Genomic DNA, 72089 nt, shown 5'->3' with positions numbered 1-72089 from the left:
TCAAGCTCCACCTTGCCTTCCACTCTCCACTGCCTACATCGAAGTTTCTGAATGTTAATTAAGGTCATAGATCAAAAGGAGACATTGATGTGCAACACGTGTACCAGCCTTGGGGCCATCTAAAATTAATTCATGTACATTGTCCAAATGATAAATACCTATTAAAATTTCTACCTGTACAGTTACATAATGTGTATACTTTTATGTGGAGAAAGGAATTCTTACTAGGGTGATACTTCAAAGTGTTTGTGTTAACAGTTTTAAATTGCTTAAAATGCTATTCAAATTTACATTCAGAGGGAAAGAGGGAAAAAAAAGACATTCTATAGCTAGAAGCCATTTTTCATGATTCAATGTTGGATTGGGCTGATGGACTGCTATGTAGCCTGGGAATAATGCACTGTTGTTTGGAAATGTAATTGTTTATTTTTATAAAACACCACTGTACTGGGACTTCTAACATGTCTGGACAAGGCCAATTTCACTGATATATTTAACACTGTCCTCAGGAGGATAAGTGAAATAGGCACTTCTACCAGTGAGATACAGCTGTGGGGCAGGATAAAACCCAGTTCAATAGCAATCAGCAAAAAAATCTAAGATCCCGATTAAAGGTTAGGTTTCTGAGTACTCAAGGCAGATCGCAAAACTTAAGAAAATTTGCTTCCCCCAGATCCTACCTGCTCTTTGTATGGCTGCTCTTTGTATGCCTATGTCTGGCCACTGCCCAATTCCACAACAGAAAATGCATTTCTTCTTAAGCATACTTTAAATGTGCATTGAATTAACAATTGTATAATATAAAAATGAACACCTTAAAATATTATTTGGACAGAGAATTAGCACAAAGGTAGAGTGTTTGCCGAGCATGCACACGATCCTGAGTTTAACACTCAGCAATGCAATTTCTGCATATGCATACACCTTTTGAAAAGACCATCACAGTTGTGGTAATATACATGTACCTCATTCAAGTATCTGTGTTCCTTGTGTGACATCTGCCCTCTTAGGACATTTTGCCATGCACATAATAGTAACATGGGCTTAATGATTGACAGAGCATAATATGGGCCATTACCTAGAAGTTTTGTGTTCACCTAGAGCTCATTAAATTCCAACTAAATGGTATTTTTAGAATGGGAGGGGGAGAGGGCAACAAGGCAAGCAATCTGTGATGAGATTCTTCTTTGATTGCTGTGCTATTTTCTCTTGTTACAGAATTCTGTGAGTATCAGTGATTTTAAGGCAAACCAATTAAATAAAACTAAGAACTTCCAGAAGAGTGAAAGAAAGCACTTGCCATATGCTGATATCTCAAGGATTTCTGCTCAAATGCTCACTGGGGAATAAAAGTGAGTATGGATAAAAGTGGCTTCATACAATTTAGGGGAAGACAAATCATTGGATGTAACTTGAGTTTTGCTACAGCGGATACCACCATATGCGTGACAAGCATGGCTGGTTTTATTGCATGCAGCCAATTATTTCTCTGTTCCCTGGCCCTCTATTTCACCTGGCCTCTCATTCTATCCCTTTATTCATTGACTACCACCTCTGTTAATCTTATTGGGGGATTACTTTCAGAGGCACAAGGAGATTCAAGAACACATGTTTTTCTTGGAAAAAAAAGCAGCCTGAGATGGAGTTTCCATGGAACTATTGACAGGTGATTTTGTGGAGGTAAATCTATATCCTTCCTTAATTAGGAACCAAACTCTATCCGCTGTGGAAAGAAGTCACTTTTTTGGAAGTGTTAACTTAAACGGCAGATTAAGAGAGATTGACTATGTAATCAGTGATGGATTCCTAAGAACTGCTGAAGGTTTTCACTCACATTTTGTTTAAGGACACATAGCATTAAGCAGCACAGAAAAAAACATGGAAAAGGACTTCAGTATAAGGTAAAGGCAGAATATAAGCACTTTTTCTGCTCCCCTCAAAATAAGTTAAAAAGAGTGAAGCAAGGAGGCTAACTGGTGATCTTCACCTCTCTCTCCTCTCCTCTGAATCCAATCTACCAGTCTCACCTCAGCACTATAACAGAACACCAAATGTGGCCAACCCTCGCTCCCTACCTCCATCTCCTTCCCAATGCATCCCTTTGTCCTGACCTCAATGGAAGCAGGCATCCCCTAGGAACCAAATTGCAAAGCCCACATGTCATGCATTAAAACCAATGAAGCAGGTAGGACAGGTTTAGATATTTACCACCCTGTCCTCTCCTACAAATCCAATGTTGGAGTTTCATCTCCAGCTCTGACGCAGACTACGTATAGTCGAAGTATGGCCTATGCTCACTCTCTACCTCATTCTAAGTAAACTAATCAGATCCTGGTGGACTTAGCCTTCTGTAGAGGAATTTTAATCCAGAAATATGGATTCTCTGGCAAAGGATCACATCTAAAGTCCTTCTTGGTCTGTGTGATCTGCCCAGAATGACACATTTTAATCCCTTTGGCTAAATGTACAGAAATGCCTTTAGAATCCACCTTCAACCCCAAACAATGAAGGTAAAGTTAGTTTGTAGAAGGAAGCTGCCTTATTTGAAACTGATGTCTAATTGAGGGGCAGACAAAGTAACAAATCAGAGAAAGATTTCACAGACTGAGTCAGAAATAGGATACATCCAACTCTTAAGAGGCACACAGCAGAGGCCACTGAAGAGCAACACACACACACACACACACAGAGAGAGAGAGAGAGAGAGAGAGAGAGAGAGAGAGAGAGAGAGAGAGAGAGAGAGAGAGAGTAGGTCAGTTCAATGCAGTGAAATTGCATCATTGAGTTGACTGGAGTTGTGTTTCCTCAATTGAGGCAGTAGAGTGGAGTTCAGTGAGTTGGTTCAGTGGAATTGGGTTTGTGCAGTTCAATGCAGGTTAGCAGAGGCAGTTGAAGCCAGAGAATAAGGAGGGGTAAGAAGATTAGAACAAATTGCCAGAGTTAGTTTGACACCAACAGAACAATTTAGTGAGAAGCTAGTTTGAATCAATCAGCTTGGCGAGGAGTTTGAGCCAGAACAGCTGATTTGAACCAGCCATGCAGAGTTCAGAAAGAATGAGAAAGTGTGAGTTTATTCATCAGTAAACCTGCAAGATGACAATTACATCTGGTAAATAAAGTTACTTTTATAGCCCTTCTTCTAGCTTACAGCTCATTTCCATTCCTAAATTTCTGTTCCCAATACTTAGAAAAACATTCTATTTAATGCTCCAAGTTAACACACCTGGTAATGTCCCAGAAGAACATTCTACCAGGCAACCTACAGCTAATACACTCTTCTTAAGAAACACAGGGCAAAGAAACTAAGTAACAGAGCATCTACCCAACAAAGACAAGAGCAGCTATCAGAACTTAAAATTACAATACTCTTAAACCTAGATACCTAGATGCAAATGTAAAAATAAAATCAATAACTGCCAAGACAATGCATCTCCACTAGATCCTAACAATCTTACCAAGTAGTCTCGGAGACAGAAATCATGTGATCACCTCAACAGACACAGAATAGGCTTTTTGAAAAAAATCCAGCAATAATTTCATGATAAAAATCTTGAAGCAATTGGACAGAGGAAACATATCCTAATATTTTGAAGGTTATGTATTAAGTGATATTCAGTATCATGCTAAATGGAGAAAAATTAAAACATTTTCATTAAGACCAGAAAAAAGGCATTTCTGTTCACTTGCTTTATGCTTTCTCAATATGGTGCTTAACATTTTAGGTAGAGCATTAACACACTAGAAAAATATAAATATACAAATAGGAAAGGAAAAGTTGAAAATATCCTCATTTTAGATATGATTCTATATATGAGACTCCCAAGCAGTGGTTCTCAAGTGTTGGGTGTCAGCTTCTTTGGGAGTTGTGTATCAGATATCCTCCACATCAGATTTTTACATTATGATTCCTAACAGTAGCAAAATTATAGTTATGAAGTAGTAACTAAATAATTTTATGATTCTACAACATGATGAACTATATCGAAGGGTTGCAGCATTAAGAAGGCTAAGAACCACTGCAAAAATAATCCTAAGGAAAACACTTAGAGCTGATAAACACTGTCAGCAAAGTGGTAGAATACAAAATTAATATACAGGCTGGAACAATTGCTTATCAGTTAGGAACACTGGTTGCTCTTCAAGAGGACCTATTTTCTATTCCCAGCATCCACATTCTGGCACACAACCATCTGTAATGCCAATCTCATGGGTCTCATGTGCTTTTTGACCTCTATGGGCACTGCATACAACATAATGCTTGACATGCACACAGACAAAACATCCCTTCACATAAAATTAAGAGACTAATTTAAAAAACAAAACATGGCGGCGGTGGCAGCAGTGCAGCAGTGGCTGGTCCAGCTGAAGGGCCATCAGCAGTGGAACCAAGGCGACACAGGGTCCAGTTAGGCCCTGCGCCCATGACCACTGACCTTCGCTGACCAGCCGGGCTGCAAGCAGCTGCGGTTGTGCGGTGCCTTTCGCTGCACGGAAGCCACTTCAGAACTCTGCCTCCCGCCAGTCAGAAGAGGCTCGCCTCCATCTTGGTTTCGGACTCCAGAGATCGGACAGACTGAGGTACACAAACATAATCCGAGGCCAACACCGCGGGGGTCTGAGCCCGACGGGCGTTGGCCTGCACCCAGGCCTTGGGCTGTTTGGGGGGCCATAGGGGAGCCAACCCAGCCAGGAGGTTTTTTTGTCCAGGCCTGCGCGCGCGTGCCGCCATTTTGCCTAAAGGACACCAGAGAGCTCTGGCTGGCAGAGCCGGCTAACAGGCATAGCCTGAGGCTAACAAAGGGGGGTCTAGGCCCCAACAGGCCCTGGAATGACCCCAAGAACTGGGCGGCTTGGTGGGCCATCTGTGTGTCAACCCTCCCAGGAGGTTGTTAGCACAGCAGACTCTCCCAGCCCTTTCGGGGAGCGCGAGCGCACACGCCTGCCATCCTGGCCACCTGACAGACCCAGTTGACAGTCATAGCCCGAGGGGAACTTTGATCAGACCTTGGCCTATCAGGCTTTTGCCTGGATCCAGGGCCTGGGCGGCCAGGCTAACCTTGTGTGCGCCAGCCCAGTTGGGGGATCAGCTGCCCAGCGATCTGAACATCTATGTATCCCAGAAATGTATCCCCCAAAGGGATACAATTCTGAACATCTATGCGCCAAATGCAAGGGCACCCTCATTCGTAAAAGAAACTTTACTAAAGCTCAAAGCACACATTGCACCTAACACAATAATTGTGGGGGACTTCAACACTCCACTCTCCTCAATGGACCGATCAGGAAAACAGAAACGAAACAGGGACACAGTAAAACTAATTGAAGCTTTGGACCAATTGGATTTGACTGATATCTATAGAACATTTCACCCTAAAGCAAAAGAATATACCTTTTTCTCAGCACCTCATGGTACCTTCTCCAAAATCGACCATATAATTGGTCACAAGACAGACCTCAACAAATACAAGAAGATCGAACTACTCCCATGCCTCCTATCAGATCACAATGGTGTAAGAGTGGTTTTCAATAGCAACAAAAACAACAGAAAGCCCACATACACATGGAGGCTGAACAATACTCTACTCAATGACACCTTGGCCAAAGAAGAAATAAAGAAAGAAATCAGAGACTTTTTAGAATTTAATGAAAATGAAGGCACAACATACCAAAATCTTTGGGACACAATGAACGCAGTGCTAAGAGGAAAACTCATAGCCCTGAGTGCCTCCAAAAAGAAAATGGAGAGAGCATATACCAGCAGCTTAATGACACACCTGAAAGCCCAGGAACAAAAAGAAGTTATTTCACCCAGGAGGAGTAGAAGACAGGAAATCATCAAACTCCGGGCAGAAATCAATCAAGTGAAAACAAAGAGAACCATACAAAGAATCAATGAGTCCAGGAGCTGGTTCTTTGAGAAAATCAACAAGATAGATAAACCCTTAGCCAAACTGACCAAAGGGCACAGAGAAGGTATCCAAATTAACAAAATTATAAATGAAAAGGGAGAAACTGAGGAAATCCAAAAAATCATCAGATCCTACTACAAAAGCATATACTCAACACAACTGGAGAATCTGGAGGAAATGGACAATTTCCTAGACAGATACCAAATACCAAAATTAAATCAGGACCAAATAGATCATCTAAACAGTCCCATACCCCTAAAGAAATAGAAGGGGTCATAGAAAGTCTTCCTACCAAAAAAAGCACAGGACCAGATGGTTTCAGTGCAGAATTCTATCAGACCTTCAAAGAAGACCTAACACCAATACTCTTCAAATTATTCCACAAAATAGAAACAGAAGGAACCCTACCCAATTCCTACTACGAAGCCACAATTACACTGATACCAAAACCATACAAAGATTCAACGAAGAAAGAAAACTTCAGACCAATCTCCCTTATGAACATTGATGCAAAAATACTCAATAAAATTCTTGCCAACCGAATCCAAGAACACATCAAAACGATCATCCACCATGATCAAGTAGGCTTTATCCCAGGGATGCAGGGTTGGTTCAATATACGGAAATCCATCAATGCAATCCACTACATAAACAAACTCAAAGAACAAAACCACATGGTCATTTCATAGGATGCTGAAAAAGCATTTGACAAAATTCAGCATACTTTCATGCTAAATGTGTTGGAAAGAACAGGAATTCAAGGCCCATACCTAAACATTGTTAAAGCAATATACAGCAACCGGTAGCCAGCATCAAACTAAATGGAGAGAAACTTGAAGCAATCCCACTAAAATCAGGGACTAGACAGGGCTGCCCCCTTTCTCCTTATCATTTCAATATTGTACTTGAGGTACTAGCTCGGGCAATTAGACAACATAAGGAGGTCAAAGGGATACAAATTGGAAAGGAAGAAGTCAAACTATCATTATTTGCAGATAACATGATAGTCTACCTAAGTGACCCAAAAAACTCCACTAGAGAACTCCTACAGCTGATAAACAACTTCAGCAAAGTGGCAGGTTATAAAATCAACTCAAGCAAATCAGTGGCCTTCCTATACTCAAAGGATAAGCAGGCTGAGAAAGAAATTAGGGAAATGACCCCCTTCACAATAGCCACAAACAGTATAAAGTACCTTGCGGTGACTCTTACCAAACATGTGAAAGATCTGTATGACAAGAACTTCAAGACTCTGAAGAAGGAAATGGAAGAAGACCTCAAAAAATGGGAAAACCTCCCATGCTCATGGATCGGCAGGATCAATATAGTTAAAATGGCCATTTTGCCAAAAGCAATATACAGATTCAATGCAATACCCATCAAAATCCCAACTGAATTCTTCACAGAGTTAGAAAGAGCAATTATCAAATTCATCTGGAATAACAAAAAAAAAAAAAAAAAAAACCCAGGATAGCTAAAACTATTCTCAGCAACAAAAGAAATTCTGGGGGAATCAGTATCCCTGACCTCAAGCAATACTACAGAGCAATAGTGTTAAAAACTGCATGGTATTGGTACAGTGACCTGCAGGCAGATCAATGGAACAGGATTGAAGATCCAGAAATGAACCCACACACCTATGTCCACTTGATCCTTGACAAAGGGGCTGAAAACATCCAATGGAAAAAAGATAGCCTTTTCAACAAATGGTGCTGGTTCAACTGGAGGTCAGCATGCAGAAGAATGCGAATTGATCCATCCTTGTCTCCTTGTACTAAGCTCAAATCCAAATGGATCAAGGACCTCCACATAAAGCCAGACACTCTGAAGCTAATAGAAAAGAAACTGGGGAAGACCCTTGAGGACATCAGTACAGGGAGAAAGTTTCTGAAGAGAACACCAATAGCGTATGCTCTAAGAGCAAGAATTGACAAATGGGACCTCATAAAATTACAAAGTTTCTGTACGGCAAAGGACACCATCAAAAGGACAAATCGGCAGCCAACAAATTGGGAAAAGATCTTCACCAATCCTACATCAGATAGAGGGCTAATATCCAATATATATAAAGAACTCAAGAAGTTAGACTCCAGAAAACCAGACAACCCTATAAAAAATGGGGTACAGAGTTAAACAAAGAATTCTCACCTGAAGAACTTTGGATGGCAGAGAAGCATCTTAAAAAATGCCCAACTTCATTAGTCATTAGGGAAATGCAAATCAAAACAACCCTGAGATTTCACCTTATACCAGTCAGAATGGCTAAGATTAAAAATTCAGGAGACAGCAGGTGTTGGCAAGGATGTGGAGAAAGAGGAACACTCCTCCACTGCTGGTGGGGTTGCAAATTGGTACAACCACTCTGGAAATCAGTCTGGTGGTTCCTCTGAAAACTGGGCACCTCACTTCCAGAAGATCCTGCTATACCACTCCTGGGCATATACCCAGAGGATTCCCCACTATGTAATAAGGATACATGCTCTACTATGTTCATAGCAGCCCTATTTATAATTGCCAGATGCTGGAAAGAACCCAGGTATCCCTCAACAGAAGAGTGGATGCAAAAAATGTGGTATATCTACACAATGGAGTACTATTTAGCCATTAGAAACAATGAATTCATGAAATTCTTAGGCAAATGGATGGAGCTAGAGAACATCATACTAAGTGAGGTAACCCAGACTCAAAAGGTAAATCATGGTATGCACTCACTAATAAGAGGATATTAACCTAGAAAACTGGAATACCCAAAACATAATCCACACATCAAATGAGGTACAAGAAGAACTGAGTAGTGGCCCCTTGTTCTGAAAAGACTCAGTGAAGCAGTATAGAGCAAAATCAGAACAGGGAAGTCGGAAGGGTTGGGTGGGAAAACAGGGGGAGGGAAGGAGACTGATGGGACTTTTGGGGAGTGGGGGTCCAGAAAAGGGGAAATAATTTGAAATGTAAATAAATATATCAATAAATTAAAAATAAATAATCAAATAAATAAAAAAAAACAAAGCAAAACAAAATCAACATGCAACATTCTGTGTCCTTTCCATGTTCCAATGACACAAGTTGAGGACAATAGACATCAATTGATAATGCTCATGGACTGGAAGAATTAATGTTGTGAAAATGTCCATATCATCAAATGCAACCTACAGAATTAGTCCAGTTCCAATGATAATTAAAAAAAAAAAAAAACCTCAATACCGTTCTTTAGAAAAATAGAAAATTATGCTAAAATTCTTATGGAAACAGGAAGAACCCAGGATAGCAATAGAAATTCTATGCAGAAATGATAAAGCTGGAGGTATTACTGTACCTGACTTAAAGTTTTACTACTAACCAACAGTAACAAATGCAGTGTATACTATTAGTAGGAAAACAGAAACCTAATTTAGTAGGACAGAAACAAAGACTCAGAGAGAAACTCATGGAGCTTCATCCAGCCGATCCTAAGCAGAGAAAACAAAAAAATTCACATTGGAGAAAAAAACAGCCTCTATTAAGAAATGGGGCTAGGAATATTGGATATCCATCTGTAAGAGAATGAATTCAGATGCCTATATCTCAATCTATATTAAACAAAATAATTCCAAATGTAAAACAGATCTCAATGTAGGACTTCAGTTGTTCAGGATATAAAACCAATATTTCACAAAAATATCCTGATGAAACAAAAATGAAAACAACCAATGGAGTGAGTAAATCAGCCTCCAGAATGTAGGAAAACCATTGCCAGCTATATATCTAACAGATGATTAATACCTCAAATAGAAAAAAGAGTTTTTAAAAACAAAACATGAAGAGGTAAGAAAATCAACTCAAGAAATATGTTCATTAAGTGAAGGGACAGTTTTCAAAAGAAGAAATACAGTGCTATTGTCTTGGTTAGAGCTACTATTGCTATGATGAAACACCAGGACCAAAAACACTTTGAGGAGAAATGGGATCACTTCACTCACACTTTCATATAACAGTTCATCATCAAAAGAAATATGGTCAGGAATTCAAGCAGGGCAGGAAACTGGAGAACTGCTGTTTACTGGTTTGATCCTAATGGAGTGCTCAGTCTTCTTTCTTATGGAGTACAGTAACCTGTTATACCACTCCTGGGCATATACCCAGAGTATTCCCTGGCATGCAATAAGGACACATGTTCCACTATGTTCATAGCAGCCTTATTTATAATAGCTAGAAGCTGGAAAGAACCCAGATGTCCCTCAATGGAGGAATAGATACAGAAAATGTGGTATATATACACAATGAAATACTACTCAGCCATTAAAAACAATGACTTCATGAAATTCTTAGGCAAATGGTTGGATCCTGAAAATAACATACTAAATGAGGTAACCCAATTACAAAAGAATACACATGGAATGCTATCACTGATAAGTGGATATTAGCCCAGAAGCTCTGAATACCCAAGACACAATTAGCATATCAAATGTTTCCCAAGAAGAAGGAAGGAGAGGGCCCTGGTCCTTGAAAGGATTGATCCAGCATTGTAGGGAAGTACCAGGACAGAGAAGTGGGAGGGGGTGTGATCGGGCAATGGATTGAGAGAAGAGGGCTTATGGGACTTATGGAGAGGGGGGAACCAGGAAAGGGGAAATCATTTGGAATGTAAACAAAGAATGTAGAAAATAAAATAAAATAAAATACAGGACCACCAAACCAGGGATAAAAGTACCCACTATGGGCTACTCCTGCCCCCATTAATCACTAATTAGAAAATGCTCTACAGGCTTGCTTACAGCCCAATCTTATGGAGGCAATTTTTCAATTGAGGTTATAACCTCTCAGATGACTCTAGCCTGTGTCAAGTCAACTTAAGATTAGAGAGTACAATTTACTCCTTGTCAACTTGACACATAACACTTTTAAAGACATAACCTTTCCTTTTTTTCTTTCAGTCCCCAAGATCCCAGATTAATAAATATTGCAAACATGGAACATATTAAAATGTCAAAGTCCCACAGTCTTTACCAGTTCAAACTGTTTCATACTTTGGTCTCTGTAACAAAAATCCCAAATTTCTTTTAAAATCCAAAATATCTTTTAAGAATTCAAATTCTTTCAACTGTGTGCTCATATAATTTCAAAAATAAATTAATTATTGTCTTACCACAAGGACGAGGAGCCAAGACACAGTCATGATCTGAACAAATCAAAACCACACCCCAACACTGTCTAATTCAATGTCTAATGTCTGGGATTTACTCACAATTTTTTTGTCTCCTCAAGTGGCTTGGGTCACTTCTCCAGCTCTACTCTCTGCAGCACACACAGCTTGTCTTCTACGCTTTGGTTGGCTATACTGCTGGTCTTGGTAGTCATTCTATGGTACTGGCATCTCCAGAATTTTGGGGTCTTCTATGGCAACTGGGCTGTGCTTACACCAATATCCTCTCATAGGATCTTTTCATGTTGCAAAGGCTCAGCTTTTCTCTACAACCCCATCAATCTATGGGTGTGCTCGATGCACTTTCACCAATGACCTCTGCTGGCTTCTCAGTGTACAACTTTGGATGCTCTGCACAACCCCTTCATGCCTTCAAAACCAGTACCACATGAGTGCCCCTTACAGTATCATATTTGATTGACAACTAGAGGTAAAACCTTGGCCACCTCTGAATACAGATTGGATATGCTGACTTTGAGTAAATACTTCCCAGAAGTTTTCATGAGGCTGGCTTCTTACTTTTCAATCACAGCTAAATTTGTAGCTCCAGCTACCCTGCCTCAATTTTCCCAGCAAAGCAAAGCTTTCACTTTAGTGGTTCTGGTTTCTTCCTGATAAAACCTGATTCTTCAGCTCCAGCTAACCAGACCCCATAGGTTCTTCACACAAATGTCCAGATGAAGTCTTTGCTTTTCTTTGAAACTTCAAACACCAGGCCTTATCATCTGCATTGTTTTCAATACTCCTAACTTCCAAGCTCCTGCAGAACAGCTCTTTAAGCTCTCAATACTCAATGGCTTTTCTACCCAACATTCCAAAGTTCTTCTGAACACTCCTCCCCAAAACATGGTCAGGTCTGTCACAATGTCTTATGATCCTGGTACCAATTTGTTTTAATTAGGGTAGGTATTACTGCAATCAAACATCATGACAAAATGCAACTTAAAAAAAAAAGAATGGGTTTATTTCACTCACAGTTCCATGTAACAGATCATTATCAAAGGGAGTAAAGACCCAAACTTAGGCAGGGCAGGAACCTGAAGGAACAGGAGTGACATTTACTGACTTGCTCCCAGTGACTTGCTTAGCCTGCTTTCTTATAGAAGAACCCAGGACCTCCTGATCAGGGATGGCCCTACCCACAATGTGCTGGCCACTCCCCTGTCAATCACTAATTAAGAAAATGCTCTATAGGCTTGCTTACAACCCAATCTTGTGGAGGCATTTTCTCAACTGGGGAGCCTTCATCTCAAATGACTATAGCCAGGGTTGAATTGAGATAAAATTAATGAGCACAGTTATTAAATACACAAAAATGTCTAATTTCACTATATTTCAGAGAAATTGAAAGTAATACATTGAGATGCCCTTCCTTTCCTATTAGAATAGCAATTAAGAATACAGATAACAACTGAAGGAAAGCCATCCAGAGACTGCCCCACTGAGAGATCCATCCCATTTGCTGACACCAAACCCAGACAACATTGCTAATACCGAGAAATGTTTACTGACTGGAGCCCAGTATAGCTGTCCCCTGAGAGGCTCTGCAAGAGCCTGACCAATACACATGCAGATATACACAGCCAAACATTGGATTGAGCATGGGGACCTCAATGGAAAAGTTAGGGCAAGTTGCTGAAGGGGTTTGCAACCCTATAGGAAGAACAATAATATCAATGAACAAGACCCCCCCAAAGCTCCCAGGGACTAAACCAGCAACCAAAGAGTACACAGGGGTACTCATGGCTCCAGCTGGATATGTAGCAGAAGACTGCCTTATCTGCCATCACTGGGAGGGGAGGCCCTTGATCCTGTGAAGGCTTGATGACACAGGATAGGGGAACTCTAGGCTGCTGGGGGCAGGAGTGAGTGGGCAGGTTGGGGAGCACCCTCATAGAGGCAGGGGGAGGGAGGAGGATATTGGGCATGTGGTGTGGGATACTGGGAAGCAGGATAACATTTGAAATGTAAATAAATAAAATAACCAACAAAAATAAAAAGAAAAGAATACAGATAACAACAAATAATGTCATAGAATATATACAAAATGGTACCCTTATATACCAATAGTGGAAATGTAGACTAGTCCACATACTATGGAGGTCATGATGGAGATTATTTTTCCAAAATATATATTTTTTAATTTTCTATATTCTTTGTTTACATTCCAAATGACTGATCTTCATATGACTCCTATTTTATCTTAAGATTCTAAGTGAACATATAATGGAGACAAAACACAGGAGCTAATTTATGGAACCAACATAGATGTCCATAAGAAATGAATGAATAATAATGTGGCAATATATGCAAAAATGCAGTTTTTAGACCTGAAGTAGGTAGTATATTCTCTTTCTCTCACATATCTGGGAACTACTTATACTTTAGAAAAGTTTTGAGGGGAAAAGCACTTCTTCTACAAAGTAAAACAAAAACATACCTCTCAAATTGATATCCATAGCTTTTGGGATAAAGAGGGGAAAACATAATATATCCCCATTAGAGGAAGTAGGAGCCATTAGGTTTGGCTCATATTGACTTCTGTCTTAGGATAGTCTCCAAACAGGATTTCTCCTACAGTAGTCTTAGTGAGCAATATAAAAGGTAACAAAGTGGGAATTTGACAAACCAACCTTGAAATTACTTATTCTTCCTTATATATAGGATAAATAATACTATATCTAGGAGAATAAATATATAATATATACATATTATTATAAATATATAACATTTACATATAACTATAAGTGCATTGTATATTTAAATATATGTTTATGCTCTCTGGAGAGGACCAGCTAGTAACACTCGGGGCATAAGATCAGTGGAGCACCTGAGACAGAAGTCTTCCCTCTGCCATTTGCACCAGGTAGGCAGGAAACTCCACAGTCTTCTGTGCATAGCCCACAAGGAGGGAGAGATCTCCCAGCAGTGGTTTTACTTTTGAGTTCAGATGAGTAAGGACACAGGCTTACAGGCCCATAGGAGGAACAAACTCCAGTCAGAGACAACAATATCAACTAGTACCAGAGATAACCAGTTGGCAAAAGGCAAGCACAAGAACCCTACCAACAGAATCCAAGGCCACATGGCAAAATCAGAACCCAGTTCTCCACTACAGGAAGTCCTGGATACTCCAACACACCAGAAAAGCAAGAGTTGGATTTAAAATCGTATCTCATGATGCTGATAGAGGGCATCAAGAACGACTTAAATAACTCCATTAAAGAAATAGAGGAGAACATCGGTCAACAGGTAAAAACCCTTAAAGAGGAAACACAAAAACCCCTTAATGAAATACAAGAGATCATGGGTCAAAAGGCAGAAGCCCTTAAAGAATAAACACAGACATCACTTAAAGAATTGCAGGAAAACACAATTAAGTGAAGGAACTGAACAAAACCATCCAGGATCTAAAAGTGGAAGTAGAAACAATAAAGAAATCACAAAATGAGATATCTCTGAAGATAGAAAACCTTGGAAAGAATTCAGGAGACATAGATGCAAGCATCAACAACAGAATACAAGAGATAGAAAGAACCTCAGGTGCTGAAGATACCATAGAAAACATTGACACAATAGTCAAAAAAAATGCAAAATGCATAAAGCTGGTAACCCAAAACATCCAGGAACTTCAGAACACAACAAGAAGATCAAACCTAATGATTATAGGTATAGACTAGAGCAAGGATTTACATCTTAAAGGCCCAGTAAATATCTTCAACAAAATTGTAGAAGAAAACTTCCCAAACCTAGAGAAAGTGATGCCCATAAACATACAAGAAGCCTTCAGAACGCCAAACAGACTGGACCAGAACAGAAAGTCCTCCCGGCACATAATAATCAAAATACCAAATTCACTAAAGAATGAATGTTAAAAGCAGTAAGGGAAAAAAGGCAAGTGACTTATAAAAGGTAGGCTTATCAGAATTACACCAGACTTCTCACCAGAAATGATGAAAGCTAGAAGATCCTGGGCGGACCTCATAAAGACCTTAAGAGAACACGAATGCCAGCCCAGGCTACTATAGCCAGCAAAACTGTCAATCATCATAGATGGAGAAACCAAGATATTCCATGATAAAACCAAATTTACACAATATCTGTCCACAAATCCAGCCCTACCAAGGATAATTGATAGAAAATGCCAACACAAGGAGGGAAACAACACACTAGAAAAAGCAAGAAAGTAATCTTCTTCCAACAAACCCAAAAGAAGATACCCACACAAACATAAAAATAACATCAAAAATGAGAGGAAGCAACAATCACTATTCCTTAATATCTCTTAACAACAATGGACTCAACTCCCCAATAAAAAGGCATAGACTAATGAAATATTTCTCATATAACTCTTCAATTTTATCAGAAAATGTTTGTAATTCCCCCTTTAATTAACTTAATAATGTTTTTATGTCTACCATTATATCTGCATTATTTTTCATGATAATCTTCAATTTTAATGTCTTTCTATATAATTCCTCTATTTTATCAGAAATGTCTTCAATGTAAATCTTTGATTTTATCACAAATGTTTCTAATTCCACCTTCAATTAATTTAGAAAGAGTTTTTATATCTACCATTTTATATGTAAAATTTTCAGTGAAATAGTCAATTTTAACATGTTTGGCTATATATTTCTTGAATTTTACCAGAAATAGTTTCCATGTAAATCTTCAATTTTATCTGAAAATATTTATATTTCCACCTCCAATCAACTTAGAATTATCTTTATGCCTATCATTTTATCTGTATAATTTCCATGATAATCTTCAACTCTAACATGTTTTTCTACATTTTCTACAATTTTATAAGAAATATTTTCCACATAAACCTTCAATTCTGTCATAAAATGTTTCTATTCCATATTTCAAATAATTTAGCAATGTTTTACATGTCTACCAATTTACTCTTTAATTTTCCATAAAAATCGTCAATTTTAACGTGTTTATCTGAAATATTTTCCACGTAAATCTTAAATTTTATTATAAAGTGAAAAATAAATACAAGTTTATATGTAATATAAATATATTAGAAATATAACTATACATTGTTATTTGTATAGTGTCACAAAGGATAAGACCATGAATGGTTTGATCTGTTCTTTGTACATACAAGTATAGAACTTATTTTTGAAACCTTTTCAGCCATTTACAAGTACTTCTATAGTATTTATTGTATGTAATGAACAATTTTAAGTGGTGCTTATTACTTTATTTAGTCTTTACCAAAACCGCTGTACATTATGGAAAACTGAGGCAAGGAGAGTTTAAAGAAATTACCATGTAGGATAAGGTGAGTAATATAGGAGGAACCTTTAAATCCAGGTGAATCCAGCTCCAACATTTCCTGCCTTTAGATCCTATTCTCTAATATTTCACCATGTACTTGGAAAGAAAACAGGCACTGATTATTTTTAAAGATTTTGATAGTTTTGAGAGATGACTTAGTAGTTAAAAGTTATTGTTGCTCTTCCAGTAAACCCTGATTTGGTTTGCAGCACCCACATGGAGGCTCACACACATCTTTAATTCCTGTTTCAGAGGAACCAATGCCATCTTCTGACCTCTGTGGGAACTGTACACAAACAGTGCACAGTCATGCATGTAAGCAAAATGTGCAGACATATAAATTTAAAAAAGTGTTTCCCCATCAAAATCCCAACTCAATTCTTGATAGTTAGAAAGAGCAATTCACAAATTCATCTTGAATAACAAAAAACCCAGGATAGCTTAAACTATCCTCAACAGTAAAAGAACTTCTGGGGCAATCAGTATCCCCAACCTCAAGAAGTACTACAGAGCAATTGTGTTTAAAACTGCATGGTATTGGTACAGTGACAGGGAGGTAGATCAATGGAATAGAACTGAAGACCAGGGAATGAACCCACACACCTATGGTCACTTGATCTTGGACAAAGGATCAGAAATCATCCAGTGGAAAAAAGATAGCCTTTTCAACAAATGGTGCTGGTTCAACTGGAGGTCAGCATGCAGAAGAATGCAAATCTATCCATTCTTATCTCCTTGTACTTAGCTCAAGTCCAAGTGGATCGAGGACCTCCACATAAAACAAGACACACTGAAACTAATAGAGAAGAAACTGGGGAAGATCCTTGAGGACATGGGCACAGGGGAAATTTTCCTGAACAGAACACCAATAGCTTATGCTCTAAGATCAAGAATTGACAAATGGGACATCATAAAATTACTGAGTTTCTATAAGGCAAAGGACATTGTCAAAAGGACAAAACAGCAACCAACAAATTGGGAAACGATCTTTACCTATCCTACATCTAATAGATGGCTTATATCCAAGATATACAAAAAATTCAAGAAGGTAGACAACAGAGAGACAAATAACCTCATTAAAAAATGGGGTACAGAGCTAAACAAAGAATTTTCACCTGAGGAATACTGAATGTCAGAGAAGAACTTAAAGAAATGTTCAACATCCTTAGTCATCAGGGAAATGCAAATCAAAACAACCCTGAGATTTCACCTCACACAAGTCAGAATGGCTAAGATCAAAAACTCAGGAGAACACAGGTGCTGGAGAGGATGTAGAGAAAGAGGAACACTCCTCCACTGCTGGTGGGGTTGCAAGCTGGTACAAGCACTCTGGAAATCAATCTGGTGGTTCCTCAGCAAACTGGGCATAATACTACCAGAGGACCCTGCTATACCACTCCTGGGTATATAGCCAGAGTATTCCCCAGCAAGTGATAAGGATACATGCTCCACTATATTCATAGCAGCCCTATTTATAATAGCCAGAAGCTGGAAAGAACCCAGATGTCGCTCAGTTGAGGAATGGATACAGAAAATATGGTATACATACACAATGGAGTACTATTCAGCCATTAAAAACAATGAATTCACGAAATATTTAGACAAATGGATGGAGCTGGAGAATATCATCCCAAGTGAGGTAACCCAATCACAAAATAACACTCATGGTATGCACTCACTGATAAGTGGATATTAGCCTAGAAGCTTGGACTACCCAAGACACAATTCACATATCAAATGATGCCCAAGAAGAAGGAAGGAGAGGCCCCTGGTCCTGGAAAGGCTCAATGAAGTAGTGTAGGGTAATACCAGGACAGGGAAGCAGGGGGAGGGAAGAGGGCTTATGGGATTTTTGGGGAGGGGGATCCAAGAAAGGTAAAATCATTTGAAATATAAATAAAGAATATTTTGAATAAAAAAATACAAATAAAAATATATTGGGCTACAACCTGCCATTGAAGTTCCAAGCTGAGATTTGTCTTTCAGGTAAGGCAGGGATTTGAGGTATAAACTTGCAATCCTTTTTGATAAGTGATTAGGCTACACAGGATTAGCCTATCTCAGCCCATTGTCAAACAGGGCCTCACGGATTCACAAGGATACATAGTTTCCTGGTTTGAAAGACAGAAGCTTCTTTAGCAGAGTTAAATGTGTGGAGAAGATGCTTAAGGCTGATATTCCTTTCTCAATACCATCACTACAATGTGGGGACTTTCTGTTACCAAGCAACTAAAAACTATTTGCTGTCGCTTCCTGTTGGAAAAGAAAAAAAATGGGTGATCTAAATATAGTACAGTTTCAATTGAGCAAAATCATTGTATCAGGAGCTATTGAGTTGCAAAGAGGAGAGAGAACTGTACAATCTGCCCTCCTAAAGAATCATATTAGCTCATATGGTTAGCAGTGTACAAGCAGGTCCTGACTCAGTGATTCATTACAACAGCACCAGGATTTTTTTCCTTGTTTGGTTGGCTGTTTTTTTTTTTTTTTTTTTTTTTTTTTTTTTTTTTTTTTTCCTTACCTGCTTGTTTTAGGTCTGTTTCTTCAGTATGTTTTAAGCAATAGATTTTCTTCCTTTCATCACTGATAGTAGCAGACAGGTACAACTTTCTACATCCTGTTATAGGATGGGCTGGGGAAGGAGGGCACCTTTATAACATTCTCCAGAATATTTATAAAATACAGATATGCATAAGTTTTGGACATAAGCCTGACTCCTGGGAAAGGCACAGAGGCTCAGCCAAAGATGTCTGATGATTACTTAAATCTGGTTTCCAGGCCTAGGGGTGGAAAGCTACCCAAGAAAGTAGACTACCAAGAAAGGAAGAATGGAGATTTCCACATAAAAGTCAACCTCAACATTGCCAAAAATTAGAATGATTGCCTGGAAGGCAAACAACACATGCCTGATATATTTTATCTGTTCACTCAATTTTGATAACAAAAATATGTATGCCAATGTGGATGGTGAAGTTTAACAAGCCCCCATCCTAAAGGAAGAGCTACAGGCCACTAATCACTTCAGAGAGGTAAAATCAGTCTTCTCCAGGAATGAGTCTCCTGATAAATTATCTGACTTAAAGTGATCAGCCCTAAACACATAAGCATATGAACCAACTTTAAGTACACATATAGACACACACAGAGACACCTACACAGACACACACACATATACACACACACACAGACACACACACACAATTTAATAAATAGATATGAGAGCTGGTGGAAGGAGAGAAGAAAGAAGAGAATGTAATACAGTACTCAAATATGAAATTCTCAAAGGACTTTAGTTTACCAAGAATAAGTCTATTACACAGATAAGTAATCAAAATAGAGAGAAATTGTTTTCTGGTAGACAAGTTTTGCAGGATAAAAAAAAAAGAATGCATGAATAAAGAAATTCCAGAGAAATTAATGTGTAGACTACCAAAATATTTGAAATAAGCTACTATACAGAGAATTATACCATTTCAGCATATGTGTTGGACTAATAGAGAAGCATATAGCAAAAAAGTGTAGTAAATGAACCATTTATAATGAGAAATCTAAACAGTGGGAGGCATCAATAATTTGCCTCCTTTGTCTTGTCTCAGGATGAGAGGACGCACCTAGCCCTTCCTGCAGAGCCTTGATGTGCCAGGCTTGGGGGATACCCAGGGAGTCCTCCATCCTCCCAAAAAAGAAGAGGGAGGTAGAGGAGGAATTGTGGGAATGAGTGAAGGGAAGGAGGGCAGCCATCATATCTAATGTTAATAAAAAATGTGTAAACTAAGAGGTCAGACTCTGGCAATCTTGACACGATGCCTTCAAAAATGAAAAAAGCAATAAATTATTGTAGATGCATATGGTGACTATGAATAATACAATGTACCCCATTTTTTATATTGTCTCAGAAAATTGCTATTTAAAGTGTTCTTGCCATACAGAAAAGACAAGTATCTGAGGTAAAATACTTATATGAACTAACTTGGCTTAGACATTTTGCAATGTGTACTTATTTTTAAACCATCGTGCTATACTTGATATGCAGCTTTTACCATGGGCAATGGAGGTGGTCTTCTTCAGTAATATAACTATGGATAAGTTGTCCATCCTCCTATAAATAAATAACACCTCATTTATGCTCCTATAAGTAATTTTATAATACTCACTGATTCATAACAACCAAAGATATGAAAAACAGAAAGAAGACTACTTGGGAAAAAAGAAGGCAGGAAGTAGTGGGAACAGGTAATGAAGATGAATATGACTGAAATAAATTATGCCACTGACATAATGAAATCTATTATCATATATGACAAACAGGATAAGTTAGTGTTTAAAACAAGAAAGAATAAACTACTGCAGGTTAGGGTGTGATTGAGTACACACTTGATAGGCTCAGGTACTTGCACACTTGGTCCTCAGTTGATGACACTAGTTTTAAGGAGGTTATGGAGAATTTCAGCCTCCATTGAGCATTCAAATCCCAATTCCACTGCCAATTCATTCTCAGCATTGTCTTTGCAGTCCAAAGGTTGTATTTCAGCTTCTTGCTCTGACTACCTACTGCCACGCTGTCCCCAACATTGTAGACTCTACCTCTCTGAAGCAGTAAGCCAAAGTAAACTCTTTCTTTTATAAGTTGCCTTAGTGATATTGTGTGTGTGTGTGTGTGTGTGTGTGTGTGTGTGTTTATTACAGCAACAGAAAAGTAATTAAGACAGAGTAGGCTCTTGCTGTGAAGAATCTGAACATGTGGATTTTGGAGAATCATAGAAGACCTTTGGATTTGGAAGCTGAAGAAGGGACTGTTGATTACAAAAGTGGTTGATAGCTATAAATATGTATGGGGAAACATAGCAAGAATTTGGAAGACAGCAATCTTCAGACCTCTCTGGACTTGGGAGGCCTAGTTGAAACAGTTTAAGAGGGGAACAACATAAGCAACTGTGCTAGAGGTCAATCCTAGGACATTTTGGCAAAGTATCTAGCCACCTAACATTTTGGTCCTAAGAACTTGCCTAAGGAAAAATTGAAAAGCAGTGGACAGTATACTCTCTTTGGCAAGAGGAAATTTCAAGATAACAGAACACTGAATCTCTGATGTTGTTATTATTAATGATGCTTTTGTGAGTGTACAATGAAAAAGAGCAAGTGGAGCAGAAAGAAATTCTAAATGTACAGTTTGGAGAAAGAAAATACTAGGAAGCTTAATGCTGCAGCCAAGGCATGTACTAAAAGAGGGGTCATAATTATTAAGGAGACTATCACAGTCAGGCGTGGCCTCCTGTTCTTTACTAGAATAGGAAAGATGCCTCATGGGAAAGACCCCAGGCACCTTGTGTAAAGCAAAATGCCCAAGGAGAGTTTTGGTTCTGGAAAAAAATTGCATGAAATATCTTCTGCTAATTTCCATCAGAGGGACCAGAGCCCATCCTCAGCCTGCAGCCAAAGTTGTTTGTTGTCCAAGTAGTACTTGCTTTGAAGGCAGGACAAATGCAAGAGGAAGGGGTTCATAGATTCTTCCTCTGTGATTTCAGATAGCTTCTGAGCCCAATCAATGAGTGGTAGGGGAGTTTCTGTATAAAATCCCAGAGGCCAAGAGGTTCTCAGAGGCCACAGTATGAAGCTGTGAAAGTGAAGCCTGGGTTGTGGTGGAGAACTGAAGAAATTGCAGGTGCCAGTACTGTGAAGCATCCACCAAAGAGAACTACAGAGTAGAGATCCATTCTGAGAGAGAAGGTGAGGGAGAGGGAGAGGGAGAGGAAAGGGAGAGGGGAGGGGGGAGGGGAAGGGGTGGAGGTGAGGTGGAGGAGGGTGAGGGGTGGGGGAGAGGGGCGTGGGGTGGGGGAGAGGGAGAGGGAAAGAGAGAGAGAAAGAGAAAGGGAAACAGAGATAGAGACAGACAGAGGCATATTTTAGGCAGTAGAACTGGGGTCTGAGCCACCAAACCCTTAAACTAAAGTCTCAGGGATTAAACATAGAGCTACAGGATTTGGCCCTTGACCCACTGACATTTTTGTCTTACTTTGGCCCATTATTTCCTTACTATGTCCCTGTTACCCCCTTTTAGGAAGGAAATGCACATTCTGTGCCATTGTATCATAGAACTCTGTGATTGCTTTTTGAGTTTATGAAGAGTTACAGTTAAGAGATTGCCTTGAATTTTAGAAGAGACATTGGACGTTTAAGTAGAGTATTGAGACTATGAAAGGTCTTTTGGGGACTATTGGGGACTTTTAAAGTTAGACAAAATTCATTATGAATTATTATATGGCCACGAGTTTATAGGAGCCATTGAGTGGAATACGTTAGTTTGAAAAAGAAATGTTTCCCACAGGCTCAGGCACGTGAACACTTGGTGGTACTGGTTGGGGAAAATTGTGGGGATTTTCAGCTTTGCTAAATTAACTATGCCACTGTAGGCAGGTTTTGACAGTTCAAAACCTTCTCCGAGATCTAGTTCATTCTCTCTTGGATGTTCCTGGTTGAAGACATGGTCTTTAAGCATTCTGTCCTGGCTGCCTGCTGCCAGGCTGTCCTCATTGCAATGTACTCTATTCCTCTTGAGCTCCAAGTTTCCTTCCTTAGGGTATTTGGTCACAGTAATAAAAAGTTACCTAAACTACAGCTGCTGCTGAATGCCAGATCTGCCAACAGCAGAAACCAACACTGAGCCCCAGATATGGCACCATTCCTCGAGGTGACTAGCCAGCAACCTGGTGGCAGGTTGACTACATTGGGCCACTTCTTCCCTGGAAAGTACAATGTTTTGTTCTTACTGTAGTAGATGCTTATTCTGGTTTTACTTTTCCTGCACATAATGCTTCTGCCAAAACCACCATCTGTTGACTCACAGAATGTCTTATCTATCATCATGGTATTCCACACAGTATTGCTTCTGACCAAGGGGACTCATTTCACAGCCAGAGAAGTGCAACAGTGGGCCCAGGATCACGGAATTCACTGGTCTTGCCATGTTCCCCATCATCCTGAAGCAGCTGGTCTGATAGAAAGATGGAATGGCCTTTTGAAGACACAGTTACAGCGCCACTTAGGTGGCAAAAGCACGGAGGGCTGGGGCAGAGTTCTTCAGAAGGCAGTATATGCTTTGACTTGGCATCTGATATATAGTACAGTTTCTCCCATAGCCAGGATCCATAGGTCCATGAATCAAGGGGTAGAAAAGGGTGGGAAAAGTTCTACTCACTATCACTTCTTGTGACCCTCTAGGGAAATGTTTGCTTCCTGGCTCTATAACTCTAGGTTCTGCTGGCCTAGAAGTTTTGGTTCCAGAGGCAGTAGGGCTCCTACCAGAAGTCACAACAAGCATTCTTTGAACTGGAAACTCAGACTTCCCCCTGACCATTTTGGGCTTCTAATGCCCTTAAACCAACAGGCTAAGAAAGGAATAACAGTGTTAGGAGGGGGGCGATAGATCCAGTTTACCATGGGGAAATTGGATTGCCTCTCCACAATGAAGGTAAACAGAACTATGTTTGAAGTGCAGGAGATCCCTTAGGGCATCTCTTAGTACTACAATGTCCTGTGATTAAAGTCAATGGGAAACAACAACAGCCTAATCCAAGTAGGATTACAAAGGACACAGACCCATCAGGAATGAAGGTATGGGTCAATCTTTCAGGAAAAGAGCCAAGACCTGCTGAGGTGTTTGCTGAGGGTGAAGGAAATACAGAATGAGTAGTAGAGGAAGGTAGTTATAAATACCAACTAAGGCCATGTAACCAGTTGCAAAAACAAGGATTATAAAGTAATATAAATGCTTCTGTCTTATTTTGTTAAGAATACATTTGTCTTTATTCTAATTTCTTTAACATCAATTGGTATTTAAGTTGAGACACTAAAAGAATGTTCCCAAGGGACATTGCCCCATTGTAAATTTACAAATGCATTTGCAATTGTATGAGGAATAGTTATATTATGTCAGGCATATTCATGACCTTGTTATTATTTCATGTGCACATGAGATATTTGTGTCAAGTTGACAAGGGGTGGATTTTAGTGGCTATTCCTGATTGCCAACCTGACTATATCTGGAATGAATTACAATGCAGAATTGGAAGGCTCACCTGTGATCCTAATCTGGAGGCTGGGAGATACAAGTTTCTGACCTGGATCTTGGCTTGGAGATCTTGAGGCAGAGTGGCTATGAATCCCAGAAGATTAAGACAGGGAGATCTCTGAGTTCAAGGTCATCTAGGTCAAAGCAAGTCCCAGAATGAGGTGTGGTGGCACACACTGTAAATCTGGGCCACAGTTTCTGCTGGAGACCTACATAAGGACATTGGAAGAAGGAAGACTCACTCTCTTCTTCGACTGCTTGCCTTGGAGGACTGAACAAATGCTAGATCCTTGAACTTCTATTCACAGCTGCTGCTGACCATTGTTGAGAGTTAGACTACAGACTGTAAGTCATCAACAAATCCCCTTACTATATAGAGACTACCCATAAGTTCTGTGACTGTAGAAAACCCTGACTAATAGAGAAGGGGTCTATAAAAAGGTTAATAAATATTCTTGGTTTATTGAGCTGCGTCTATAACAGCATGAAAGCAGTCATAGATAATATAAAAGAATGAGCATGGTTGGATTACAGGAAATTTTAATTTACAATCCCAACTGTAGGCTGGATTTGCTTCATAGGAGAGTTTCTTAGTTATTGTTGAAGATGGAAAATGATATGAAATATATGAGTATGGAAATGAAAACTTATTTGAGACCTGCTGATGTTACTACCTTGATGCCTATGGAGTATTTTCTTGACCACTATAGACTTTTTATATCTGCATAATCAGGCCGATAGTTACAGCTATCTAATAGGGTTATTGTGAAAATTAAAAGAAATTGTGGTAGAACTACAATGCATATACAGAAAATGGTTAGTAAAATGTGGTTGGTGTTATAATTTTTAAGCAAAAGCAGAGCACCGGTGCGCTGATGGATAATATTGATTGTAAAGAGGAGAGGATCTAGAATCACTTAGAAAACAAAACTCAAGGTGCATCTCAGAGGTTAGCCTCTGGACATGCCTATGGAAGATTGCCAAGATTAGGTTAATTGGGATTAGGTTAATTGGTATGAGATGTATTCAGCAACATCTAAAGGAACTTTGACCTATGAGCCAAAATAAGTCTTCTCCTCCATGTGTTTTTCACGCTTTTGTCATGTGTTTTTCTTGCGACCATGTATAAAGTAACTAACATGGAAAAATATGTATCATCAAACGGTGCTATTGTTGAAATAAACCCATCTATGTGGTATTGGTCATTAAAAACTGCAAATCAGTAGCCTTCCTATATTCAAAGGATAAGCAGGCTGAGAAAGAAATTAGGGAAATGACACCCTTCACAATAGCCACAAACAGTATAAAGTACCTTGGTGTGACTCTGACCAAACAAGTAAAAGATCTGTATGACAAGAACTTCAAGACTCTGAAGAAGGAAATGAAAGAAGACCTCAGAAAATGGAAAAATCTGCCATGCTCATGGATTGGCAGGATTAATATAGTTAAAATGGCCATTTTGCCAAAAGCAATATACAGATTCAACGCAATACCGATCAAAATCCCAACTCAGTTCTTCATAGAGTTAGAAAGAGCAATTCTCAAATTCATCTGGAATAACAAAAAACCCAGAATAGCTAAAACTATTCTCAACAACAAAAGTGATTCTGGGAGAATCAGTATCCCTGACCTCAAGCAATACTACAGAGCAATAGTGTTAAAAACTGCATGGTATTGGTACAGTGACAGGCAGGCAGATCAATGGAATAGGACTGAAGATACAGAAATGAACCCATACACCTATGGCCACTTGATACACAACAAAGGAGCTGAAAACATCCAGTGGAAAAAAGATAGTCTTTTCAACAAATGGTGCTGGTTCAACTGGAGGTCAGCATGCAGAAGAATGTGAATTGATCCATCCTTATCTCCCTGTAATAAGCTCAACTCCAACTGGATTAAGGACCTCCACATTGTTGGTGAGGATGTGGAGAAAGAGGAACACTCCTCCACTGCTGGTGGGGCTATAAGATGGTACAACCACTTTGGAAATCAGTCTTTCGGTTCCTCAGAAAACTGGACATGACACTTCAGGAGGACCCTGCTATACCTCTCCTGGGCATATACCCAAAGGATTCCCTGGCATGCAATAAAGACACATGCTCCACTATGTTCATAGCAGCCTTATTTATAATAGCCAGAAGCTGGAAAGAACCCAGATGCCCCTCAAAGGAGGAATGGATACAGAAAATGTGGTATATTTAAACAATGGAATACTACTCAGCAATTAGAAACAATAAATTCACAAAATTTTTAGGCAAATGGTTTGATCTGGAAAATATCATCCGAAGTGAGGTAACCCAATCACAAAAGAATACACATGGAATGCAATCTCTGATAAGTGGATATTAATTAGCCCAGAAGCCCTGAATACCCAAGGCACAAATCACATAACAAATGACTCCCATGAAGAAGTATGGAGAGGGTCCTGATCCTGGAAAGGATTGATCTAGCATTGGAGGGGAATATAAGGACAGAGAAAAAGGAGGGAGATGATGGAGAGAAGAAGGTTTATGGGGCATATGGAGAGGGGGGATCTGGGAAAGGGGAAATCATTTGGAATGTAAACAAAGAATATAGAAAATAAAAATATTTAAAAAAAAAAGAAGAAGAGGAGGAGGCTATCACACAGTCAGGACTGAGTTACTGAACTGCTCCTTCCTTCTTCCCTTGATGTCCAATACATCATCTTGGTCTAGACTCTATGAGGCCCCTAATTACTGAGCATAAAGTCCTCAAAGCAGAGATGACAGAATAGAATTCTTTTTGTCAGAAAAAATCGAATAATGTACTTAATTCTGCGTTTGGAATTTTCCAAATTTAATAAAATAAAACTTAAGCATACTTAATCCATAAAAAAAGGACCTCCACATAAAACCAGAGACTTTGAAGCTAATAGAAAAGAAACTGGGGAAGACCCTTGAGGACATCAGTACAGGGGGAAATTTCCTGAGCAGAACACCAATAGCATATGCTCTAAGATCAAGAATTGATAAATGGGACCTCATAAAATTACAAAGTTTCTGTAAGGCAAACGACACCATCAAAAGGACAAATCAGCAACCAACAAATTGGGGAAAGATCTTCACCAACCCTACATCAGATAGAGGGCTAATATCCAATATATACAAAGAACTCAAGAAGTTAGACCCCGGAAGGCCAAATAACCCTATTAAAAAATGGGTACAGAACTAAACAAAGAATTTTCACCCGAAGAATTTCGGATGGCTGAGAAGCATCTTAAAAAATGCTCAACTTCATTAGTCATTAGGGAAATGCAAATCAAAACAACACTGAGATTTCACCTTACACCAATCAGAATGGCTAAGATTAAAAATTCAGGAGACAGCAGGTGTTGGCAAGGATGTGGAGAAAGAGGAACACTCCTCCACTGCTAGTGGGGTTGCAAATTGGTACAACCACTCTGGAAAGCAGTCTGGCGGTTCCTCCGAAAACTGGGCACCTCACTTCCAGAAGATCCTGCTTTACCACTCCTGGGCATATACCCAGAGGATTCCCTACCATGTAATAAGGATACATGCTCTACTATGTTCATAGCAGCCCTATTTGTAATAGCCAGAAGCTGGAAAGAACCCAGGTATACCTCAACAGAAGAATGGATGCAAAAAATGTGGTATATCTACACAATGGAGTACTATTCAGCCATTAGAAACAATGAATTCATGAAATTCTTAGGCAAATGGATGGAACTAGAGAACATCATACTTAGTGAGGTAACCCAGACTCAAAAGGTGAATCATGGTATGCACTCACTAATAAGTGGATATTAACCTAGAAAATTGGAATACCCAAAACATAATCCACACATCAAATGATGTACAAGAAGAACAGAGGATTGGCCCTTGGTTCTGGAAAGACTCAGTGTAGCAGTATATGGCAAAACCAGAACAGGTAAGTGGGAAGGGGTGGATGGGAGAAAAGGAGGAAGGGAAGAGGGCTTATGGGACTTTTGGGGAGTGGGGGGCCAGAAAAGGGGAAATCATTTGAAATGTAAATAAAAAAAATATATCGAATAAACAAAAGAAAGAAATAAAAAAAGCGTGTGCCGCCACCACCACCAAAAAAAAAAAAAAAAAAAAAAACTGGTTTATTAAAGGAATATGGAAATATTTGGAACTTGGGGCTAGAAAAGTCATTGACTACTGCAAGCAGAGATAAATGGGAAGTTCTGATGAGATCTTGGAAGAGCAGAATGCAGAGATACATGGAAAAGAGAGGTCTGGCTAATGAGGTTTTAAGGAGGGATAAAAATTCTATCAGGAATTGGGTACCTGTGCTTTAGGGGGCATTTTTCCAAGCAGCAGCTATCAGCATCAACAGAGACCCATATTCTAAAACGGTTGAATTGAGAGAGTATTACCTTTATATCAAATAAAAGATGAATTTAAAGCATGTAAAGGGGAGTATGATTTAAATGGCAGGAATGTAACTCTATAGTCTCCATTGTATCATTACATATCTATTCCAAACTGAAAGCAAGCGAATTTAATAATGAATTAATGGATGATAGACTCATCACTAATAACTTGGAGAAACATGGTACTTGATAGTTGCTGTCAAACATGGGGTTAATAAACAAAAAGAGCAAGCTGTCTTCCCATGAATTCCCCTAAGAGTCAATTTGTTGGATTGGATATTCCCTGAGGCTGATACATTAAAGCCCTTCTCAAGTATAAATAGCTAACATCAGAATTAATCAAAATACATTTTAACCTTGAGCTTTATATGATGAGGGTATATAACCACCATCAGAAGACAATAAACTTCTCCTCATCTCCTGGCATTATTCAATAACTGCAAACAACATTGCCCACAAAGACTCAATTGCTTTAAATGAAGAGCTGTAGAAGTATGAAGGCCTTTTGTTAGATAAAAACTGTTGTTAGAATCCTGAATCAACAAATAAACACCTACCCAGTCAGATAATGTAGACACAGTGTATTTTTAGATGTGCCAAGTAATTTTCCCCCAACTCATTAGAAACACAAATGAAATTTCCAAGTCCTAGAAGGAGCTGATTTGTGCTGTTTCCTCTACAGACTACTGTCTAGAAAATGAATTTCAACCAGTTGCTATGTGAATACCAGTTATTAGAGTGGCTGCTGTATATGGAACCTGTGGGAGGTGTAATTAAGTCACCAAGGCTAATCAGGAGGGCTATAACTTAAGCATATTTCCCTTCTGTTTCAGATAGCACAAAGCTGTAACAACAGAAAGATATGCTTTGGGGATCATGATGTGGCTCAGTGGTAGAGTGCTTACCTAGCATGTGTGAGACCCTTGACTAAATCTCAGTATTAGGGGAAAAAAGAATAAAAAGAAAAAGGAAAAGATATGCTTTTTTATATTTTCCTCAGTTACAAATTATCACTGGGGCAGATAAGTTAGCTGTTATAAATCGTTATCATCTTTAAATTGAATTTATAACATCCACTTCCTCAGTATGCAGTGAGCATGAAATGTTAGAAATGGATATTCCATCTTTTAGTAATATTCCTCTTAAGTGAGGAAGATTAACAAATCAAAGTGCTCGTTACAGTGTCTGACATAAAGGAAGTGTTAACCAACAATTAATTTCCAGTTTCCTAAACAGCCACAGAGGCAGACTTTACCGACAAGTGGATGAAAGACTACACAGTGAATGAAAAAAACAGCATTGTGTGAATCAAAGACTATTGTGTTGCAGTGAACTGAATGGATGACTATAGTCTTAACTGGCTTCTCACTGAGATGTCTAGATAGAATACCCAGAGCCATTTAATCTATGTGTTAAAAATCAATAAATAGAGAGGTTCAAGCAAGCCCAATAATAAAAATCATTTATTAGGAAACAATACCAATAATTTAGTGTGTGGGTCTACAAACTGCCATTGTGATCAAAGACTAGACAGCATGAGTCGGGTACTAAAATATAGTTTCCAAAATTGCTCTATTGACTCTACTAATTAGTCTAACTCGTTTATGAAACATTTATTTCTAAATGTGGACACTGATTTTTGGAGCATGAGGCCACTGAAGACCCATAAGACAAGATTTCATGGGAAGCATTTTTCCTTCTTCTGACCAAAAAGTATCTGAACCTTCTTAAACCCGACACTGCAGAATGTCATATGTAACACAAGATCCCACCCTCATCCTGTTTGTGGTAGTTGACTTTGCAAACTTTCTTGTAGAAACTCTCTATATTCTAAATGCTCTGTTTTAATTCACTACTATGGTAATAAAATAGAGGTTCTGAATGATGATGTCCCAGTCTTCTAGAAAGGGTGGTTTATTACACCATCATGAATAAAAGCAAGAGAACTGATACTGCTCTAGTGTTTTGTAATTTGAACAAAATGGAGGTGATGAAGGTAAGGACCGTCATATACTTCTCCCTCCGTACAGTGTTATTCAGTGACTAACGTACTTATGCCTTTATCCATGGGAGTATACTCAGACAGAACTAGAATTCAGGAGTACTGTAAAGAAAGCTATTGCAGGTACCGTACTTCTGGTTATGTGTAGGGGAAGATTAGTCAGCTAAAATCTTAGGTATATGGGAATTTTATTACATCTCTAGACAGATAATAGAAACAAAGAGGGATGCTAGGTAATGTTGAACAAAGTATCTAGGGAGACTGATATTCAGTACACCCACTATTCATACTGTGGTATTGATGTTACATAAGGCTAATGTTAGTTTTTCTCAAAGTATTCAGAGATGAATGGGATACAAAGGATTAATGCTAGTAATCCCCTCGGGAAACATCTGTGTAGGCTAAACAGCAATTCCACTGAGAATTGACAGCTGTCAAGTAGGCTAGAAGACTCATGTCAGATTACCATGAAAAAGTTCTCAAACACAATTTCAATAGGAAAGTACATACAGGCTGATTACATGGAGACCACAGAGTAAGAAAGAGAACGGGTTAATATCACACCAGTTGATAATACAAATTGGGATGCCCTGGTAACATAATCCTATTTCAGGAGTGGACCTATCAAATTATATGCAGGTCAGTATCCTATCACTGAGATTAAGGATATCAATGCTCTATGTTTATTTCAATTTCGTTCCTTCTCTTTATAGACTCTATACAAACCACCCTGTTGGTTTTTTTCCCTCTGACTTATGATGAGGACCCACCTTGCTGGATAGCATCAATTACATAACAAATTTATCCCCTTAATGCATTTTTGGTTAGACCGAGGGATGTCTAAAGCCTTTTACAGTACTACAGTTCCTTTGAGCATGTTATGTATTACTATGGATTCTAATTAGTTTCCCTAAGTCCAATCTGAGGACAATGTTTTAAACCTTTTTTATGCTAACTCATCTGTCAGTCCAGTTGATCTTATATAGCACATGATGCTTCCATAACCAATCTGTTTATGCTTGCTAGTCAGTAAAAAGTACAGAATAATTACAAATCTCAATTTCTTTGCTGTCAGGCAACTTAATTGAATGACATCATGTAAAACAGTTAATTTATTGAGGATAACAACACGAGACTTTCAGAAGTGAAAACTGAACTTTGTGACCCTGAATTGAGTCCTTTCTCTTAGACACTGTGCAAAGTACAAAAATGTTTTTTCTTGCAATAAGCTTTTTTGAAATGGAAATAAAGTTAGACATCTTGAGAAGATGGCTCACAGTGATAAATTGCTGGTCTTACCTTAATGAAGGTGTGGTAATCAAGTTATGTACTAAATGTTCCTATTGACATTCAAGACCATGTGTTGTGGTCAGTAAGAAACTAACTTTTGGCCATCTGTTGCAGAAATATTAAAAAATCGAACTGGCATGTTCCTGTGCTCAGGCCTCTGCCCAGGTGGCCTGACCTGTTTTTATTTAGTGGAGACTTTAACTCTGAACTCCACAACCTCTCCACTAGGTTCCTACTGGCAGGTCCACTACCATGCCAACCCCATGCTTCAAAGTCCCCCGCCCTTGTGGTGCACTTCAGGAAAACCCACACTTTGCTGCTGTACCCTTCTCTCTTGAATCCAGACTAGCTGCTGCAATGAGGGAAACCACCACACAAACTTAGTTCAGAAACAATGGCAACGCAATCTCTGGATGCAACAACTAAAACCTAATCTTGTAAGCCTTATTAAAATCTGATTCCTCCGGTGGCCGATCCTTGTGGAGACACCATGATACTGGGAAACTCTAGCAGCTACATCTTACCTCTCTGCTGCTCCTGTTCCAAAAGTCATGTGAGTTGGAAATGGTGGTGCAGCCTTTTGGTTTTAGTTTCCTTAAAGCCTAATTGATGTTAAATACTTTATAAAGGCTATTATTTAGCTTTTCACGTACCACTTTTCTGATTTTGAATTGGTATGTCTTATTATTATTAAATGTTAAAATTTCTTTATATTCTGGATGCAAATTTATTACCCAACTCATCATTGACAAGTATTTTTTTTACCCACATGTAGCTTTTATCCATCACTCCCTTCCTTCTTTCCTTCCTTCAGTTCTTTTATTCTGCCTTGCTGTGCCCCAGAATAGCTTTCTCCCAAACTACCTATCTACCTGTCTCAGCCTCCCAAGTAGTTAGATGACAGTGTGTACCACCACCTTTCATTTTCTTAATGTTTATGGAAAAATAATTCTTCAGTTTTGTAAAGCCTAATTTATCTTTTTATCTTTTATGCATTGTGCTTTGGTATCACATATAGATGTATTCTACATGTCCAAAAGTTATAAAATATGATTCATTTTATCTTTCATTGGATATTAATGATCCATTCTGAGGTGAAGATTTTAAAAAGGTGTTAGTACAATTATTCATTTGAGAGATTTTATTCCTAATTGAGAAGTTGGGCACTTTTATTAAAACTCAATTGATATCAAACACAAGGCTAATTTCTTTTATTACATCTGCTTCACTTCTTATAAAGGCTAAGGAGTGAAAGTTTCACACTATTTTGATATACTGCATTTCTATTTAGATTTTATGAATAACTTGTCAAGTTCTGCAAAAAAAGAAAACCTTGCTTCTTCTAACCCGTGAGCATGAATTGGCTCTATGTTCATGGAAATATTCTTTAATTATTTTCAACAATGCTTTGTGTTTTTCATTGCACAAGTCTTCAGTTCTTTCTCTTCGGTTGTGGTCAAATGCCTGAATGTGTTTCACTTCTATAAATGGATTTTGTTACATTTAAATTTAGGAATGCTTGTTGCTAGTTTACATAACTATGATTACGTTTTCTATATTTATCTTTCATCCTATGGTTTTACAAGTTTTCTAGTAATTTTGCATTTGGGTATTATTTATATGTTCTTTAAGGATTTCACACTGAAGATGATGTCACCTACAAATAAAGATGCGTTTATTTCTTCCTTCTACCACCACCCAAAAAAAATAAAAAACAAGAAAAAAAACCATGACCATGGATCATTTGGATTAGTCCTTTATTATAGAATTAGAAGAAATAGATGAGGATTCTTTATGAAAATCCCAGACTCACTCAATATTCAAATAACTCTACTCGATAAAGTTTCTCATACAATCACAGTAATGGAGAGGGATTTCTTAGCACAATTGGAATATGTGCATTCATATCTCATTATGGTAGTTTATGAAGTACTGTGAATATATAGCAAGCTACTGACAAAGGAACAAACTGCTTTTGAATGTAGTTTTGAATGTAGTAGGGACTGGCACAGTGGTTAGTGAGGCACTGATGGATGAAGAGATATTTCTTGGTGCTACAAGATGAGAGCAATAAGGCCCTATCTGGAATTAGGTATTGAAATTTAAGCACAATTTTCAAGGAACAAGACCAAAGTGCAATGGTACTTCAAGTTCTGAGTGGCTATTAAGAAATATGCAATGACTGATTTCAGAAAATCCATCATGGGGAAATATACCAGCACCAAGAAGCAATGAACAAAGAACTGGTAATTACCAACAAATACTGAGCAACAGTAGATGTTAACATGTCTAAGAAGTTGTGCCTTTTTAGTACATCATTGCATTTTTTTTGTAGAAGCATCACCTACATCATCTACTTATACATAGAGCTGATGTGTGCCAAGAGTACAAGACAAGCAAAAGAACACCCCAGGTCTTGAGTTTTGTGCACAGATGCTGTTAATGTATATGCACAAGATTTTTCAGATGAGTTGGTTCCAAAAGTTCTGTCATCCCATTGCTTTCCAAGGTCCTCAATTAGATAATAGTCAAAGGTGGTCCATAGGAGTACAGCTTGGTAGCAATTGGCAGTGATTTGAAATAGTGAGGCCTAAGAAGTCACAAATTACTGCAGGCTGGAAAGTCAGTCCTTAGTGGAGTTTGGTCTCTGTTCAGGCAGCAAGAACATGCTGCTGTTACAGTAACTATGATAGGATACCTCAAACAAATATCTTTAAATGCCTTACTTGGTCATTATCCTAAACTATTAAACTTAACCATATATATGTTCAAACCTAAAATAGGAACATTAGTGTAGATATGACTAAGCTTGGATTGGCAGGCTCTAAATATGTTAATTGCCAGAGAGGCTATTCCTCAAGGAAAGTTGCCAATAATTAATCAGTACTCAGTTCAAATGACCATATAATTTGGTTTACCAATTGCCAAGAAGTTTAGCATGTTGAGTAAGCAGGAGTCTTGAGATGACAATAAAATATATAGCTGTATAAATGGGTGGCAAAGATTTAGTTCCAGGATGATTGTCATGTGTTGGCACTAGAGTCTAATTAATATGTCGAACAGAATCCAGATTCTGGTGTCACGATTATAAGGACATTGTTGGATGTGGTGATGCCACTATGATTGCAAACAAAATACCCGAACAAACAAGTAACTAAGAAACAAATCAACAAAGAAGATGATAAAAGCTTTGGGCTCAGTCTTAGGCACATCAGCTATGGGGTTTGGTCCGATAGAATCAACCATCATTTCACCCTTTGGTAGGGATGTGAATCTCAGTACATTGTGAGGGTTTTTTGTTGTTGTTGTTGTTGTTGTTGTTTTGTTATTTTTGCTTTTTTTCGCTTTTGCCTCAGACTCTAGAGAGTCTTATTTCCAAACTTTTAGAACTCTTGTAGCGCTTGGTGCCAACTATAAAGTTTCTGTTAATTATCTTCATCATTGTTGTTATGACAAGTTTGGGGTGGGGCTATCTTTCAACCAACACGTTCTGGTTATTCAAATTTCTAGAGATGTAAATGTTCTTGGCTGTTTTTTTTTTTTTTTAATGTAATACCACAGCAACTCATTTGTATTTTGAAGTTTGTGAAAGTTCATAAATCACTAAGGCCAAAGGTGAGAGGGTATGAGTTTACAAAGTGATTTCCTATCCTCTTCTTACTAGTAAGCTAGTTACATTTTTTTCCTTGCTGGAGTTTTAGAACGTTTAGCAAGGCAATCTCTTGTGAAATGGCCAGCCTGGTTACAGTAGAGACATAACTGTGTTTCTTGCTGGCGGGCTCTTTTGGCTGGAGTGACAGGCAGGTGGGCTCCCTGCACCTGTTTCGGCCCATCCTTTGGTAGTGGACGTATGGGGCTGATGAAAGGCTGGTAATGGTTTGTGGAAGAAAGCATTGGAACATGACTTTCAGATTGTAGGAGCTCTGGCCTGTCTTTGTGTTTTTTGTCTAGCTGAATGCACTGAGTGATCAAATCTGGTAGGTTGTCGATCATGTCTGTGATGTCTTCATTTTGAGTGGGGTCACCTTGCTCATTTTGGAACTGGTCTCTCTGATTGGTCTCACTATAACTCAAATTTGGAGCATGAACTTGGAAAGTAGTGGCATCCTTCGGAGAGATGTCGCTTTTGTCAACCGTAACATTCATTGGAGGTGTTGTTTCTTGTGCCATTGGTTCACCAAACGACTGCTGTAACTCAAGAACAAAGTTCTCATATTGTTTCAATAGATTATTCTGGGTGGACTCAGATAGCTCATCACAATTTTGCATCTGCTGTGAAAGGTAGTCAAAAAAGTGCTTGACTCGGGCATCATCTGCAGGATTAGGAATATCCAGAGCTGTCAAATAGGTGGCCACCTGAGCAAAAAAACCCGTGACACTGGCTGGGCTACCATGAAACTGAGGAAGTTGGTCACCTGAGTAAGGACCAGACATCACTGGGGTATTCAGGGCAGGTACAACTTGCCCTGTTAAAGGAGGTTTATCGTCAGTTGGATGTTGCACTTGTGGCTGCAGAATCAGATTGCCTCCTCTCAGAAAGGAAGGCTCTGCATTTAAGTTTGGTGGAGATTCTGTACACTTCTCCATTGTGTCTCTTGCAATTATATAGAACTGAATAGAAATTCAGTGCCAGTACTCAAGACCAAGGGACAGGCAGTGGTTTGGTTTGGGATCTGAAAGGACAGTGTTGTGTACAAGCAGAAAACAGCTATTCAACATCACTAGAGAGTGCTAAGAGTTGAGCTGAAGAGATGCTTCAAAAACCCTTATCTTCTATACATCACTGCTTCTTCTTTGTGGAGAATGTCAGTGTTTTACACATTCCGAAGACACACATCACCTTAGGATACATAGAGGAGAGTATTTCAATTAAGTAAATACATACAATAGACACAGTAACTTTTCTCCTCCCATTTCTTTATAAACATACATATTAAACTTCATGCTAACTCATTGTTCTAAAATTTCTTTTATAATCACTGTCAATGGATTTTATATTAGAGTCCAAAATATTCTTGGTGATCATCCAGACTAACAAGATTTATAATTTCACAGATTAAAAACAGAGACTCAGAGAAAAAAAATGTTTGTCCAAGGTCACCTAGCTAGTTAATATCAGATTTAGGATGATCATCATGGAAGCAATCCAAAGCAGCAGTTCCTCCACCTACTCATACTCTACGTGAGTGTGATGATACTTCATGCTCCTGACCACTCAAAACCTGATCTGGGAACAAGAGCATTGATCTTACCAGAGACGTTTTTAGGAATATAGAAAAGCAAGTCCCAGCAAGGAGCCACTGAATAACTTTTCATACTTTGCCCAGATTTCCAATGTGATTGGGAATGTGTATTGTAGTCTAAATTGGAATAATCACTGGCTGTATTTCACATTCACAACTTTAAGCTTCCATTGCTACCTGGTATCTGAATGCTGTGTGGTTAATCTATTTTTCTACCATGTCGTTGTCTAGGATCTCATTTTTGTTGCCATGGAAATAATTAGGACATCATAAGGAAGATAAAGACATAAGGTTGAGAACTTCCCAAATAAGAACTGAATGTTCTTAAAAGTATAAAGATCAAAATGTTCAACATTCCTCCAAACATTGATAAGAAGTTAACCAATAAAAATTGAAAATAATCCACAAACAATGTGACATATCAGTTAGTTTGAACTACTCTTTATTTCAATTATTTTGACTACGCTTCCTTGTGAAAGACATAATTTAAATGAGCTTTAATAGGCTACCGGTGTTCAAAAACATATTATCACTGATTCTTTAAAAATATAAGTCTCTCACTAGATAGGCCATGGACCTAGGGATACACCAAAAACTATTGTTCTGCTATAGGGATATAACAATAAAATAATTCTTAATGACATTTTACTCTGCTTGTAGATTAGTGCTTTGCTCAGTCATCATGAGAGAAGCTTCCTATTCCAGTGGATGGAAACTAATACAGATCTACAACTGGACAATGTGCAGAGAATGAGAGACCTTGGGCCATCCATCAGTCCTAAATGGGATGTATTCATCAAACTCCTCTTCCCAAGGGCTCAGGGAGCTATGCTAGAAGAGGAGGCAGAAAGATTAAAAGAGCCAGGGAAATGGTGGACAACAAGGAAACCTTGTCTTTCAGATGCAACAGAACTGATGAACTCATAGAGAGTGTGGCAGCATGCACAGGGCCTGTACAAGTTCAAGTCAAATAGGGTCCCAATGTTGGGAGGGCAAAATGGACAGGAGCTCCCATCCCTAACCAGAAAACAATCTCCAACTGAAATCTACTTGCATAGGAAAAATTAATTTTTACCAATAGAGTCTCACTATGTATATTGACCACGCTTAAGGGTGGGGACATGCCCAGCAGTTATTGGTAAATACAAAATTAACTCAGTGGTATACTTTTGTATATTGTTTTGTCACAATTTGCTTTGTTTGGGGATTGTTGTCTTACTGACATTTTGCTTGTATATTAAGATTTCTGATTTTGTGCTTTTTGGTGTGTGTGTACACGCACACGTGTATGTGCATGTGTGTGTGTGTGCATGTATGTAAGTGTGTGTGTGCATGTGTGTAAGTGTGCATATGCATGTGCGTGTGTGTGTGTGTTTGTTTCTTGTGGAAATGTATATACATCAGTGCTCTACAGACCAAATGACCTGGGCCAAATTCTGGCTCAGTCAAAAGTTATAAGACAGAACAAGTGTTTAATCTCCCTGAGAATCACTCTCCAAAAATAAGTATTGTTCATATACTATAAGCACAGCACTTTCTCTCTCTCTCTCTCTCTCTCTCTCTCTCTCTCTCTCTCTCTCTCTCTCTCTCTCTCTGTGTGTGTGTGTGTGTGTATATATATATATATATATATATATATATATATATATATATATATATACGTGTTGTACACATTCCAGGAAATAAGGTATAGCCTCTCCCCTAAGTAAAGAATGAATTTTAAATTATAGGTTGTTTCTTGTCTTAACAGTTCTAAATGCTGTTACCAGGTATAATGCTTTTCCTGTGTACCAAGACTATTTTCACAGTAAAATAAACAAATATATTCATAAAAAAGAAATGCTTATAACACCTACCTCATAGATTTTGATGGTTGGCTGAAATGAATGGAGACTGTCACAGTTTCATGTCAGTGGCAAACGGCCCATAAATTTTACCAATCATTTCTCTAAGTCCATAGTTGTACCATCTGTGTTTTAAAATTAAAATTTCACCTTTTCAGATTATTGAAAGGTAACACACTGCATTACTGTTTATTATATAACATTTTCTGCAGTATCTGGGGAAACAGCCCATAATTAAGACATTCAGTTTTCAGCAGGAAAAAATGTCTGAATATTCATACTCAATTGGTTATAGATGAAATTCATGTCAAATCAGGTCAAGTTTTGCTGCCAACTGGGTTTCAGCAGCAAACTAATGAAAAAGTGTCTTATATCTCATAGTCCTCTTTGATTTCAAAATTGAAATAAGAAGGGATTATGGACCTCTAGTAAACTTTTTTTAAATTGGAAGGGTATGATTAGAACTTTTCCTTATGTCTCTGCCTTTTGACTTTTCTTTCTGCCCTCAGCAATTTCATATCTTTGTGAGAGCTCCTGATTCTATACAGAATTATGTATTCAGGGTGGCTTAGCATTTAATTTCCTAATTATGTAGCAAGGGTAAAACACTTGCTAAAATTAAAAGCATTACCCCACATGCAAATCATACAATGCTATTGTTTGGCAAATATTCATTCCTTCAGAGAAAATCTACCTGATCACTTCATTTGGGAAATTACTTTTTTCCTGAGGTCATTGACCTTCTATTGGATTGTCCGTAAGACATTGCTGTTGTAAAGACTGCCAGTCTGAAGGATCTAGCCTTAAAGAGCCAAAGCAGAAACAGAACAGAAACTTCAAATGCATAGGTTTTAGACTATCAGACCCATGTGGCTGGACTAGATCATACAGAAATTGCATAGATATAAGCTTTTCTTTAATATGTGCATGTTTCAGCTGTAAAAACCATAACAACAAATGGTTTCTGTAAATTTTTATGAGCCATTTTGTTTACAGTCACTTATCTCAAAACCATAGTTAATAGTTACTCTGGACACAAAACCATTTAATAATGACATTTGAAGAAATCTCTAGGTATGGATTATTAGAGCTGGAATATCCACAAAAAGAACATGTCTTAAGGGTTTGATTTTCATCTTGGCTCAATTAGATGGTGTTGGAACTTTTAAGTAGTAGTGCATGATGAAAGGGCACAGGTCGTTGACCTAAGTTTTCAAGGAGAATGCTGGGTTCAGGGTTGATTCTTTGTTTCTTTTTACTTCCTGAACTCTATGAAAATGTGCTTCCAACCCCATATCAACAGAGCTAACTGACTACCAAGTAGTCAGTTAGTGAGAAAAATGAATATTTTTCTCCCTTAAGCTGACTATCTCAGGTTCTAGTAACAGAGACCCAAGTGCCTCAGGCCTGCAGTGCCAAACTGCATATAGGAGAACTTTGTGACCTTACACTGTCTAATTTTTAAACTGTTTTATCTGTGATCATGAAACTACAAAGAGAAACTAAAATTCTATTTTGAGCTTCAGAATGTCTAAGGAAATTGGTGGTAACAAGTACTAAATTGAAGCATCAATCCCTCTCATAAAGGTGAGTGGAGGAGCATGTGTTTGGACTTTCTTGGAGATATCAGTGTTTACTTACTTCTGTTCTTCTAACTTTCAGAAGAATAACCTTGAACAAACGATTTTTTCTGTGTCTAGACATTCTTATTATTTTAGCATCATCCATACATTCTAACTCAAAAGCTTAGTGAACATGGGCATGCTTTTATAGGGATTTCAGGTAATATTGATATAAGTAGTCCTTGAATTTAATCATGGGAATATTGGACACTGAATACACACACACATACACACACACACACACACACACACACACACACAAAATTCCCGGAATCTCCTTGGATTTTAACATACAGATTTTTTTTATTTCATCTATGGAGAGTATGGAATATTTGCTCTTGGATAGGTCCTAGAAATATGAATATTAAATAAGGTCTATATGAGATGTTGATGCAGACATTTCATTAATACCTTTGAGAAACTTTGGTTTGTGGGCTTTTTTTCTAAGCTTCCTTTTGATTTTAGCACTCTTTAACCTTGATTGGATGAAACTTCCTCTGTAGTCACAGTTGGTCTCAAATTCGTGGTCTTCCTGAGTTATCAACGTTAAGTGTCAAGATTACAGAAATACACCTCAATAACCTGTTTGGGTCATTTTTAGAAGTAAAAATATATTTCCCAAAGTAGCTTCAAAGTAGTATATGGTATGTTGATTGTATTTTATCTAAGCCTCTATGACTTCCTGAATAGTGTTCCAGAGCAGTTCAGGTCTAGGTATGGAACATTTGTCTAGCTTGGAGATGAAAGCATGGGTAGCAATCAAACTGACCCCGTTCTTAGGACATTATGGCTCCCTTCCAGAGGATTACAATACTCCACTCTTCTCTGTCTATGAATAAGAGAACAGTTATTTCCATATCCCCCTATCATAAATACGGCAGGCCAGCTAGTATGACTTAAGTCCTTTGGAACATTGTGGTGAATCAGATCATAGTTTCCTTTCATTTTCAACATTTTTACATCTTCAGCTGAATCCATAGCTTAGCTTTTTATGAAGTTACAAGTACCACGAATATTCTGTCCCAGTACCCTAGTTTTCCTTTATAATGTGTCTTAAGTCCATCAAAGAGCCACACATGTGACATGGGAATCTCTACTACATAGGTTTTGCTATCTACATGCACTAATATTTGTATTTCTCAACAACAGATGTCATCTTCATTACTTCATTTCCTTGCCTGAAATTTTGCTGTTTTCCCAGTCATAAACCAAGCTACTGAGATGTTAAGTCTTAAGTTGGGGAGCAAAGGAGAAGTTTGATTAATGAGCAGTATTCTTCAAATGACTCCCATGTAGACTACTGTATTCTCTGAGATAAGAAAAGAACTATTTAAAGATAAAATTGGGAGAGTGGGAATAGAGATGGGCGGCTCTCTCTGTGAGATAAGTTCTGATTTCTTTATCAATAGAGAACAAACAGAACTAGAATCCCTCCACAGTGGGACATTAGAATAGAGACTCTGAGAATTAAAAAACAGTGAGGCTTCATAAAAGTGATCTTGTTCTTTCAAACCCATACATTCTAGTGCTTGCTTGAACACAGAGATAAACCACGAGGAAATGACTGTTGAGTGATGTAGTCTAGAATCTCACCTGCATGTCTACCACTTAACCCAAACTTTACCCACCATGCACTCATGCTACAGCCCCTGTTACAGGAGGAGACTCCATAGCTAAGATATACAGGTCTTGTTTACCAATTTGAATTCTTCCTTTTGTTTCTTTGTCTGTTCCCTATGCTCCCATCATTTCAAACAATACATGCTGTTTCAAGTAAACAATTAGGGAATGAGTGGAAAAATTCTAATCTACAGACAGCAAATCGTCATAAAATGAGCCCTTTAAATTTGAAATGAAAGGTCTTCTCCTGCCTTCGTGCTCCCTGCTGTCTCTTTCATCTTTAATTCATTAAGTGCAATTCACGTAGTGCTGCACACCACTCATGGCTGATGAGCTGACAGAGCATAGCCCACTTACATTCATCCTCCTTTTGCATTTGCAGGTCCCTGTGGTGTTGGGCAACCTGCTGCTCTGTTCCAGGTAGAGCAAGTTTAATATATGCAACTTACTGTATGCCATGTTTTGTGATCTTAAGAAGTCTTCTAAAAAGCCACAGTTTAGCAGTGGTTCTCTCTTTTCCCCTTCCCTCCACCCCCCCCCCCCCCACAGGGTTTCCCCTGTGTAACCCTGGCTGTCCTGAAACTCACCTTGTAGATCAGGCTGGCCTGGAACTCAAAAATCCACCTGCCTCTACCTCCCACGTGCTGGGATTAAAGGCATGCGTAGCCACTGCCCGGTTTAGCAGTGGTTCTCAACCTGTGGATGGTGAACCCTTCGGAGGTCAAATGACCTTTCACAGGGGTCAGGTATCAGCTATCCTGCAAAACAGACATTTATATTCTGATTCCTAACAGTAGCAAAATTACAGTTATGAAGTTGAAAGAATAATAATTTTATGATTGGTGGTGACCACAACTGGAGGATCTGTATTAAAGAGCTGCAGAATTAGGAGGTTTGAAAACCACTGGATTAGAGAAATCTTACAGATGAAGAATGTGAGGCTCAATGAATAGAAATTGAATTGAGTCATGTTTATGGGCCACTATACTATGGTCCAATCCCAGACAGACCCTTCCCAGTTGGACATTTTTCCTCATAAAGCATTGAATAGGAGCAAGCAATGCAGAGATTATATGCTTGGTGACACTCAAGAAATGTCACTCCATGATTCTGGAGCTAGTTACATCTCACGCATGCAGAGTATTTTGTATGTTCTAACTATGTTTCTACTATCTCATTTGTATTTCATTATGAGCTGTGAAGTAGATAAGACATGACTTTGACACTCAGTACAACTTGGTAAAAAGAGAAAATCAAGTTTGGAAGAAATGATGGGAGGATTTTTATGGGAGTTGGGGGAGGAGCAAGGAGTGGACATGATTAAGATACAATGATTACAGGCATGATATTTTCAGGTAAGAAATAAAGAGAGATGTTGGTTAAAGAATTACAATGATTTGATGTTAGATCTGAAACTAGAATTCTCAATTTAATACAATTCTGCCATATGAAGGAGCTTTAAATAGAGGGTTTTTTTTAAAAAAAAAAATCCGGAAATTTGAAATGAGATATTTTGAATCAAAATATCAATCTCACTTAACCCAGGCTATGAGATTTTGAGCGTTACATCTGTGTTACAGAGAAAACTATATATATTTATTTACAATAGAGGCAATAACATATGTATAGTTACTGGCATTTAGCTGCTTTTAATATTAGAAACCATTTATAGCATGATATTGTCTGGAGGCCCTGGAAAGTTTCTGTCCAAAAGTCTTTATCACCAGCATCTGTTTCTAGTTATAGATTTGTATTGTTATAGAAAGGTAATTGTCCCCAAGTCTCCTGATGTGCAGCAAGGAGGTAGCTTAATAATGTAAGTCATTATGTATATTACCTGCCCACATATTTCTTCTTTATAATACTTGCATAACTTTTAATGAATTATTAAATGTTTATTTCTCCTTTTAAAATGTGAGATTAAAAGAAGAAGCAAAATCTAACTTCATCTTTCTGTATCCAGGGCCCAATATCCTTCTTTGTATCCATAGACTCACTCAGGAATTCTTTACATTGGTAATATTTGTTTATAGCAACAAACTAACTAGTACAGAGGTGGTTTTATTGTTCATATTTGCTATATGAACCATTCTTTATTCCTTGTTAATATGAGCAGAAAATCCATCCAAATTCCAGTGCAACTTAACATTTTTATACCACAGATGAATGAATTAACCATGAAGAAATATATGTAAAGAGCTCTGTCATTTCGGCTAATGTCCAGAAGACCAATGTCCAAACCTTCTACTTAGGTGCAAACCTTTGCCAAAGCAGCGAGAAAAAGTAGGTTCTCCAGAAATATATCATGATTAGATTGATGTATAATTTAGTTTATATCTTACTTCCCTGTAAGAAAAGTTTCTCACTATCCTAAGCCCTAAGTCAAGATTATCTAGAAACTTGGAGAGAAAATTCATGCAAAGAAAAGAATGAAGCTACTTAAAGGCATGGCATTTAAAGTTAAGCTTCAGTGAAGATGGGAGAATCACTTACCTCTCACGTATTGTTCTCCATATGCAAATAGAGTTGAACAATGGTGAAACTCTGTAGAATGTAAAAACATAAGGTAGAAACAGGTGAGATTCTCTCAATGTTTGACTACTACCGGTAGCAATCCTATTTCTATATACTTATTGCAGAGGTATCACTTTCTATTTTAAGGGCTTCCTTAACCCCTGATCATTGTGACACATAACGATTTATGAACATATGATGACTGTACCACCTGCTTAGACAGTGGCATTCTTCTTAAGTTAACGTCTTTAAGCTCCATTTTAATGAACTTATTACATTCACCACAGATGGTTGATCATTTAACTTAATAAATCTATAATGAATGTATACTAATTAGCACAGGCTCTGGAATCTGATCTGCACTCAATTCTAGTTTAAAGACATGAACTCCACGCAACAGCTCTAAGAATTTAGATTTCATCTATTCCTAAATTTCTTCCCCTACAAAGTAATAATGGTCATAACTTTTTATAAGTTTTGGGGATATAATTTGTCCTTTCTAGAGGCCAATAACTCATGTCTAAAATTGGTCTAGGCTGGTCAAGAGTAAAATGCATCTCAAACTTAATAAAAATTTCTGGACCAAAAAAGAAACAAAAAAAAAAACATTATAAAGACCAGTAATTGGTATCATTCTATGTATAGAGATTGCAGAGAATGACACTTTCTAGGTAGCAAGTAAACTGCTCCCTTCTCAATATTCCCTATGCGTGAGAAAACACTGTCACTAGATTTATGTCTGGGAGTGAGGAACCAGAAAAGGGGAAATCATTTGAAATGTAAATAAAAAATATATCGAATAAAATTAAAAAAAATTAGACTTGAGAAAAAGCATATAAATGTTTCTTTTTTCTTTTTTTTGAAATTGTATTAGATATTTTCTTTATTTACATTTCAAATGTTAACTCCTTTCCTGGTTTTCCCTCCAAAAACCCCCTAACTCATCCCCCCTCCTTCTGCTTCTATAAGGGTGCTCCCCCACTCAGTCACTCCCACTTTGCAGTCCTGGAATTCCCCTACACTGGAGCATCCAGCCTTCACAGGACCAAGGGCCTCTCCTCCTATTGATGTTACACAAAGGCCATCCTCTGCTACATATGTGGCTGGAGCAATGGGTCCCTCCATGTTTACCCCTTGGGTGTTGACTTAGTCCCTGGGAACTCTGGGGGTGGGGGGTCTGGTTGGTTCATATTCTTGTTCTTCCTATGGGGTTGCAAACCCCTTCTGCTACTTTAGTCCTTTCTCTAACTCCTCCATTGGGGACCCCATGCTCAGTCTAAAGGTTGGCTCGGAGTGTCCATCTTTTTTCTTATTTTTTAAATCATATTTCCAATAATATGTAATTTGCTATGTACAATGCTGGCCTAAAATCTGTTTTAGTGGATATATAATTTACTAACATAAAATGAAATTACTTGAAATGCATAGTTAATGCTTTTGTTTTGGAGACAAGTTCTCACTATATAGCCCTAAATGGCATGGAATTCACTATGTTGATCAGGTTGGCTTTATACCTACAGAGTTCTGGCTGCTTTTGGCTCCAGAGTGCTTGGGTTAAAGATCTTCATGACCATACCTGGCCTTAATCAATGAGTTTTGGTAAATATATGTATCTGTTTAACACCACCACAACTGACTCTACTTCTGTATACAATAAACATTAATAATATGCATAAAACAAAGAAATAGGTTTGGAATTCTTACAAGAGGGGCCATTTGCCATTGAGAACTATGTAATGCTATTGTGCACACCTTTGCTAAGCACAGCTTTCAGTCACTGCAGATGGTAATATTTTGAAGCACAGCCATACATTAAATGAGAGTTGCATGAATATCTCCAAATATTTCTATGGGAGTATGAAGCAAATAATATCTAAATGTAACTTCTGGCCTTTAATATATCCTAAACTTTATTTTGTCTTTTGATTGACATCCAATCCTTACTCTTCTTGGACCACAAATGGTTGGAAAAATCATTCTTCTTAGAGTAAGTCGAAACAATCTCTTTCTTAGAGTTCTAGTATATTACCCACTCGAGAAGTTCTGGTGATGGACTTATAGGCAGAGCAACAGTAAGATATTTTTGTCTAGAATTCCATGCCTGTCTCCACTCCCCTCAGACATAGCATGTACATTATGAGCTAGCCTAACTAGGTAATCATGGGAGACTGGAGGACAGTCAAAGAGCTTCTAAATATGTACTTCAAAGAAGGGCAACAGATGAGGACTTCCAAACTCCATCTCAGCTTGCTTTTCACATTCACAAAGGCCTATCAAAAATTGTCCATCTGCCAGTGCTTTTTTTTCTATCTAACACCCTCTAGCCCTGACATGGTACTGTATGTTCTTAGAAGAGTGCTTACTTCAACTGACAGCTTTTTTTAAATACACCCATCAGGAGTGATATATCTTTAATTCAACTCCACACTTTAAGTGTCTGTCAGACTGTCAAGTCATTCTAACTTTTGTGAGGATGTGTCACTGTAAAGGGAACTGGTTGTAGCATGCCACTAGACCTCAGAGATTCAGTCTTCAGGCAGTTTGACAATTATTCCAGTGTGACATATTCCAGGCCATATCAACTCTTATTTTCATTGAAAAACAGTAATTCAAGAAAAAAAACTAGGCAGAAGTATGTAAGTTCATTTGGTTCTAGAGATAAACCTGTATTACACAAAAGACAACATGGAATCAATATCCTTAGGGATATTTACAGCTGTACTCTAATTAGAGTAAATTAGAGTAACTTTAGAGTAGAAGCAATGTACTCTACTAGGTGCCTTCAAATGCAGTCATTGGATATATAGAAAAATTGTATTCCTCTATCTTCCATTTTCTTTTCCCAAATAATTCATTTTATTTTAAAGTTGTTTTAAAGTTTTTAAAGTAATTGGTATCATACAATGTTTAATCAGTTATTTTCATCTATAAATATACTTTCAGCAAGAACTGACATTTAAAAGTGACAAAAAGGAAAATTAGCCTCTGTATCATTTTGAAACAAAAAGTTCACTTATTATTTGTTTTTCCTCAAAGATGATAAAGATCATAGAATACTGGTGGAGTCTTACTGGCTCTAAAGCATTTTTGTCATGCCCTATTATAAGCCCTATAGTGTCCATAATCAACAGTGATAGAAGTGCTTTTTAATGACTTATTCAGGTATGGTCATCACTGAAGAGGGGAAAAGGAATACTGAAAATCAATGATGACCTTTAAAATTAATATAAAATATTCTCACAGCAAAATTATGTTTAAGTTTTCATGTGTGTGTGTGTGTGTGTGTGTGTGTGTGTGTGTAACAGCCTAATAACCATTTTCTGGAGGAGAATGTCACTGAGTGGTAGATTGTGTGCTTAAGAGGCATGATGCCATGGGTTCAGTCTCTATCACTATTACATAAATAATGAACCATTAGGGACTACATGGTGGTATAAGATACATAGTATCCAGAAAACCCTGTGCTCAATTCATTTTGCCTCAGAAACAACTCTGCGTCAAGACCCATTGATGAGGACCTAAAGGATGGAAACGGGGAGCTGATGGGTTTCCTTTCATACTTCTGAGTTCAATACAGTTAGATTTACCTAGAATTAATTATGTTAAAGTTTTCTAGCAGCAGATTCCATTATTCCTTAAATGGTTTGATTGTTTGGTGCTATGGTTTGTCTCACTGAGATTAATATGTTTGAGGTTTGATTCTCAGTGTAGTGATGTCAAGGTGCCAGAACCTTTAAGAGGTGAAGTTAGAGTATAAAGAAATTAAGACTTAAACACACACACACACAAAAAGAAAATGTGTAAAATAAAAATAAATAAATAAATAAATAAAAAACACACTTCCTTGGAACAGAGTAAAAGGCTTTTGTGGGACAACATTATTTTCCCTCCAGAGTAGGTTGCTATGAAAAAGCATGACATGCCTCTCTTCACTCTCGGGTTGTCTATCTTTACATGTACTATATCCCACTGGATGCATTGCCACTATGATTTCATGTTCTATGATGTGATATAACAATGTAGACCCTCACCTGAGGGCAAAAAGTGATGAACTAGATAACATTACAACCACTTAATAATAATTGGAATTAGATATATTGTTGACACTTGAGGAAATCTTTCACCTCCAGTGTCATAGTATCCCATGAACTTACAGTCATAAAAATGAATGAAACATTAAACAGGCAGAAATAATTCAAATAATGGCCATGTAGGTACCAAACTGCTGAGGTACAATGGCCTTACCTATAAAGTTATAAAATGGGCTCTCAGTCCACTTAAACAGTGATGCTAGTGAAGACATAATCCTTGGCAGGTATGTGTGCCAAAAAACGACAACATATAACAACCTTTAATACTACCAGACTTAAAGTATTTATTTTGAAGCTGACTAACCTATTCCATCTACACTGATAATTTCATTTAGTTATAAAACCAACCTAATAAAGTCACATTTATCATCATTTTATAAGGACAACTATAATTTTGAAAGGCTAATTCATTTTCCTAAGACCTTATAGTAAAGATATGGCAAAGCTCAAAATCAACCTCATGTTACTCTAATTTAGAAGTTCCACAAATTAACAAATTATATTAGACTGCTTGACCAGCAATTATCTGGTAATAAATACAGTGGAATTGAACAAGAATAATTTATTAATTTGTGGAAATATCTTTAGTTCCCTACTTGTTCTCTTCTATGGTTTGAATAATTGATCACTAAAATTTCATGTGATAGAAGCTCAGTTCCTAGAGTTGTGGGAGTGAGATGGTAGAATCATGAAGAGCCAAATCTAGTAGAAGAAAGCGAAGTGATGAGGTTTCTACTACATAAGCATAAAGGTACATTGATTGTGCTCCCCCAAATCATATTTAATCTCATCAGGATTAAATTTGGCTTTATAAGTTTAAGTTATTACAATTTAGGGCCTCAGTATATGTTGCCTGTTAGATACAGGACCTTCCCCCCTTTGTTTTTCTGCCATGTTGAGGCATAGCCAAAGAAGTACTCATCGGAACAATGACATCAGGTTCAGATTTCTTTAGGTACCAGAATCATAATTCAATTAAGCCCTTTTGGTTGATAAAGTTACCCAGACCATGTATTTAATCATTGAAACACAAAACAGATTAAGACAATCTATCTGCATCCCTCTGTCCATTGTGCACCAGTTCATTGTTGTTTAGACTTTTCTACAAAACAAAATTATAGTAAGTTAGACTAGCAGAGATGGGAAAGAGGGCAGAAGCTACTGAACAAGATATAAGGCATATGTGGTGATTTGAAAAGGTATGTCTCTGATATATTCATGTGTTTGAATTCTTGGCCTATTGGGAATGACATTATTAGGAAATGTGGCCTTGTTGGAGTAGGTGTTCCTTGTTGGAGGAAGTATGTCACTGTGGAGGAAGGCTTTGAAACCTCCTATGCTGAAGCTATGTTCTCCGTGGCATACAGACTCCTTCTCCTATCTGTGGATCAAATTGTAGAACTCCCAGACTCTTCTCTAGCACCACATCTGCCTGCATGCTACCATATTTTCCATTGTGACAATTAAATGTTTTCCTTTATAAAAGTTGCCATGGTCATGGTGCCTCTTCACAACAATAAAACCCGAATTAAAGCACCCCCCCATATTTTTGAATCTTTAGTTCTCAGCTACTGGAACTGTTTGAGAATTATCAGAGGTGTGTCCTTGTTGGAGGGGATGTGGCCTTGTTAGAGGAGGCATGGCACTAGGGATGGGCTTTCAGATCAGGATGTAAAGTTTTCAGCCACTGCTCCAGCATCATGCTGCCTATTTCCCACCTTGGTGGTGATGATGGACTAGCTATCTAAAACTGTAAGTGAGTCCCAACAAAATGCTTTCTTTTATATGAATTTCCTTATTCATGGTGTCTCTTCCCCTCAGTAATATAGTATCTAAGGTAGTTTATTTGTATGATTGGATTTAGTAAATTTTGAAGATTTTCTGTGAAAATTGTTGCCCATCTTTATATACTACAATTGATATGTGAAGACACTGATTATCCATGTTGTATAGTTGACAAAGTCAAAGAAATCCACGATAGAGATCAAATGTCCTAAATGCTAACCCTGTGTTTCACAGCTCATAAGCTATCCCATGTCTGCCAGAAAGCATCTTTGATTAGTGCTGCCTTTGTCTGAGCCATGAGGAAATGGCTACTGTGTCAAGCTGACCAAAGGAGAGGGCCAAAAGCCTTACAAAACAACAGATTTGGGGTTATATATATGTCAGGATTAGGTTGTAAAAGTGGCAGAAATTTGCACAGGAGTGCTCATAATGTAAACAGAATCCTCTCACCTCTCAAAACTGTAGAAAATGTTACATATCAGGGATTGCAAAGAAATTTTCTTGCTATTCCAAATACCCTACTGATTTATACAAATACAAATATAAAATAGAACAACAACACATTATATTTGCTTTTACAAACACTATTTTATGATCCCAAGGAGATTGGGAATTTTAGGAGACCTACTGATTTCTCTAAAGTAACAGGATTTTGTCTTGAACTCCCATTAGCTGAGAAGTTAAAGAGGTTATACTTTCAAAAATTGAGATTTTTTTTGATAGTGAGGAATGGGCTGAGAGATTTTTTTTTACCCCTAAATGTCTATGACTCTTCCAATTCACTCCATTCCACTTTTTTATTTCATTACTAAAGATGTCCAGTTTTCATAAAGAGGAAATTGAATAAAGTTCATTAAATAGGAGAATAAACCTCTAGAAAAATATTTGTAATACAATAATATGCAAAATAATTAAAAATTTGAACATGAACATCTGATAAAGGCCTTTTGTAAATGGACAAAAGAAACAGACAATCTGTGTTTACATGTAATAGCCTAATGAATTATCCTTAGGGAATGCTTAAATTAGAGAAATCATTTTTAATCTTTGTTTATGCCTCCTCAATGATTTTTAAGGTATGATCACCTGACTCATTTGTGATATATTTTCTTAGCTTCCTCTGTATAATATGTTTTCCTTCTGCTTCCTCTATATCACCCTTGAAATTTCCTCCTTCCTTTCTCTCTCCTTTTCATACCCAAAATGAGCTCAAATGCTAAGGCAGACAGTTACTGGTGATGCGTCATGGGGTCATGGACCTGTTAGTCATCCCTTCCTTCATGCTATGTTGAAATTACATTTCCTACAATGAAGACCAGACTGCTATTTTATTAAACTCTTAAGAAGAATAGAAACTATTCTAAAGTTGACACAGTCACAGACACTTCATCAGTACTGAATTTCTCTCCTTTTGAAAATGTCTGGATGTATAGCTGACATTCAATCTGAGTAATTTCTGGAGATTCCAAAAATGTGCAAAACATTGTGAGTATATAGGGATGCTCGGTAGTGGGGATGATGATATGATAGCTTAAGAATAGTTAGCTGATGCTGAAAGGAAGCAAGGATCTGGACATGGCGGTACAGCCAACAATCCTGGCACTCACAGTTCCTAGCAGTACTAGCGATCATTCTGAGGCAATAGGGAAACTGCCTCATATCTGCCCCCCCCGCCCCCCCAAAAAAATATAATGTGACTCATGGTAATGATAGAGTGCCCAGGCAATAAATAAGTTTCTAAAATTCTAAGTTTTACTTCTGGTCTATAATCAGGCAACTAGGTTGAATGTAGCTGCTCTGTCCCAAAAGGAAGTATACACCCAAATAAAATGAAAAAAAAAAAATCAAAGCTGCTCTGGACATCCCAGAGATGGTCCAGTGTGAGCAAACATCTGAGTCTCCATGTTAAAGAGGCAGGTAGACATATCAACAGACAGAAGGACAGACAGACAGACAGAGAACTCCCAGCTTACCAGAGTAGAAAATCACAAGCTGATAGATACGTCAACTCGAGCCAATGTGGAGGTAGTAAGGCCTGAGTTACTGTTCATAAGTTCCCTGAGGCTCAGAATGGATATGTGTGAGTGAAGAACTTTTAGGACACTCAGTATAAGGACACTCCCAGCCTTTTGTGGGTGGAACGCCACCAACGCCTCCAGGTTCTCACAGTGAATATCAGAGGCGGGTGAGGTAAACTCTGGTGTTATCAGCATGTGGACGGAGAAAGTAACCATTATGAAAGCAGCAGAGCGTTCTGTTCTTTTTTAACAAGGCATGCCCTGAGGAGAAATTATTTAATCAAATCCTAATTCATTGGACTTTTATCAGAATGTAGCCTCCCTTGGCTACTGGACATACAGAAACCCAGCCCTCTCCAGACTTCTAGGTAAGTAAAGGCAAATATCCCCAGTGTTGGATGTAATAGAGATTAGCAAGCTCAGCCCTTACCAGCTATTCTCTCCCATATAAAGGGTAAACAAAAGTTTAAGAAGCACTTGTCACATTCACTTGCCATAGGCACATGCGAACCAGAAGATTGGGGACTAATTACTAAACTATGGAATAGTTCATCTGCCTCATACCTTATCAGAACATTACAAGAAGATTGTTTACCTCAGTTTATTTTCTTTCCCTTTCAGAATAAATGTTCAATCTGGAATAAAATGCCAGAAAGTCAGTGCAAAGACCACAAATGCACCAGACCCAACCAGAAATGGAGGAACCTAAATTGAATAAAAATTCTGTTCTTGACTGAAACAGGGGGCTATCCTTAAAACTATGGCCTATATGTGGGAAATGTTCTGCCTGGGCTGCCATATCTGGCTTCAGTGGGAGAGGATGTGCCTAGTCTCACAGAGATTTGATGTACCAGGGTAGGGAGATACCCAGCGGGACATCTATCCTCCCAGAGGAGAAGAGGAGGGGTTTGAAAAGAATTGTGTGTGTGTGTGGGGGGGGTGGTGGTGAGGAGGCGGAGGTGGTCAGAGAGTGGGATATAAAGTGAATAAGTAAAAAAATAAATAAAACTAAAATAAATAAAAAACAAGATTATGCTTTTGTCTATGGACATGACATAATTAGCTGCCTCAGGTTCCCAGTGTGACCTCCCTGTCATGATGGACCTGTAATTGTGAGATAAAATAAATCATTTATACCCTAGGTTACCTTTGGTCATAGTATTTTCATTATAGCAACAAAACCAAACTTAGAATAATATTTTATGATTGCATCCATTACTTCTAAAAACATTTAAAAATCATTAATGAGGGGCACCCGGGAGGCCTGCTGGGAGGAGTCAGTGTGCTCTGGTGAGTCCAGCAGTCCCCGGGCTGGGAGCCTTCAGGTATCTGCTTTGGGATCTGAACAGCCTGGGCCACAGCACTCGGTCTCCAGGAAGTGCAAGAGGCCTGGTGTGCACCTAGAGGCCCTAGACTGGGAGGACACAGCTTGCTCCGGTGGGTCAGCCCCACAGAGCTTAGGTTCCAGTCCTGAGGCCTCTGGCAGGAGCCTTCAGATCTTCGCTTCAGGATCCAGAACAGCCTGGGCTACAACACCACATCTCCAGGCCCTGCAAGAGGCCAGAGGAGTACCCGGGAGGCCGGCTGGGAACAGTCAGTGTGCTCTGGTGAGTCCAGCAGGCCGCGGGCAGGAGCCTTCAGGTGTCTGCTTTGGGATTTGTACAGCCTGGGACACAGCACCCTGTCTCCAGGCAGTGTAGGAGGTCAGCTGTGCACCAGAGGCCAGCTGGGAAGAGGCAGCTTGCACTGGTGAGTCCAGCACTGACAACAAGACCAAGTAACACCAGTGAGAACTAGATGGCAAAAGGCAAATGCAGGAACATCACTAACAGAAATCAAAGCAATATGGCAGCATCTGAACCCAATTCTCCTTTAACAGCATGTCCTAGATACCCCATCACACCAGGAAAACAAGATTTGGATTTAAAATCACTGGTCATGATGCTGGTACAGGAACACATGAAGGACATGCTTAAAGAAGTTCAGGAGAAAATGGATCAAAAGTTAGAAGCCCTTACAAGGGAAACACAACAATCATTGAAAGAAATTCAGGAGAATACAAAAGCCAATAAGGAGGAAACCGAAAAATCACTTAAAGAAATACAGGAGAACTTTGGTCAACAGGCTGAGGTCATGAAAGAGGAAACACAAAAATCTCTTAAAGAATTACAGGAAAGCACATACAAGAAAGTGAAGGAGCTAAGCAAAACCATCCAGAATCTAAAATCAGAAGTAGAAACAACTAAGAAAACTCAAAGGGAGACAACTTTGGAGATAGAAAACCTTGGGAAGAAATCAGGGGACATAGATGCAAATATCAACAACAGAATACAAGAGATAGAAGAAAGAATATCAGATGCTGAAGATACTATAGAAACCAAGGACTCAACAGTTAACGAAAATGCAAAAAGCAAAAAGCTTGTAACCCAAAATATCCAGGAAATCCAGGAAACAATGAGAAGACCAAACCGAAGGATTATAGGCATAGATGAGAGTAAAGATTTGTAACTTAAAGGGCCAGCAAATATCTTCAAAAAAATTATGGAAGAAAGCTTCCCTAACCTAAAGAGAGAGATGCTCATGAATATACAAGAAGCCTACAGAACTCCAAACAGACTTGACCAGAACAGAAATACCTCCCGTCACATAATAATCAAAACACCAAATGGATTAAACAAAGAAAGAATATTAAAGGCAGTAAGAGAAAAAGGCCAAGTAACATATAAAGGAAGACCTATCAAAATCACACCAGAATTCTCACCTGAGACTATGAAAGCTAGAAGATCCTGGGAAGATCTCATGCAGACTCTAAGAGAACACAAATGCCACCAAAACTACTATATCCAGCAAAACTCTCAATCACCATAGATGGAGAAACTAAGATATTCCATGACAAAACCATGTTTACCCAATATCTATCCACAAACCCAGCCCTAGAAAGGATAATAGGAGGAAAACACCAATACAAGGAGGGAAACTTCACCCTGGAAAAAGCAAGATAGTAACCTTCTTTCATCAAACCCAAAAGAAGATAACCAATCAAATTTAAAAAAAATAACATCAAAAATGACAGGAAGTAATAATTACTATTCCTTAATATCTCTTAACATCAATGGGCTCAATGCCCCAATAAAAAGACATAGACTAACCGACTGGATACGTAAACAGGACCCTACATTTTGCTGCATACAGGAAACACACTTCAGTGTCAAAGATAAACACTACCTTAGAGTAAAAGGCTGGAAGACAATTTTACAAGCAAATGGTCTCAGGAAAGAAGCTGGAGTAACCATTATAATATCAGATAAAATTGACTTTCAACCCAAAGTCATCAAAAGAGACTCTGAGGGACACTTCTTGCTGGTCAAAGGAAAAATACAACAAGAAGAACTCTCAATCCTGAACATCTATGCTCCAAATGCAAGGGCACCCTCATTCATAAAAGAAACTTTACTAAAGCTCAAAGCACACATTGCACCTAACACAAGAATTGTGGGTGACTTCAACACTGCACTTTCCCCAATGGACCGATCAGGAAAACAGAAACTAAACAGGGACACAGTAAAACTAATTGAAGCTTTGGACCAATTGGATTTGACTGATATTTATAGAACATTTCACCCTAAAGCAAAAGAATATACCTTTTTCTCAGCACCTCATGGTACCTTCTCCAAAATCAACCATATAATTGGTCACAAGACAGACCTCAACAAATATAAGATCGAACTAATCCCATACCTCCTATCAGATTACTATGGAGTAAAAGTGTTCTTCAATAGCAACATAAACAACAGAAAACCCACATACACGTGGAAACTGAACAATATTCTACTCAATGATACCTTGGTCAAGGAATAAATAAAGAAAGAAGTCAAAGACTTTTTAGAACACAATGAAAATGTAGACACAACATACCCACATCTATGGGACACAATGATAGCAGTGCTAAGAGGAAAACTCATAGCCCTAAGTGCCTCCAAAAAGAAAATGGAGAGAGCATACACTACCAGCTTAATGACACACCTGAAAGCCCTGGAACAAAAAGAAGCTAACAGGTATAGGTGCATTTGGATAGGCCAAATAACTGCAAATGGTTGGTGGCAAACTGAGGTAATTACAGTTGAAAAAACTAATGTAGTCTGGCCTGTGCCTTCCACTATGGCCGATCATCAGCTTGTCTGCCCCCTCCCCCTGAAAATCCCACAGTCTGAAGGCCTCGCAGGAGATCTGCTGTACCCAGGGCAACAACACCTAAGAACCCTGAGGAGCCCAGTAGACACAGGACCAATCCCCTCCACTTGAACTCTACCATCACTTCTGGTCTGTGCCTTTCAGCAAGGCAGATCATTAGCTTGTCTCCTCCCCTGAAGACCCCACATTCTGAGATCTGCTGAAGCCAGGGCAACAGGGCTGATCATTAGCATGTCTGCCCCTATAAAGAACCAACAGTCTGAAGGCCTTCCATGAGATCTGATGCACCCAGGGCAACAGACCAGACCATCTGCTGAAGGAATTGAACAAAGTGGTCCAAGTCCTAAAAGTAGAAGTAAAAGCAATCAGCGTAATTGTGGCTTTCTATAGAACATTTCATTCTCAAACAAAGGAATATGCTTTCTTCTCAGTACCTCATGGTACTTTCTCCAAAATTGACCATGTAATTGGTCACAAAACAGGCCTCAACAGATACAAGAATATTGAAATAATCCCATGCATCATATCAGATCATCACAGACTAAGGCTAGAATCCTATTAAGACAAAAACAACAGAAAACCCACACACCCATGAAAACTGAACAACTCTACTCAATGATAACTTGGTCAGGGAAGAAATAAAGAAATTAAAGAATTCCTAGAATTCTAAGAAAATATTGACATAGCATACCCAAACTTATAGGACACAATGAAAACAGTGCTAAGAGAAAAATTCATAGCACTAAGTGACCTTGTAAAGAACTTGGAGAGATCCTACACTAGCAACTTACAGCAACCTGAGAAGCCTAGAATAAAAAGAAGCAAACACAGAGGAGTAGATTGAAGAAAACAGTCACACTCAGGACTCAACACAACTATATATAAACAAAAAGATACAAAAAATCAACAAAGCCAAATGTTGGTTCTTTGAGAAATCAACAAGATAGATAAACCCCTAGCCAAACTAACTAAAGGGCACAGAGAGAGTATCCAAATTAACAAACTCAGAAATGAAAAGGGAGACAGGAGAACAGAAACTGAGGAAATTCAAAGAAAATCATCAGATCATACTACAAAATCCTATACTCAAAAAATCTTAAAAATCTAGATGAAATAGGATGATTTTCTGGACAGATACTACATACCAAAGTTAAATCAAGAGCAGGTAAATGTTACAAAATATTTCCTATTCATTCATGTTGAGGAAGTGAGAGGCCAGTGATTGGAGGGGAGAGAGGAGGAGGAGCTAAGAGAAGGAGGGGCAGAATGGGAAAGGAGGACTAGGGAGAAGCACAGGAGAGTGAGGCAGGAGGAGAGACACGGATATCCAGATGGCTTCAGATGTATTTCTGGTGTTTTGGAGAGGTTAGAAATATTGGGATAAGATTTTATCATTGTAAATTGGCTTTATATAATTGGAAGTTATGTATACATAAGGATATTTGATTAACTATTTAAGAGTCATGCTTTACCAGGTATTTGGGTGCAGGGCATGAGCACAAGACTCCCACCATTTAAAGAGTCTATGGCAGAGAGGAACACAGCTGGGATGCTGTGAGAACCATCTGGAAGAGATTGGCTCAGAGGCAACAGAGAGAACCATGCTGAGTGGGACCCACTGGGACTTGGTGAAGAGGCTTGGCAGGGTGGTCATTTATAATTATTTAACACTACAGGTAACCTATCTAAATAGACCTATATCCCTTAAGGAAATAGAAGAAGTCCTTACAAACCTCCCAGCCAAAAAATACCCAGGCCTGATGACATTAGTGTAGAATTCTACCAGACCTTGAAAGAAGAGCTAATACCAACACTTCTCTAACTATTCCATAAAACAGAAACAGAACGAACACTACCTACTTCATTGTATGAAGCTAGAATAATGCTGATACCTAAAACATACAAAGATTCAACAAAAAAGGAGAACTTCAAACCAATTTCACTTATGAATATCAATGCAGAAAAATTCTAGCAAACCAAATCCAGAAGTCACCAAAACCATCATTCACCACGATCAAGTGGGCTTCATCCTAGGGACAAAAGGTTGGTTCAAAATATGAAAATCCTTTAACAAAATCCACTATGTAAACAAACTCAAAGAAAAAAATCACATTAGGTGCTGAAAAAGCATTTAACAAAATACACAATTTTATGTTAAAAGAGTTTAAGAGATCAGGAATTCAAGGCCCATACCTAAACATAATAAAAGCAATACACAGCAAACAAACAGCCAATATCAAATTAAATGGAGAAATATTTGAATCAATATCACTAAAGCAGGCACAAAACAAGAGCTTCCTACTTTACCCATATTTATAGTACAAGAAGTTCTAGCTAGAGTAATAAGACAACAAAGAGAAATCTAGGGATACAAGTTGCCATAGAAGAAGTCAAGGTATTATTTGCAGATGATGTGAGAGTATACATAAGTGATCCCAAAAATTCTACCAGCAAACTTCTAGAGCTAATAACCTAAGCAAAATGGCTGGATGCAAAATTAACTCAAACAAATCAGTAGCCTTCCTTTATACAAATGATATATGGGCTGAGAAAGAAAATAGGGAAACAAACCCTTCACAATAGTCACAAATAATAGTATATAATTCACAGACCACATGAAGCTCAAGAAGAAGGAAGACAAACATGTGGATACTTTGGTACTTCTTAATAGGGGGATCAAAATACCCATAGGAGGAGAAACAGAAAAAAAGTATGGAGCAGAGACTGAAGAAAAGGCCATCCAGAGACTGTCCCACCTGGGAAATCCATCCCATATACAGTCACCAAATGCAGACACTATTGTGGATGTTTGCTAAAAGGAGCTTGATATAGCTGTCACTCAAGAGGCTCTGCCAATACCTGACAAATATAGAGGAGGATGCTCTCAGCCAACCATTGAACTGAGCACAGGATCTCCAATGGAAGAGCTAGAGAAAGGATCCAAGGAGCTGAAGGGGTTTGCAGCCCCACAGGAGGAACAAAAATATGAACCAATCAGTACCCCCAGAGTTCCCAGGGACTAAACCACCAACCAAAGAGTACACATGGAGGGACCCATGGCTCCAGATGCATATGTAGCAGAGGATAGCCTTGTTGGAATCAATGAGAGAAGAGGCATTTGGTCCTGTGAAGTCCAGATGCCCCAGTGTAGGTGTTAGGATTCTGTCTAAGCTCCACCCCAGAGTTACCTGGCAACAGCCAGGTATGCCCTTCCCCACAGTTACCTGGCAATAGCTAGGTAGGCATGGCCTACTATAAAGAGGGCTGCTCAGCCCCCTTCTCCTTCTCTTACCTCTCTCTTATTCTCTTATTCTCAGCTTCTCTCTTGCCCCCTCTTGTACTCTCCTCCCCTCCCCCTCTCTCCATGTGGTCAAGGCCAGCCTCTGCTTCTCTACTCTCTCCTTCTCTCTGCTTTTTTCTGCCTCTACTACTCTCTTAACTCCACTCCTTATGCCCTGAATAACCCTATTCTATACTATACCTCAGGAGGAAGGGATGCTTCGGCATCCTACAGAGCCACCCTTTTCCCCCACACTGCCACAGAACATATCCTCACATCTCTTTCTCTTTTTATAATCACAACAGTAGGGGAATGCCAGGACAGGGAAGCAGGAGTGGGTGGGTTGGTGAGCAGGTGGAGGGGGTATGGGATAGGGAGTTTACTAAGGGGAAATGAAGAAAGGGGATAACTTTTGAAATGTAAAGAAAATAACCAATAAAAAATAGAATTGAGCCTTTCTGTGGCATGGAGAGGACACCACTTGCTGATACTCTCTAGAGAACTTACAGGAGCAGGACATTCGAGAATTGGCAGGAGCAGGGCATTCGACCCTTGCCAAGTCCGCCACAGGGGAGACCCTATCACCTGATACTTCCTGGAGAATCAGCTGTTTGCAGGGCATTAAACAGAAAGATTCCCAGGAGTACAGAAACTCAGGCTTGAAGGATAGAGAAGATAGTGTGAGCAAGACCAGCTAACACCAGGAATAACAAGATGGCCAAAGGCAAATGCAAGATCATTACCAACAGAAACTAAAAAATAGAATTGATAAGGCAAAGAACATAGTCTATAGAACAAATCCTCAATCTACTGATTGGGAAAAAATTCTTCACTAACTCCACATCAGACAGAGGGCTAATATCCAAAATATATAAAGAATTCAAGAACCTAACCTCCAAAAAATGGAGTATAAAGCTAAACAGAGAATTCATAACAGAGGGGTTTCAAATGGCTGAGAAGCACTTAAAGAAATGCACAAAGTCCTTAGTAACCATGGAAATGCAAATCAAAATGTCCTTACACCAATCATAATGGCTAAGATCAAAAACTCAGGTGACATCTCATGTTGGAGAGGATGTAGAGAAGGGGGAACACTCCTCCATTGCTGGTGGGATTGCAAACTGGTTCAACCACTCTTGAAATCAATCTGGGGATTACTTAGAAAACTGGAAATAGATCTACCTGAAGACCTAGCTATACCACTCCTGGGCATATACCTAAAAGATGCCCCACCATGCCACAGGGACATGTGTTCCATTATGTTCATGGCAGCCTTATCTGTGATAGCCAAAAGCTGGAAACAACACAGATATCCCACAACAGAAAAATGGATACAGAAAATGTGGTTCATTTACACAACGGGATACTACTCAGCTATTAAGAAAGAAGACATTATGAGTTTTGCAGGCAAATGAATGTATCTAGAAAATATCAACCTGAGTCAGGTAACTCAGACTCAAAAGGACATGCATGGTATGTACTCACTAATAAGTGGATATTAGCCAAAAATTACAGAATACCTAGGATCCAATGGACAGAACTCATGAAGGTTAACAAGCTGAAGGACACAAGTGAGGATGCTTTAACCACTCTTGGGAGGGAGAAGTAATCAATCATGGTAGGCAGAGGGAGGGAGGGAACTGGGTGGGAGAGAGGATGGGGAGGAGAAAGATGGAACATGACTAGGAATTGGTGGTTGGGGAGGGAGGGATGAAGAAGAAGGAAGCCCTGAGGGCCAGCAGAATGAATGGAAATATGCAACCTTGTGGGGGAAAGGAAGGGGGGGACCCTCTAGAGACCTAGGAGGCAAGAGACTCTCAGGATCTTAGATGGAATGCCCAAGAAGGGACTTGTTGAGCATTTCTTCAGTAGAAAGACAGTTCACCAAATGGAGGGTTGGGTTGCCATCCCATAGTCAAAAACACTGATCCAGAATTATCCCTCTCTAAAATAACTGCAGGGACAAAAATGGAGAAGAGACTGAGGGAAAAGTTGTCAAATAACTGGCCCAACTTGGCATCCATCTCAATGGGAGGCCTGGGGCCTGACAGTGTTAACTGATGTTGTGGTGTGCTTACAGACAGGAGCCTTGCATGGATGTTCTCTGAGCGGCCCAACAAGCAGCTGACGGAAACAGAGGCAGATACTTATACCCAACCAATTGATAGAAACTGGGCATCCCTGTGTTGAATTAGGGAAATGCTAGAAGAAGCTGAGAAGTAGAGAGACCTTGTAGGAAAACCAGCAGTCTCAACTAACCTGTACCCCCAAGTTCTCTCACTGAGCCACCAACCCGGCATCATACACTAGCTCCTCAGAGGCCCCCAACACATATACAGCAGAGGACTGCCTGGTCTGGACTCAGTGTGAGAAGCTTTAGGCTCCAGGGTGTGCGGAGGTCTGGCAGGGGGTGGGATATGGGTAGGGTTGGTATATTCTCTTGGAGAGAGTCGGGCAGGAATGGACGGGAGGATGGACCAGGAGGGTGGTAACAATTGGACTGTAAAAAAAAGTTTAAAAAGTCTTTAACCTATTTTCAGTCACCAGGCCTCTCCTGGAACCCTATGCAACAATAAGAACAACAACAAAAATAAAGAGCATTGTTATTTATTAAAAAAGTAATGTAATATAGGAAAATAGCTACTAAGCAGGTGCTATGGTTCCTCTGAGAAAGGGAACAAAATACTCACAGGAACAATAAAGGAGACAAAATGTGGAGTAGAGACTGAAGTAATGGCTCTACCTGGGGATTCATCCTGTAAACAGTCACCAAACCCCATCAATACTATGGAACAAGAGCATGCCATGGTTGTCTCCAGAGGGGCCCTGTCAGAGCTTTACACATAGAGGCAGATGCTAGCAGCCAACCATTGGACTGGGTGTGGGGTCACCAATGGAGGAGCTGGAGGATGGTCCAGAGGATCTGAAGGGGTTTACAGCCCCATGGGAAGAACAATGATGTTGGCCACCCAGACACCCCAGGACTCCCAGGGACTAAACCATCAACCAAGGGGTACACATGGTTCCAGCCAAAAATGTGGCAGAGGAAGGCCTTGTTGGGCCTCAGTGGGAGGAGTGGTCCTTGGCCAGGTGAAGGCTCAATAGATGCGCCAGTGTGGGGAAATCAAGGAGGAGGGAGGTGGGAGTGTGTCAGGTGAAAGGGCATATATGTGGAGGCAGGGGGTGGGAGGAGGGGTTAGGGGTCTTTGGAGAGGGGGGAACATCGGGAAAGGTTTTACCACTGGAAATATAAATGAAGATGATATTCAATAAATAAAATTTTTAAAAAGTCTTCAATGTTCAATATATGGTTTGGAAAATATTTAAGTTAATATCAATTACCTTGCTCTGGTTTTTATATTTTATAGACACATTTGTATAGCATATTCTATACTACATATGTGGCATTTGTCATAATGAATAAGTGAAAGCAAAGTCTTTTTTTAACATAATTTCATGTTTCAATCTGTTTTATGTCAGAAACGAAATCATTGAAAAATATACTACATCCATAATAAAGATTATCTTTGTTAGGTTCATACACTACCAAAATTGGGGAAGGAGTCTGTGAGCTTGACTATATGACAATAGAAAATTCTCAAGTTATAAAGCCAAGAGAACAGGGAACCAATAGACTTTCTTTGTTCCAGTAGATGGTCCCATACATATGGCAACACTAATTAGACTTACTGGGTTATTAAAAATAATAATAAAATGAGGATATGAAATTGGGAGGGAATCTTGTTAGCAGAGACTTGAGTGAAAATGGATAGGAAAAATTAAGTGTGGATATGATGTTTCATTTTGTCTTTGTATGAAATTGTCAAGAATAACTAAAATTAATATAAGAATTCAGAAGAGATGTTAGGGCTACACATACCTTGTAATGATAAATCTAAATAATAACGACAGGGGATTTTTCCAAAATTAATGTCAGGCCTTAAACAAAGATCTAGTAATCATAAGGATCACTAATTAGGAAAACTTCCTCCTTCCAGGATTAAAACAATCTGATCCCAGGGCAAGGCAATAATCTGATTCATTTGTTTTCTGACATCAGAAATATAGATGTATTTTTTAAATGACAAGGATGACTTCTGCTTATTCAGTGGCAAAGGTAAGAATTATAACAGGTTTTCACAGAATTTGCTAGCAAGAAGAGATGGAGTAAAATATTTAGTGCTGAAAAAAATTTCTAGTAATCTAGAATGAAGTGCCTACAAAAGCATCTTTCTCACGTGAAAGAGAACTTGACACCAGTGCCTACAAAAGCATTCTTCTAAAGTGAAGGAGAAATTGACACCATCTATATCAGTAAGCAAGAAATATCTATAGAGGGAAAAATTGTATTAGTCAGAAGGAAGAGTGGTGGTAACTTAAAGTCAATCTGCTCATGCATATGTATTAAATGGAAACAATGATGGAAAGAATAGAAAGGAGCACTTACAATACTAATTGCAATAGTAATTCAGTAATCATGGTTACAGTACCTTTTTCTTATATAGTCCTAAAGTCATACCTCATTGCAACTTAAAATGGACTTTGATTCACACAAATGCATAGTGCAACTAAAACACACATAGGAATTGTTTAAAAAGAAATAGTCACATAAAATGTAATACAATAAGAATGGAAGGAGAAGGGAATTATATATATTAGGGAATTGCAAATGAAAACAAATGAGGCATTCCTGAATGTCTAAAACAGTTGAACAAAAAATGATGGGAAGTCCCGAATGCTGGCAATGATATGGAGTAACAGCAACTCAATTTTTCTTTTTCTTTTTTTATTCTTTATTTACATTTCAAATGTTGTCCCCTTTCCTGGTTTATTCTCCCCAAAATCCCCTATCCTATTCCCCCTCCCCCTGCTCACTAACCCACCCACTCCCACTTCCCTGTCCTGGCATTCCCATACATTGGGGCATTGAGCTTTCTCAGGGCCAAGGGCCTCTCCTCCCTTTGATGTCCAATAAGGCCATCCTCTGTTACATACCTAGCTGGAGCCGTGGGTCCCTCCATGTGTCCTCTTTGGTTGGTGGTTTTGTCCCTGGGAGCTCTGAGAGTACTGGATGGTTCATATCGTTGTTCCTCCTATGGGGCTGCAAGCTCCTTCAGCTCCTTGGGTCCTTTCTCTAGTTCCTCCATTGGGGACCCTGTGCTCAGTTCTATGGCTGGCTGAGAGTGTCCCCCTCTGTATTTGTCATGTACTGGCAGATCCTCAATTTTTCATTGTGGATGCGAATGCATAACAGAGCTGCTTTGAAAGCAGTTTGACAGGATTTTTTTTTTAAATAAAACTCAACATCCTCTTACTATATCAGATAAGATTTTTCTTCTTTGGTATTACCCTAGGGAAATTAAAGCTTTGTCTATACAAAAACTTGCACATGCATATTTTGGCATCATTATTGATAATTTCACTGACCTAGAGACAAACAATATGTTCTTTGGTAGGTGGGTATATTAATTGGCTGATCTATCCAGATATTGACATATAATTTAGGACTCAAAAGAAACAACTTATGAAGCCATTAAGATGCATTAGGGAGAATCACATACACTGAAAGAAGCCAATATGAAAAAAAATCTACAGATTGCATGCTTTCAATTGTATACATTCTAGAAAAGGAAAATCTGAGGGAACAATAAAATATCAATGGCTGTCAGGCAGTGGGCAAAAGGGATAGGGATTGAAATGATGGATCACAAGAGTTTTCAGGCAATGAAACTAGTCTATGTTAAATTAAATATTACAGTAATACATGTGTTGTTATAGATCCATCAAAACCCATAGAGTGTTTAAGAGTGAAACTTAATGAAAATTAAGGCATATATGTGATAATAATAATGTAAGTATATTGATCATAACAAATACATCACTGTAATATGGGCTGCTGACAGGAAGGAGCATGTATGGGGTGAGAGAGTATACGGGAAGTTCCTATACTTCTCAATCAGTTCTGTTATGCACCTCAAACTATTTTGAAAACTAAAGTATATTCATGATCCTTAGGTAAATCCAGATGAAAAACACACTAAGACACCCTCTTGCAAGTTAGAATAGTTACTGCTAAAAACACAAAAAATTTTTTACAAAGGTTAGAACTAGTTCAGTAAAAAGAAAAAAAAGTGGCATGATGACTATAGTTGCATCTCTGTGGCGGAGTGCAGTGCTTGCCTCGGTTTGTAGCCACAGGTTTTATCCTCAGCACTTTAGAAACAAATAAAAATAAAGTTACTACTTTTCCAATTGTTCTACTTCCAGGTATGTAGCCAAAAGATATGAGATACACATTTTGAAGAAATCTGTACATACCATGTTCATTTCATCCCTACTTATTGCTCCATTATAATTGGGTCAATAGATTTGTATATTGGTGGAGGAAGGAAAGAACTATGAATAAAACAAGGGGAATCTTGTTATTTTGGCAAGTTGTACACAACTGGAGGACACTATGAAAACTGAGTGGGCACAGGGACACAAATTCAGCATGTTTTCATTCACACACAGAAGCTGAAAAGCTTCATCCTGTGGGTGAGAATACAGTGATTATCAGCGACTAGAAGAGGAAGCAGGTGGGCGAATGTAGAAGGAAGTTGACTAATGGGTGATAAAATTCAATCCGAAAGGACAAGTTTGGGTGTTTCACAGAATACTAAGGTAACTATAGTTTGCAACAACTTATTTTATGTTGTTACAGAGAATAAATACAGGAGAAAATTTTTGAGATGCTGAACAAATATGATAAGAACTATAAGATACTCTTATTTGATGATTCCACATTATATTTTATATTTATATTTAATTATCACGCTGTATCCTATCTACATGTATAATTATTATGTTTCAACAAAAATTAAAACTTCTATCCAAATATAAAAATGCATTCCTTTTAAAAACAGTAAATATATTTTAATGTCATCTTTATTCTTTTTTTTTTTTTTTTTTTTTTTTTTTTTTTTTTTTTGCCTAACTGCTCAAAATGCTAGGAGAAAACAAAGCCAAAATAGTTTAAAGCCTGTTTCGAGGTCAGCATAATGACATTAGTACTTGTAACTTGCTTCTCAGATGGGGACATTTTATTAAATGGCTCTCCAGCCTGTTTCAGACTTGTTGCAATCTTAGTAAACCTGTGTACATGGAAGATTCACATCCTGGGCATGGATCCAAAAAGTTCATTAGTCACAACCCCAGATGTGGCAGCTGCCAAAAAATTTACTTTCAACTACTTTGCACAAGGATAATCAACTTTTATGTTTTCAATGAGGATTTTGCAATGTCTATGAACTTTTCTATAACTTGAAGTCCCAGAGATAAATCTGATCATGCAGAGACAAATCAAGGAGAATTTCTAAATAGAAATAATTCTGTTAAAACTACAGATGGCCATGGATAATAGCAGAGACCATACTATTTGTTATCTTGCCAAACATGTATTTATTGACATTTCTGAGTCAACATACTCCGTAGTTTGTCTTAGCATTTTTATAACTAGATGAGCTAATTTATAATCTTTTATTTGTAGGACATCTGTAAGTAGGCAGTCCCGACTTGATACATAATTCCTTTTATGTTTTCATGACCGATTTTCATTAATTAATGAGAGAAGTTTGTATAATTATCCCATCCTCTGGGTAAATAATCTAAGGACTGGTTATAGACTAGTGCTAATCAGTCAGATTTGGAAGAGGAACCTGTGTAGAGAAGAACAGGAAAGTTAAACCAATGTAATTTAAGGGCTTAGGATTTTACAAAAGAAAGATAACAGATAAGCAGTGTTCCAGAACTTGGACAGGAATTCAGTTAGTATCCATGCTAGTTTATATGAAAGGGCAATATGAAGTCCAAAAATGTACTCTCTTTTTTTCAAATAATGATTCATTCATTCATATCAAGGTAAATTTTTCAATTAAGAAATCTGTTGATGTATATATATATATATATATATATATATATATATATATATATATATATATATAAAGGTTATTGTTTGAAAAAAACTTGCAACAGAATTTAACAAGTAAATTTTAAGACATTTTGTTTCGATTGAATTCAGGCATTAAAGATGGGGATATTCAGCAAATTGTTATGCTTTTATGCACATAAGACAAAATCCGTTAACCAACAGCGGTCTTCTATTTTCTGACTAGACTACCAGACATGTGATGAGGAATAAATCAATCCTTTTGTGTTTTAATTTACAAGGTGTTCAGAGTAAAAATCAGATACCCCCTCCAATAGCAAAATAAAGCAACAGAAAATCTTGTCTATAATCACCTAATGTAAATATCTCAGATGAATTGTCAGATGCAATTCTACTCATCTGTGTATTATTTATCTTTACTAAATAATAGTGACAAAGGATAAATCAAAAAGGTTAATATTTTAAAGTGTTCTCAACAAATCGCTGGTAGCTAATACAGGTATGATACACATAAGAAGATGAAACTTAGAAAAGGTTAATATAAATAAGGGTGCAGACAGGAAAAAATAGGTCCCCTTAACCATAAAACAATGTTCTTTAAGTTCATTCAGTTCACGCTTTACAGTAGAAGATTGAAGTTTAATGGGCATTTGGGGGTTTTGTTTGTTTGCTTCTTTAAGAATTTTTTATTAGATATTTTCTTTATTTACATTTCAAATGCTATCCCCTTTCCTTTTCAGAGGGCATTTTGTAAATGAAATCTAAAAATCTTCAGAAGATATAGTCACGACCATATTCCTAACTCCTTTCAGAGCTTTTATGAACAAGCTAGCATATGGGACCAATCTTGATCTGAGGTCTACAAACTGTATTTTATGCTTTGTAACTTTATTTTCTGTTAATGCAGGAAAAAAGCAAAACAAAACATGTATTGCTGGTACATTGGGGAAAGCCAGACGAGCAATGGAATTCTAGCTGAGCAGCTTTAGATTACTACAGATATATTCACTACTAGAACTCGTGGTCTATTATATTAATTATGCTTCAGTTTACAGATATATCTACAGTGTTACATGGAGTGAAACTCTGAAATTGATTTTATACATCAAAGACAATTCTGGAATCAAGTTTTTAGTGTTTCATGGACTCGGGGATATGGAGAGGGAGCAGATAAGCTAAACCAATCAGAGATGATCAGATAATAAGGCAGATCAGATAATAAGGCAGACTCTTTATAGAAGAGTCAGGGCACTGACACACTTTATTGCGAAATTATGATTATACTATATAGAAATAATAATATAGTAAGTTTAAGTCCAGTCTGGATTGCATGAGATCCTGTATTTATAAACAGGTAGATTGATGATAGATGATAAATAGATAGATAGATAGATAGATAGATAGATAGATAGATAGATAGATAGATAAAAAGAGAAATTCTGAACTCTTAGAATAACATCCTGTTGACAGCTCTAGGTGAGGCCCATATTGCAATGAACCCATATCTTACCATCTAGAAATTCCATATTGGTCATTGACTTCTCCACTCTGTGCTGTCCTCACATCTTGTTTTAGCTTGTTTTATTCTTAGCTTGTTAGGGATTTTTTTTTTATTCATTCTCCTATGTTCTCTGCTGACCATGCTCAAAGGAAAACAAATACTTCAAAACAAATAATGAAAATAAACTCAGGCATAGAGTTGCTTCAGTTAAATTTAGATTGGATTTTGCAAGTCCAAATAATTGTAACTTTGGACAGTCAAATTTGATTTTATATTCTTTTAATGATCTCGAGCAGCTTTCTAAAAATGAGCATGATTTGGGGCAACTTTACCTCTCAAAACCTCAGGTTTTTCATCTATAAAATGGTAACTATATCTTCCTCTCTCATAGTCAATAACTAAGTTAAATAAGATGGTATGTGGAAAGAATAATTATTTATGTAAACTTTATGTATTGATTCTGGATTACTAACCCCTTACACTTGTTTTTAAAACGATTTGTCCTATTTTAGCATTTTACGTAAGATATATTTTTTCCTCATGACATCATATAAAATTGCTAGAAGGGGTGTTGGTAAACTGAGTTCTAGTCCACATACTTTAATGAATACATACCATGTGTCTGTTCTTATTTTGGTGATCTAAAAATTGCTACAATTCTTACAAAGCTACCAGCTTACTAAAATATGCACAATTGTGGATAATTCTAGTTTGACATCTAACACATTGTAATAAAACACACATACCCACACATATATAGAGAGATTGGTATATTTATTATTTTTCCTAGTACATTTTTCATTATTGGACCATTTTTCTTTCTATTTTTCTTTCTTTCTTTTTTCCTTCCTTCCTTCATTTCTTCCTTACCCTTTCCCCTCCTTCCTCTTTGTCTTCCTTCTTTCCTTTCTTTCTTTTTCTACTGTTTTTGCCCGGTGTATATCACTTTTTTTCAGTCCACTCTACTTGTAGAACTATCATGCTGTGTTGTAATGATTATTTTAAAGAGAAGCAGACTGGCTCACTGAGCAGATTTAAAAATTATCTCTTGCTACAACAAATGTACCTCACAGGTAAACACTGACAGATTGAGTCAAAAGATGGAAGAAAACTTATCAAGCCATTTATAAGGTTTAATATCACTTCATGATAATAATTATGGAAAATCAGGGAATCTATAAATACCCATAAATGTAATAAAGAGCATTTATGGGAAATCTATACCCAACTTTATACTAAATAGAATAAATCTGTAAGTATTTTCTCCCAAACCAGGAGCAGGATAAGAGGTCCCACTCTCTCGACTCTTATTCAATATGTGGTTAAGCATGAGCAAAAGAAAAAAAACTGCAAAAATGCAACAGATACAGATAGCACAGGAAGAATCAGAAATTACACCTATTTTCAAGAAATAGGATCCTTTTCTTAAAATGTCCTAAATATACACTTGAAAACTCTTGGATTTGATAAACATTTTCAGCTGTGTACTAAGATACAAATACAAAAATCAGTAGCTTCTCCATTTATCAGTCAAGCTAAAAATAATATTTAAGAGTAAGCCTAGCAATGGTGACAAAATGCCCTTACGATTAAATTGTATGAAATTCACATAAAATTAATAAAATAATTGTTTAAAAATTTAGTTATCTATATATCATAAATATCTAGAATACATAAATAATTGTAATTATTGATCACCAAAAAGGCCATAAACAAATGAGATAATAAACTAAATAGATACTTCTTTTAAGAAGAAATACAAACACCCAATAAGCATTTGAAATAAATTCTACATATTAGCAATCAGGGAAAGGCAAATTAAAATTCTTTGTTGTTCCATCCCATATCACTTGGAATAGTGATCATCCAAAGCAAAACAAACAATCAAACAAAAAACCAAAGGACAACAAATGCTAGCAAAGCTGTGAGGAAACCTTTTATTTTTCTGCTGAGAATACAAATTGCTGAAGCCAGAATAAAAGTTTCTCAGAAAACAACCATATTATGCACCCATAACTATTTTTGTTTACATATGTGAAGGACTCTAAGATAACATGTCTCAGAAATATGTCTATATTCAAATTTATTGCTGCTGTTCAATTCACAGTAGCTAGAAGATGAAAGCATCCTCAGTGTCCATCAACAGAAGCTAGATAAAGAAAATGCTATACAAATACAAGATTGAATTATATTCAGTTGTAAAAAATAAAATCCTATTATTTGCAGAAAATGTAATTAACTGGAAATCATTATGTCAAATTATGGCAGGCTTTACAGAGAAACCCTGTCTCAAAAAAACAAAACCGAAAAAACAAAACAAAACAAAACAAAAAGGCCA

General features: G+C 38.0%; 1 protein-coding gene across 1 annotated transcript; it reads right to left on the bottom strand.

The window, feature by feature from the left end:
* Positions 1-35787: 35787 nt before the first annotated feature.
* On the bottom strand, positions 35788-36702 carry Rtl4 (retrotransposon Gag like 4). Its single transcript, XM_052170134.1, has one exon. The coding sequence runs from the start codon at positions 36700-36702 to the stop codon at positions 35788-35790; it is 915 nt and encodes a 304-aa protein (XP_052026094.1).
* Positions 36703-72089: the final 35387 nt, after the last annotated feature.

This window comes from Apodemus sylvaticus, chromosome X, assembly GCF_947179515.1.
Source record: "Apodemus sylvaticus chromosome X, mApoSyl1.1, whole genome shotgun sequence".
NCBI lineage: Eukaryota > Metazoa > Chordata > Mammalia > Rodentia > Muridae > Apodemus > Apodemus sylvaticus.
This window is presented reverse-complemented; position numbering and strand designations above follow the sequence as displayed.

Coding starts and splice junctions, on each gene's coding strand:
- Rtl4 (XM_052170134.1), bottom strand. CDS start 36,702: ATGGAGAAGTGTACAGAATCTCCACCAAACTTAAATGCAGAGCCTTCC.